Raw genomic sequence first — 72,089 nt, forward strand, 5'->3', positions numbered from 1 at the left:
GAGTTATTTAAAAATGAATCTTAAGTTCATACACAGTAAGTTCAAATTCGCTTGCACTCTGGAGCCAAAATGTCGTCGATGAAAAGTTAGAAGAGTACAGAAGATACTTTGGGCGACAAACGCAACGAAGAGAGCGATTGAGACGATCAGGACGAAATGAACGTTGTAATACTAAAATTTAGAGGGTATAAATAGGAAGAGCCAAGCTAGTGGGAGGCATTCAGTCTCCAGCAGCGGGAAAGAGAAGACCTCCAATAGAAGAAGGAAAACCAGCGGAGCCGAAGACGGAAGATCTACACAGGACCGGAGCAGCCAGCGGAGCCCTACGGAGGAACGGAGCCCTACGGAGGAGCGGAGCCCGAAAGGCAGTCTCCGAAGACAGAAGCTCTACGGAGGACCGAAGCAGTCAGCAGAGCTCCGTGTGCTGTCGGCAGAGTACCTGGCTGTACTTCACAGGTTGTAGTCCTCGAGAGTCCGGTGAGTGATTATGTTTTCACTTAGACTGAGTATATTAATATTTCAACCTTCGTGTGTAACTTAGAATTTTAGAGGCAAATCTAAATAATTTACAGTTATTTAAGTTTCATTCAATGTTTAGACTGATTTGTTTGAGAGTGGTCTTGAATAATGTACGAAATTATATAGAGAAGGATAATATGTTGGCTATGCGAATTATTTGTAGCTCTATTCTTAGGGAGACATTTATTTAAATTAATGTGTGTGCTTATATTCTGTTAATCTGAATATTTGTTGATGAATTTACAAATAATGAAGTATCTCTAAGCTTTGCCATAGCAGAATTATATGTTATATTGGAAACAACTGAAAAATATATCTAGATCTAATATATGATCTCACTTTGGATAAAATATATCTAAGAGAATGAACATGGTTGGAAAAGAGCTTTGCCAAATTGAATAAGGTATCTGGAATGAAAAACTATTCTAAGATTCAATTCAGAATTCAAACTTATAGTGTACATCAGGTAAGCAAAGCATTCCTGAAAGTTTATGGATGTAATAAAACCTCATCTATACTCTTGAGTACTATGCTATAACAAGTGAATCTGGAGTTTGAATTGAATCAGGGTTTATCTATTATGTATTTATATTTTGGCTTTTTCCTAATTTGTTTGTTTAGAGAGGTCTATGTAATGAGGATAGTAGTTTTGAAATGGCAAGTAAATTTAAACGGTTATTAATAAGATTCATAAGGTTATAACATAGAAATGTTTGAGGAAACTACCGGATCCAATGTGTTTTCAGGGTGTAGATTCAAAGCTTTTCTCCTATCATCTACAGAAGCACTCTACTAAGAAACTGTAGAATTATATTAATTATTTTTAGATAGTAAGCATGAGTGTTAGATAACTAGCTTCAACTAGAGTCATAGTATTAGAAATCTCTCTCGTTGTGTCGCGTTGTTAGGCATCTGATAGGTTTCTTGTGGTTTTCTTCCTATCAGTATGTAAGTTTCGAAGCCACAGTAGACTCCTTCACTTAGTTAGTTGACAGGCAGGTAATGTTAGGGACTAAAACCAATCAAACTTGATAAAATAATACTCTTCAACTCTTAAATATGACTAAAATAAGTATAAAATCATCTTCTGATAAATAAATGCTTTAAAACCTTATACTGTTGTTTGCTTTAGCGACTATCCCTACTTTCCTAAAGAACTTGGTTTTATTAATGGACACAACTTAGGGATCCTAACGATACCACTACGATCTACACCTGGCCATAGTTATAAGTAAGACTGCAAAGCAAGGAACTAACGACTCATTGGGAGTAAGTAATAGATGGTAAGTTTTTAGGTTATCTTTATTGGTGTTTTATACTTTTATATTAGGATTACTATCAGAAATTAGCTAAAGGGGTAAGTGAAGGGGTGGGTTTTCTACAGTTTGGTTTGCGTGACCAGGATTTAACTTTTATTCAAAGTTAGATTTTATATCGAGTCAGAAGTTCCAAGCTTTGTGGTCAGTTTGTTGTTTTGTGAAAGTTGGAGGAAAGTGGGAACGGTTGCTGAAGTGAATGGGAAAGGGGGATAATTGATATCTACTACATATTTCCTTACTGATATTTTGAAACATAAGTTACACAATCTTGGTTTTTCACTTTACATTACACAACACCATACCTATCCACATTTCAAATCACTGCATTCCTTTGTTTTGTTATTTTATACGCGCGATTTGAACATAATAACATGGTTGAATAGTTTATTTATTACAAAAAGTTCATGTAAACTTAGTTATCGCAAGCCGGGCATTTTGACAACTACGTCAAGGTTACTCTCTTGTTTGAACGTTCGGTTGACATGGACATATATATTGTTTTGTAAAGACGGGCCTTACGATCATTACCAATTGGGCCAATACATTGGGTGTCAAGATCGCATTTAGTAACACCCCTGTGTTCAGTTGTATGGCGAATTACACAGTGGAATGACATCACGTGACGCCTTTTCCAATTTCTTTTAAATGCTTAATTGTCTTGAAATTATGTAGGAATCATTACGGGAAAATCGAATACACTCGCGAGTTTTCATATCATCGGATTCATCGGTAAATCATTTCAGATTTCATTAATTTCTTGTTTAAGATTGGTTTTAAGCGATCATTTTGTTTCATTATGACGGTTGATTGACTTTGCTTGGTGCTCTTTAGGCTGGTTTATTGCTTCACTTTATAATAGTCCCTTTCTAAATGCTGATATTTAAGTAGTTAAAATTATGCTTCTTTGGTTACGAAGAGTTTTGTTTGTAATTTAAAACAGAGATGTATTTATCTAGCACATCTTAATATAATTAATATCACACACACACACACACATATCTTAATATGAATTTATCTAGCACATCTTAATATGTTTTTGACTCCCACATATTCATACTTAATATTCTTAAGTGAAATTATTGATCTAGCACGGCAAAATCTATTATAACGACATTTATATCAATAGAAATAGTAGCATGGCTTGTTTAGCTGCGGCAATAATGGTAACATTTATTTGTCACTTCGACGTCGCTTTAAAGAAAGAGAGGGCCTAAGGCCTCCCTCAAGCTATTAACCTAGACTTATATACTAGGGCGGGAGTGCGGTCTACTTTAGCGTGTGTCTTTGACCATCTGACACTTTACAACAGTGATTAGATAGGTCGGAATTGTATGCATGAGCTTATCTTTACTTTAAATCATTGACTATAAAGTTTCAAATATTTCTTGCAACATTTGGAAATATTAACTTTCTATTAATCTTAGATAACAAAAAGGAAATTATTACCCTGTCTTTAAAGCGTTATTCATTTATTTAAGTACAAACATTGTATACGTCTTATTAAAGGGACTCACTGATTACCAGTTCGACTGATGATTGCATTTTCTTTAGAAGCCGTTCTTTCGCAATTCGTTTTGTAATTTTAACTCTAGTATTTTTCGGGATTATTTTGCGAGATTTGACATTATTAAGTTATGAATTGTAAGGATATGACATCAGTCAGCGTGCCCTTCCTGTTTGAAGGATACTATAGCGTGGTAGAAAATGGGTATTTGCTCTAAATTATACTATACCTAAACTTTGTTTTAGAATCATTCTATTGATAGGGCCATCGTGTGGAAACCTGTTTAGTAATTTTTGGGTTTATCATTAACTTACACTTGGACAGATGGGGATGTCTTTGGAGACTGTTTCATAATGGGTGCCTAATGGTAAATCTGTAAGCTAGGCTCGAGTCTTATATTTTAAGGGCAGTTAGTAATAAATTGTTATCGTAGATATCTAATTTGCTATGTTGCTATTTATAGATCAGTTATTTAGAAAGCTAGTTATCTAGTCTAAATATTGGAAAAAAATAGTATTTAGTTTGATTGCGGTTAATCTATTTGTAAAGGTAAAAGGTCAAGGCTAGCACACAGATGGGGTTGAAATAAAGCGGAATATTTCCTTTATTAATGACCAAGTAACACATTCCTGTCACATATTACATGTATATTACACATGGAGTCAAATGCATAGCATAATTAGTGAAATTTTCTTAAACAGCTTGTAGTATGATGATTTGTTGTGGTATCGGACAGCAGACCTCAGGTTGATTAGACTAGAGAACAGGAGAGATTGCAGACTTTCTGAAATCAGAAAAATAAATAAAATCAATATCTATTGCTTGGGTTAAATGGTTTCAACATATCAATTTTGTTGTTTTTCTTGTATGTTTTAACATTTGTAAGTTTAAAATTTAGTTTAAGGTTAAAGTAAGGATTAGGGAATTTAAATTTGTAGATATATTACTAGAATACATTTATAGGGAGATGTAGTTAGCGATTTTCAGATGTTACTTGGCTGATAACACATAACTTAAGAGTAACTATGTAGGTACCATGTAGACCAAATTAGGTTAATCACTACATAAAATGTAAGGATGTCTGTATGCATGTATTAACAACTAGATTTAATATTAGAATCGAAATAACAATAACACTGATAGGGTATTCAGACATACAAACATACTTAATTCTCTATCTGTTAAATTTAAATTCATTTTTGTTTAAGTAAAATATGAAAGATACCTTTTTGCTTGACAACATAATACATGATGTTGGTCTCAGGACACTTCTAGGATGCAGGGTGTCTGCACGAACTTGCGCCATGCCATGCTATCTTCTGTGATCTTATGGGCACGTTTCATTTCAGTTTTACCTTTCCTAGTTTACTCAAGTTGAATCATCTTGACAAGTGTGTAGGACGCTCGGAGTTACGGCTTTCATTTGACATATTGGGATCATAAATAGTATTTGTTGCTAATTTCTCTTCTAGAAATACTGTAATCTATTTATCTTCATTTCCGTCGCGGCGACTACTCCGTCTTGTCACAGACTCTAGGTTAAAAGGCGTTTGTCTGCATGATTTTGTTCAGGAAACGTGTAGAACCAATCGCAGGGACATGTTGTCAGGAATCTGTAGTCATTTACTAAGTTTTTCAGTCAAATGAAGTGCAGACATTACAAGCAGTTAGTAGAAGGAAAGCCTGATGAATCATGTAAGTACATTTGTTTTTCTAACAGGTTTTGAAGGGGCAAGCGTGGCCATAATCTTCTGCGTCTTACTGTCAGTGTCACAATTTGCTTCATAATTGCAGGTTGATACATACTCTATGTATTTAAAGCTTAAAAACAGAGTCTAGAATCCCATAGCAACATGTAAGCGAAGACTTGAAGTACTAGGATCTTCAATCTCTATGTTTTTTAGTCACAAGATAGTGCTGGTTTTACAATGGATTCGAAATAGTAAAGCATAATAAGTCATGTGACTACATTTACAACTTTCAAGTAGGTTTGATGGAACAAGGGCAGCCTATATCTTCTTAGTCTTCTGTAGGTGTTTTTATTCACAATGGATTGGTGCATTTTTCCAGCCTGTAATCTTGTTACTCTGCATCAGCGATTTTGTAGTATTTTACCTCATTTGAAACTCGATTGGATACTAATGATGATTCATAAACTAAAGGTTGGCAGGCTCATTTTATTTGTTTTTCTATATAGATCAGCACCTTTGGGGGAGAGGCGTTGCTGTCTCAAAGTTGTTAATGTGTTGGGAGAGGATGTTGTCAGCTCATTGTTGTTAACACAAATCAGAATCTCAATGTTTTTGCCCAGATTAAATATTTCAGGATGCAGAGTTGAGTTGCAAACGAAGTGTTTGGAGCTGGTAACTTTTGCTGTTCTGAAATTTTACAGAGAAATAAATTATTAACATATAGTAGTTAGGTCATAATCAAAGAGTAAAGTATAAATTAAGCTTAGATTCTGTCTAATATAGTTAAGCCAGCTACCCAGGAACAGAGATTACATAGTAGATAGGCATTAGAGTTAATTTTTGTCATACTATAAATGCAATTGGACTTGTGTGTTTGGTTTGATACATTTTAGAACTAAAATCTGACATGAAAATGTTGTTTATTATTGTTACATGTTATTTAATTTCAAACAGAAATGTCAGAGTTTCACAGCTGACCCTTTATTATATAATATTTAACATTTTGGAATTTATTTGGTAAAAACAAGTCAAATAGTAAACATTTACCTGAATTAGTGGAGAAGTCATGGAAAGTAGTTAGACCAGGTGTAGAGTTTCTTTGAGTCAGGCTAAGTACACTCCGATAGGCTGAAAATTTGTAAGACATTTTTTTTGTTAAAGAATGGGTTTCAATGACAAAATAGTATAGTTGGGATTAACTTATGGAAGAGTGTATTACAGGTTGTAGTATGGCATTTTGGCAAATAAATGTAAATTTAAACTTGCTTAAGTAGATTTAGTTTACTTGTACTTAGGTTTATTTAGTTTATAAGTGAGGTTATGTTTACTTGATTCTTTGTTAATGGCTTAGGTTAATTAAAAAAAAACCAAATGTGACAAAGAGGTTAAAATGTAAAGGGCAGTCAGTGTTTCTTTCTTTTAAAATTCATTAAGGGATCACTTTTTAGCAAGAGGTTATTTCAAATTTTGTACTTACATGATAGTTTTCATTGATTTGACTTTGTCAATTCAAAAGGCGCGGCTTAGGCACAAATCATTCAAGTTCTCGCACTTATTGTTTCACTTTGGATGTATTGCTTTTATAACCTGAAAATCAAAACAAATTTATTAAATAAAGGTTATGAAAAAAAATAGTAGATGTTGTTCAGAACGAAATTGTCAGAAAGACTGGATAGAAATAAAATATTATACATAGCTTGTTCATTAAGGGGAACTCTTTTATGGGATTGAATTGCAAAAATACATTAATATGGTTTAGATAATGGTTTAAAACTGAAGAAAATACATACCATTTTCTGTTCCGTAATCATCTTAAACTTTTAGTCCGCTTTTACAATAATTTTCATGTATTTAGTTTTAAGTTCACGTCAAGGTCTTTTTGTAGGTTCTTGCAAACTTTATTTTAAATTCGGAACCAAGATCAAACACTCAGGACACTGTACATAGATTCATATTTACAATTAATCACACGGCTTTATAAAAGCAAAACGTTATTTAAAGTCTGAAATTCTTATTAAACTTACAAACTAAGATAACACATCAAACTATTATAGCCATTTCGAACTTTGTTTTGCATGTGTGCTGGTGGACGTAATTTTCTAGTGGTAAATCACCATGATGCATAATCAAAACGGGATTCAATAAACACGTCTCTTTTATTAGTTCTTAAAATGAAAGGGATACACTGAATTCAATACAATGTCAAATTGACGCTTTAATATGTACGCAATAGTGTAAGGAGCGGATCATAGATAACAACAAAATGGCGTTGAAGCGTTCGCGTTCTATTTCCTTATGTTGGTAGTGTCTTTTTGTATGAATATTTCTTAGATACGAGAAAATGACGGAGACGCATTTACACTTGTCATTAAGAGTCCTTATTCCTACAGACGAGCGTATTTTGTAAAATGCTTCCTTTTTCATTCAAGATTACGACGTAACTATTAGTATTTATTCAAGAACTGATAACGTACTTAAATAATCGTTTCCTAAACTAGGGGCTCCAACAGTTCAAATTTTCATTTTCTCTTTTAAACCTCTTTTTTAATGAGGTTTTTTGGGAGTCTTTTCCAAATTTTGCAGTGAGATGTGGCGTTTCGGTTCTCAATTTTGCTATAAACAAGAATCATTTGGTACATGAATGACTACAATTTGATTCAACATATCTCGTACGAGGGGCTGGAATGATTAACAATCGAAGATTCATTTGAAAAAACTGATAAAATACCTTCCGAGTTTTCTTCATTTTTTTGGCGAAAACAGGGTTTTATTATATTTTATTTCCGCAAATTGTACGCATATTTTGCTTTAAAAATAATATTAAAGCAAACTGTAACTTTATGTTAACCTATAAAAAAAAAATCGTAACTATGGGACCTACATTGCCGTAAATTTATATTTTTTTAAAACACGTATAAATCACGCAGCAGCGACGCCCCGCTCTCAGTCCGCGCGGAGCGCGCTTAGAGGACGGACCTGTGCTCGATTGTCAGGCATTCGTTGCGATCGTAATCAGCTACGGAGTTCCGAGAAGTGCTATATACTGCGATTAGAAAATCTTAATAAAAGTTCATTTTTTACAGTATGCCTAACAGACTCGCTTATTGATGGATTTTCAGTGTTACTTTTTTTTTAATACTAAGTCGGTGGCAAACAAGCATACGGCCCGCATATGTACGCCTGCAACTCCAGAGGAGTTACATGCGCGTTGCCGACCCTAACCCCCTCCCACCCCTCGTTGAGCTCTGGCAACCTTACTCACCAGCAGGAACACAACACTATGAGTAAGGTCTAGTGTTATTTGGCTGCGATTTTCTGAAAAACGCATTTTCACTTGAAATTACGTTAGGGTTTGCATTATTATTTTTGACCCGGATGAAGTCCAAGTTCTCATGATGGAGTCAGGAGTTGGTCACCAGAACTCCTAATCTACTAATTATAATCCCATCGTGTTTGGGCTCAAAAGATTTGCCCTGACGAACACCATCGATCTAGATGAGGTCCAGGGTCTCATGATGGAGTCAGGAGTTGGTCACTAGAACTCCTAATCTACTCATCATAACCTCATCGTGTTCGGGCTCAATAGATTTGCCCTGACGAGCATCATCAATCTAGATAAAGTCCAGGGTCTCATGATGGAGTCAGGAGTTGGTCACTAGAACTCCTAATCTACTCATTATAACTCCATCGTGTTTGGGCTCAACAGAGTTGCCCTGATGAGCACCTTCAATCTAGATGAGGTCCAGGGTCTCATGATGGAGTCAGGAGCTGGTCACCAGAACTCCTAATCTACTCATCATAACTCCATCGTGTTTGGGCTCAATAGATTTGCCCTGATGAACACCATCGATCTAGATGAGGCCCAGGGTCTCATGATGGAGTCAGGAGTTGGTCACCAGAACTCCTAAACTACTCATCATAACCTCATCGTGTTCGGGCTCAATAGATTTGCCCTGACGAGCATCATCAATCTAGATAAAGTCCAGGGTCTCATGATGGAGTCAGGAGTTGGTCACTAGAACTCCTAATCTACTCATTATAATTCCAACGTGTTTGGGCTCAAAAGATTTGCCCTGATGAGCACCATCGATCTAGATGAGGTCCAGGGTCTCATGATGGAGTCAGGAGTTGGTCACCAGAACTTCTACTCTACTCATCATAACTCCATCGTGTTTGGGCTCAATAGAGTTGCCCTGACGAGCACCTTCAATCTAGATGAGGTCCAGGGTCTCATGATGGAGTCAGGAGCTGGTCACCAGAACTCCTAATCTACTCATCATAACTCCATCGTGTTTGGGTTCAATAGAGTTGCCCTGACGAGCACCATCAATCTAGATGAGGTCCAGGGTCTCATGATGGAGTCAGGAGCTGGTTACCAGAACTCCTAATCTACTCATCATAACTCCATCGTGTTTGGGATCAATAGATTTGCCCTGATGAACACCATCGATCTAGATGAGGCCCAGGGTCTCATGATGGAGTCAGGAGTTGGTCACCAGAACTCCTAATGGACCTCATCTAGATCGATGGTGTTCGTCAGGGCAAATCTTTTGAGCCCAAGCACGATGGAATTATAATGAGTAGATTAGGAGTTCTGGTGACCAACTCCTGACTCCATCATAAGAACCTGGATGGACTTCATTCGGGTCAAAAATAATAATACAAACCCTAACGTGATTTCAAATAACACTGAAACTCTATAGCACTAATGTGCGCAAACGATTGGCATCTTGACTACGCAGCATGGGTGCGTAGCCACCATGCCAATCGATACGACAACGAAACACTATCTGTCTCTCTCTCGTACTAATATGCACAAACGATTGGCATCTTGGCTGGGCAGCATGGGTGCGTAGCCAACATGCCAAACGTTTACGATACGACAAGGAAACACTATCTGTCTCTCTATCGCACTAATATGCGCAATCGATTGGCTTCTTGGCTAGGTATCATGGGTGCGTAGCCAACATGCCAATCATTTACGATACGACAACGAAACACTACTCTCTCTCTATCGCACTAATATACGCAAACGATTGGTATTTTGGCTAGGCACTAAGCAAGTGTGTGGCCAACATGCCAATCGTTTACGATACGACAACGAAACACTATCTGTCTCTCTATCGCACTAATATACTTTATTTATACCTGCAGTCATTTAGTAACTTCTTCATTTTCCATTGGTGTGAAAGAGACAGAATAAAGAGCAAGGGTTATAGTACACTCTGTAGTCTGTACACTTAGTCACTTAGTAGTAGTGTACATTAAAAAAAAAACTACTGTGCATATACAATAAAATAAAGAGTGCCCATATGATATCATATGACACTAAAATTAATGTTGCTTGAAATTATATTGAAAACTATCAAGATTATTCTAGTCTGCATTGAAACGCGCGTCGCGTTGCCGGCGCTCGCGTACCGAGCGCCAACGCCATCTATCGAGCGTTATTTCGTGAAATCGGAGAACGCTCCAAGGATTAAGGGCTCTTAAGGGTTCTACAGATCTTGCGATTAATTGTGTGCGTTTTTAGTTAGTTGTGCTTCGAGTTTTTACGTGTGTTGTGATACATGAAGAATAAAAAGAAGAAAGATTCTGTAATGAACACAAAAGTATTTTCTTTTCTAGTAAAAATAATAATGATATAATGTATTGTGAAATGAAATTCGTAATAGACCGAGTTATTGCATTTAGAACTGAATTTTGACCACTGTCATGTTTATGTATGGAAAGAGAGAGATATAGAGGGAGAAAAGGAGGAACGTATTTAAGAAATTCATTGGAAACCATAATTTAATTTGACACAAAGATTGTAGAAGAATAAACATGGAACGAAGAAAACCTTATAATGATGATTAGCGAGTGTTCAAGATTTCATGGTGTGAAGTAAGTGTGAAAAGCAAGGTAGACGAGAAAAGCCCTGGATGCGGACGCAGTCAAATACATTGTTCTGACCAATTACGCACCACTGCCGCCAGAGACAGAAACAGATAGAGAAAGATCATAAGAGAGAAAGTGATGCAAAAGGCAGGCCATGACTCTCAATATTGGGAAATACGACACAGGGAGGAGAGGAGTGTAATATAAGTGCGATTTTGTATTTGTTTTTATCTCTTTCACGCGAATACCATTTTATGATTAATAGATAAGGATGAATTTTTGAAGTGTTTACCTCATCATTTTAAAAAGGTATAACACAAAAGTGTAGTGATAATGAATCGTTCGCGTATGCGTGTGTGTTAATGTTCATGTTGTGTAAAATATTATAAATAGTTAGTTGCCGTGTCTGGATATCGTACAGTCTGTGGAGACCTGATTTCAACCACAGAGAATAATTATTGTTAAGTTGGGTAGCCTTAAGCCTACCAATGAACGGAACGGGCCGAGTAGCCAACATGTAAGACGCTTACGCTTAGTAGTGATCATAGCGCAACTGTCACTGTCGCACTAATATGGAAGAGTGAAAGAGAGACACAAAGCGTTTGGTTTTCGAAGCGATTTAGCAATTGTCACCTTGGCTGTTTTATACTTTATGTTTATCTTGAAGGTCAAAATGGACAAAATGTAAAGAAAAAATAAATTATAACCTACAAAATTGATGGATAAGAAATATGATGATAATTTGTTTTTATTTATTATACGCATAGTTAAAGAAAGCAAAACGAAGAAACGTTCCACCATCAAGAGAAGAGGAAAGACTGAATAAATATCTCTCAGAGTTCTGTAAATAATCTAAATTACATGACAGCGTTATCGAAATAAAATTGATTGTGTAATCAATCCATCACTTCAAAGTAGTTACATGGGATCATCATACACGACAAGATGCCTCAAAGCATTTTACCAGCTTAGAAACAGGAGATAAGACAATTATATGATACAAGTGACCCAGCATGTGATTGAGAATTTTTGAAGAAAAGAATCATCATGTCATCATATGATATAATATAGATGATTTCTACATCTACTGCCATGCGAAAACCTACATCAGGGATCGTTACACTGTGTGCTCGTGCGTTGTTTCTCACATCAATTCTTGCGACTATGGCCGGATCGTCGAACCAGTTTGTGGAGGAATTTATCTTCAAGATTTACCGGTTCATGGTGATATAAGTGACTTATTAGCGGAAATTAGCCTAGAATCAAGGAGCAGTATAAACTAGAGAAAGGAAAGGAAATTCTGCAGTAAAGAGTGTACATCTTTTGGAGGAACCTCATCAATATCATACATAACATAACATTGATCAGTACTACTTCTGAATCACCTCTTCTAAGAAATGCCACAGTGATTGAACAAACGTTCACTGGACCAACGGCTCGAAAGGAAGCAGAGTTAACTTGGAGAGAAGAGAACAAGCTTCTGAATTGACAAATCTGAAGAAAGTAATACTATTTCAGCAAGTTAATAAAGGGAACAGTTATGTTTTAAGTTTAAGTGCAGAAGTGTCAATATAATGTTTATTTAATTTTTTTTAATACATTTATAAGTTAGTTTGTAAGAATAGATTTTAAATTATTTTCCCTCTTAAATTGATAGATAGTGTTGATAGTGTTTTAATAGTAAGGTCATTAGTGTTAGATTAAATAAATACAAAATAATTTATTAATGAAAGTTATATTCTGACCTATCATTAGCTTTCCTCCTCAAAAATTAAATATGCCTTTGGTATAGACCACTTCTATATTCCATCACGCATCTCTGCCTAGAGTCTGTCTGGTCTGGTGGGTAGTGAATCTGCCTATTTTGAAGTCATTGAATCTGGGTTCGAATCCTGGTAAGTGTATTTAATTGTGTGAAGAACAAGAAATCTGTCTTAGAACCATGGGTGTTTTCTATGCAACAGAGTGCATATGTATTTATATATGTAAGTATATATTAGCTCAGTATCCATGGTATCTGTATAGTTCGGTACGGGACCAGGCCAGGTTGAGTAAGATTATGCCCATAATATTTAATTTTTAAAGAAATTAATCGACGTTAAGTCTTGATGGGATGCCTTTGATAATAAGGGCAGTGCTAATATTAAAACGAGTCACTTATTTCGCAGCTACTGATATATCATATTTGGTTAAGTGGATCAAAGAATTGATTTTGAAGCAGAAGAAAGTGGGTTCGAAACCTACCTATGTCATTTGTGAGATGTTACTTAGTTTTCCAGTTATTTATGTAGTGTAGTGTATGTAGTGTGTGTGTTTTTTCTCTATATTTTAATTATTATATTTTTTGTAAAGACTAATGTAAATAAATAATTTTTATTTTAGGAATTTAAGCCTACTTTAGCTCGTTTCATTGTACATACCTTGAGCCTATATTTATCATATCCTAAGTACAACACTTCTATGTATGGAATATAGTATATAGTTCAATTTAAAAATACAAATAGATAAGAGGTTAATTTATGCCAATTGTTTCATTCAATAATTGTTCTACGAGATAAACCCTCTAAATAACGTCACAAATAAGATAACACGTCCGTAGTTCGTAAATTTGTATTTTTAGTGAAAGAATTAATAAAGTTTAACTGTCTGCAGTTGATAAACAAATTTCTACATATGGTATTGTATGCCGGCAATAAAATTTCAACTGCAAAATTAAGTTTGTTTCTCCTAAAACATTCATAAAACTTAATAGAATAAGTATCAAGAATCGGATTTTTCATGCTAATATTGTACGGAACCCTTGGTACATTAGACTGATATATACACTAATGATTATTTGGTAAAGTTTCTTGAGAATAGTTTAAATTGTGAAAGAAAATATTAAATCAAATGTGATTAATAAAGGCCTTCGATCGAAAATGTAAGCCACAGATGTATTGTTCAGATTTAGGGGATTAATGTTGTATTTATTATGAGTTACCAGGGAATGTTTAAAATCGTCTGATTACGACAACCGAGGATCTCCTAGCTGAAGGTAACTTTCAAGATAGCCACATCATTAGCAAGCAGAATAAACTTCGTGGATCAACACAAGTTGACGGGGGGCTGCTGAACGAGCGCAACGGACATTTCTGTCACCAGAACAAGAAACGTGAGTCATTTTAATTCATAATAATTTTAATTACATATCTATTTAGAAGACCATTAGAGTATTTATAATGAATATAATGTCTTTAATAATTTACAAAATTTTAAGTTACAATTTAACGCTAGTTTTCTCTGTACCCTCTCGAAAGTAGATAACGATGTTCTCCTTAAGATTTTACTTAGTGCTAAAATATTTTAATTCTTAAAAACACCACGAGATGTCACTATGCCTCCTAGGAACTAGCTAGCGATCTGCTACTGAAGATTTTACTTAAAGAAAATATATACATTTCTATCTTTTATTTATTAAAACCATCACGAGATGACACTGTATTTATCGCAGACTAATTAACGATATGATGAGTAGCATTATCCTTAAGGTAAATAAATTTATTTTTAGTTTCAGTATTTTTTCTATTCAATAATAGATGGTGCTGCAGACTGAGACACGAAACAATTTTAAGATATTAAGTATTTTGTATAGTATTAAGATTATTATTGTGTTACTTCGTCTAGTTAACACTGGATGGTACTGTATGAGCTTTAAACTAGATAATGGAATGTAGATAGAAGTTTTATATATTGTTAAGAGAATTTCTAATAGTTTTATGTTTATTCGACAATAGATGGCACTAGTTTACTGTAAGTTAGGAAACTTAATTGAAACAAATTTTAATTTGTCTAGTTGGTAATAGACGTTGTAACTGTAAAAAGTTTGCAAAAAAAAAAAAAAAAAATTGATTTTAGTTTTTTTAAGCAATTGTATGCAAGATTTATTATACCTGTGATATGTGATTTTCGGAGAAGAAAATTCCTTTAAATTTTTGCCATAGTGGGTGCGGTGAACAGGCCAGGGAACTCGTGTAAACATTTACTTTTAAAATTCCTAATTTGAGCGAGTTTTCGGACGTGGTAGCTGCATTCATGATAGGCAAAATAGTATTTTGATATATGGTTTTGTTATATTATAATGTTGGAGTTTGCACAATATTCATATTTATGGGGTACTTGTATAAACAGAAAAAAGTTGTTCACAGTTTTTTTATTATTTCCGAAAGTTAAAAGTTAATTAAATATTCATGCGTTTAGGAAATTTAATTTATTTTGACCATGTTTATAATGATTTTGTGTTTTTAAACGAAATAATGAGATAAGCAATGATAGTGTAGGTAGGCAAATGTTAGGGAAATATACTAACTTGATAGTGTAGGTAGGCAAATGTTAGGGAAATATACTAACTTGATAGTGTAGGTAGGCAAATGTTAGGGAAATATACTAACTTGACAGTGTAGGCAAATGTTAGGGAAATATACTAACTTGATAGTGTAGGTAGGCAAATGTTAGGGAAATATACTAACTTGACAGTGTAGGTAGGCAAATGTTAGGGTAATATACTATTATGGTGTTTAATGAATGATTTCTGTGTAGGAGAGTTATTTTTGTTTAATGATACAAAATCTGGAATATGGTCATCAAAGTTATGGATATTTCGAATGATTGAGCTTAGGGACGGGAAGGAAGGGGTCGTAAAGGGATATCAACGATCATTGTCAAGGAAAAGTTGGTGTTAGGATAGAAGATACCAGTTTTAGGAGTATTTCTTTGACAATGAGACACTCAACACGCGGTGATGATTAAAAATCCACACATCCTGTATTCGGATGTGGGAGAATCAATGAAGAATATTTTGATCTTTCAAGTATTTAGTAATTGATTTGCCTACATTTGAGTGGGGACATTACGCCATAAAAGGTGATACTAGTTGATTTGATGAGAATTGCGGACTGGTTGTTGGTTCATGGGAATATTATTGTGGGAGGTTATATATCATAAAAGGAATGATCATTTTTGGAGAAGACTACCTTGTCTCATCGTTAGTCCGGACAATGTGGATGCGATATTTGTATGTCAAAAAAAATTGGCTTAAGGATATCAAACGAGTGGGCAGAGTAAGTTTCTATTAGAGATTACGAGAATTCACACTTTCGTACTTCATCTGAGAGTGGACATTCTGGCTTCCTTATAATCTTGCCTCATGAAACTAATTAAACCTTAAAGACTGGGATTCCTCTTCATAATTAGCTGGTTATTACTGAGTAATGGTCATTTTACATATCACACTTATAATTTTACTCTTTTTGATGCTGCTGTCAACTTTTTGATTGGTGGTTATTCAGATAGGGTGAAATCACACTTGGTGGGTGAAATATCGATAACTTTATCATTTTGGGGTGCGTGATGTTTTCTGTTTGAAGTACTAATATCCTTCGCGCGTCAAACATCACGAAGGGCAGACTGTAACGAGACAGATGTCCTCAGCCATCGTTAATTAGAGACATAGGGACATATAATTGTATATAGGAATACTTTTGTTAATACTGAGCTGGATAGGAAATCAAATATCACAAAGGGTTCATTGACATTATTAATTAAAGAATTTAATGTTTGAATCTATGCGGGATAGTATTAAATAGGCTGGGATTGCAGAGAATTTCATAGGAAGACTAGTCTCTTCACATAAGGTTGAAACATAATCATGTAAAACGAAGTTATGTATGTAACTTTTGCATAGATGATTTCTGAACAATTGGAAACTTAATTATGTTAATTACTATAAAACTAGAGAATCATATTATGTATTTACCCTGAAAATTGTGTTAAGTATGAAACTGAAACTCCAAATAAATAATATTATAAGCTAAATTGTACATAGGAAAATATTTGACAGAATGTAAGCATTTAAACCCTAAAATTGTAGCCTGAATTTCACTAAGAAATCAAGGTGTTTTAAAGAGATAAAAGAAGAATATTCCAGTTGATTTATATAGAATATTATATGTAAAGTCAGACAATTATTTAAGAAAGTTATCTCCTACTCTTACTAGTAAGAGATAAACAAGAAAAGTTTCAAATGATAAAAATTATAGGAAATTGAGGGATTCTAAGCTAAGTGATGCTGTATAAAATTAGGACACATGTTTTAAGAGATAATTCTAGCTATAATTAATAAAGGAAATAGTAGGACATACAGGAAAACATGTAAATAATAAATTAGGTTATTATTTGTTCATGTAAAATTCAAATGTTAAAAATTATGGAAAATTGGGGTTTTAGAAGTTAAATGAAGCTGTAGAAAATTAGGATATATGGTTAAAAGATAATTTCAGTCATAATTAATAGTGGAAATAACAGGAAATTCGAGAAAACATGATAAATATTATTCTAGGTTATTTTCTTCATAACATCAAAAATACGCAATTTCAAAGAAGGAAGTTTATTAAAAATTGTTAGTAAATAATAAATATATCTGATTTAGTATTAAATTTCATTAAAAATCAAGTATTTTACTTAAAAATTAGAAAAAAACAAATCCCATAGGAAAAATTCCGAATAAATGAGTTATTTAAAAATGAATCTTAAGTTCATACACAGTAAGTTCAAATTCGCTTGCACTCTGGAGCCAAAATGTCGTCGATGAAAAGTTAGAAGAGTACAGAAGATACTTTGGGCGACAAACGCAACGAAGAGAGCGATTGAGACGATCAGGACGAAATGAACGTTGTAATACTAAAATTTAGAGGGTATAAATAGGAAGAGCCAAGCTAGTGGGAGGCATTCAGTCTCCAGCAGCGGGAAAGAGAAGACCTCCAATAGAAGAAGGAAAACCAGCGGAGCCGAAGACGGAAGATCTACACAGGACCGGAGCAGCCAGCGGAGCCCTACGGAGGAACGGAGCCCTACGGAGGAGCGGAGCCCGAAAGGCAGTCTCCGAAGACAGAAGCTCTACGGAGGACCGAAGCAGTCAGCAGAGCTCCGTGTGCTGTCGGCAGAGTACCTGGCTGTACTTCACAGGTTGTAGTCCTCGAGAGTCCGGTGAGTGATTATGTTTTCACTTAGACTGAGTATATTAATATTTCAACCTTCGAGTGTAACTTAGAATTTTAGAGGCAAATCTAAATAATTTACAGTTATTTAAGTTTCATTCAATGTTTAGACTGATTTGTTTGAGAGTGGTCTTGAATAATGTACGAAATTATATAGAGAAGGATAATATGTTGGCTATGCGAATTATTTGTAGCTCTATTCTTAGGGAGACATTTATTTAAATTAATGTGTGTGCTTATATTCTGTTAATCTGAATATTTGTTGATGAATTTACAAATAATGAAGTATCTCTAAGCTTTGCCATAGCAGAATTATATGTTATATTGGAAACAACTGAAAAATATATCTAGATCTAATATATGATCTCACTTTGGATAAAATATATCTAAGAGAATGAACATGGTTGGAAAAGAGCCTTGCCAAATTGAATAAGGTATCTGGAATGAAAAACTATTCTAAGATTCAATTCAGAATTCAAACTTATAGTGTACATCAGGTAAGCAAAGCATTCCTGAAAGTTTATGGATGTAATAAAACCTCATCTATACTCTTGAGTACTATGCTATAACAAGTGAATCTGGAGTTTGAATTGAATCAGGGTTTATCTATTATGTATTTATATTTTGGCTTTTTCCTAATTTGTTTGTTTAGAGAGGTCTATGTAATGAGGATAGTAGTTTTGAAATGGCAAGTAAATTTAAACGGTTATTAATAAGATTCATAAGGTTATAACATAGAAATGTTTGAGGAAACTACCGGATCCAATGTGTTTTCAGGGTGTAGATTCAAAGCTTTTCTCCTATCATCTACAGAAGCACTCTACTAAGAAACTGTAGAATTATATTAATTATTTTTAGATAGTAAGCATGAGTGTTAGATAACTAGCTTCAACTAGAGTCATAGTATTAGAAATCTCTCTCGTTGTGTCGCGTTGTTAGGCATCTGATAGGTTTCTTGTGGTTTTCTTCCTATCAGTATGTAAGTTTCGAAGCCACAGTAGACTCCTTCACTTAGTTAGTTGACAGGCAGGTAATGTTAGGGACTAAAACCAATCAAACTTGATAAAATAATACTCTTCAACTCTTAAATATGACTAAAATAAGTATAAAATCATCTTCTGATAAATAAATGCTTTAAAACCTTATACTGTTGTTTGCTTTAGCGACTATCCCTACTTTCCTAAAGAACTTGGTTTTATTAATGGACACAACTTGGGGATCCTAACGATACCACTACGATCTACACCTGGCCATAGTTATAAGTAAGACTGCAAAGCAAGGAACTAACGACTCATTGGGAGTAAGTAATAGATGGTAAGTTTTTAGGTTATCTTTATTGGTGTTTTATACTTTTATATTAGGATTACTATCAGAAATTAGCTAAAGGGGTAAGTGAAGGGGTGGGTTTTCTACACTACATTACGAAGCAATCCGTAGAAGTTACAGTTTTAAAGCTTTTTGTGCGGAGTAAAGTTGATGACAAAAATAGTTATGTGTTTTAACACGTGCAAAAAAGGTTGGCAACCTGTGCAAAAAAGTCGGTAATCCTAATCCCGCTAGATTAGCGGATTGATAGGCAGATGTGCCAAACTCGTGTATTTGACTAGATTAATCCGGATGGACAGGGGCTGTCTCTTTTGAAAGCGTAGTGCACACCAGCAAACAATTGAATTTATTTGTGCCCAGTCAAAAAAAAAAATCTTCTATTTTTTCCTAGTCAGAATATGATACCGAATCACCAATATCGATATCACCAATTGCACTAAACTCGCTTATTTAGCGTTTGCTAAATTTATACTGGACATCGGAACCGGAATTTTCATAGAACAGTGGTATCTAAGTGACGTTGATCGGTTCAAAAAAATACAAATACGTTTATTTCAATACTTTGTACAGCAGTTCATAGGTATAAATGTTAGGTAGGTAAGTTAGTCCATCACTAATTATGCTTGGTGCAAGTGGCTTTAAGATTTAAAAATAGGTAGGTACAGTAGCGTTTGTCTGTAATACTCCAGGGTGCGTAGACAACATCACCAATCGTTTACGCTCCGTAGCAACTGTCACTGTCGCACTAATATGGAATAGTGACAGAGAGAGGTAAATACGTTACGCTGAGGAGCGTTAACGATTGACACGTTGGCTAAGCAACCTGGTAGCCGAATTGTGTGGTAAGGATGCTCAGCTCATCCACTGGTTGTCAGTCACTCTAGGGAGATATTCACCAGCGTATGCCTACGTTGTAGCATGGTAGAGCCACGCGTTTGACGTACAGTGCAACTGTAGCCCGAAAGATAAAGTTAACGGTATTTTTACCATATACACGCTTTCGACTGTTATTTCCTGGTTTTTTATTCCAAGGCGATATTTTAAATAATATCAGCGTTGAATCTTTCGTCAGGTTTTTTAGTTGCGCTTTTTTAAGTTATATGCTTAAATCGATGCATTATTAGGCAACGAGCCCCTGAAATAAGTATTGATGTTAAACTTATTCTGTGTACCCATTTACTGTCCATTTACATTAAAACAGTTAGTGTGTACCACCCCTAATGCACGGATGGAAAAGTCACTTCGGGATTAGTTCGGTAGTACCAACTCACTTGTTAACTGGACGTTATACGTCCGAGAACTTTTTAATTCAAAATTAAATAAATTACAGTCTATTTGATTTGTTTAGGATTGTTTTATGTTGTATGGATACTGATAAAAAAAGTAGATAATATATTTTAGGTAAATTGTATATGAATTAAGTATCCTTTACTTGGTTTGTTTGTAATCTAGACAGACCTGTAAAACTGGTTAAGGCTGATTTAAATTCCATAAAATAACTGAAAAAAAACCTTTTGTAGTGCAAAAACCAATTGACCTACATGCATTATGTAGGTACTCGTATTCTGAGGGCCTACCGCGAACCACGTTTTACGTGTTTCCTCTTTGTCGCGCTTGTAAGTGCGTACGTAAGTGTGACAGGGAGGCAACACGTCGAACGTGGTTCGCAATAGGCCCTCAATAAAAAATGTTTAATGTACATAGAAGCCTACACGTAGATCATTTAGGCAAAGGTTGATGCAAAAGTGTGCGAGCTATTATTATTATTAAAGCTATAAATTTATTTAAGAACAAAATAGGTACATTTAATTGGGCATTATAAAAATAAACTAACTTATCTATTAAATAAAACTAAATTAAAACTAAAAACGAATACTAAATAAAATTAAAATATGTCTAAAAATAAGTAGGCACATAGCGCAGTCTCTCACACTCCGAAGCGGCGTGCTGATCCACATCATATGTTATAACTTACAATGGTAATTTGAAATTAACATTATTGTAAATCAAAATTTTGACGTAAATTATAATATTAAACACGCCTTTTAGCATTAACGTTGGAGTGATTATAGTTATAAACCGCATTAAACTATCCCGACAAAGTTGAACAGATGTTTCGGTAAACATAGTATTGAAAGCGTCAATTCGAACAACTTTGCGGACCCCATCAGAGCAACTCTCGAATATCACAAACTTTATTTTGCCATCGGAGACGGTGACTTTTTACAATGATACTAAGTAGATTATTACGTTAAATTGTTAGTTCTGGTTTTAACTAACGGCAAAGATATCGTTGTACCAAAACGGGGTATTAGACGGTTGTTTTATGAAAGCTACAAATTTGTATTGTCAGTAGAATGTTTTCTCGTATGTTTGGAGTGCCGCCAGAGATATAAAGTATGGTTGTGTTGGCTTAGTCGGAATCGTTCTCGACTTAGACGCGTAAATGAACGAAATATATTCCTTCGAAGTTGCCAAAATGTATAAAGTAGCATTGCGACCAAAGGGTGTTAACGTTACGATATTCGAATAGTAACTGCATCTGCATTACCTACTATTGCGGCATCACTGCTGGAGCCTTGATGCGGGTGCTGCCACTGTCAATTTTCGTGATAAAATGAGTGATGGATTGAACGTTCTAGTTCCGGCAATTTTATGAACATTATGAAGTTCGTAGCTGCAATAATGTAATGAGTATATTATATCAAGGAAGTTGACATCACAGTGACGCGGGCACTAATGACGGCAGTAATGACGCAACAGTAATGCAGCTGCAGTTGCTATCCGAACATAACCTTAATATTAAACACTATTAACGGGCATTAGATATATTATGAAAATTAAAATTCAAACAGTAGGAATTGGCACTTAATATTTATTATTCATCCAAAAAATACAATTTGAAAATCTTAAAATCTACTTATAAAAATTACACAAATTTTGACCTAAATAACTAACAAATGCAAAAACTATTCATAAAATTCGCCCCGCACCCCTCCAGGTGTAATGTAGCCGATCATGCCTGCCGCGTTGCTACGTTGAACCGCGATTAACTTTTGCATAAGGAACGCCCCGGAGCGAGGATCATGACCACTCTCTCTCAAACGTGGGCAGAACTTCTCCACCAAATGTCACAATCAATGTGACAGTAGGAATTGCATATTACATTACTTACATATAGTAATGAATTTTTTATTTAGTTATAATTAAAGTATTTCATATCATAATTTGGCCCATATGACAACAGGTAGGGTGCCTAAAAAGCTGGCCATATTTCCTGGAAGAATGGCGATATTTATTCGTTTTGTGAAATAGTGGCCACCTCTCGGTCAACAGAAGCCTCTTTATATATTGTGGTTTATTTGAATTAATGTCCCTGAACTATTTATTTACGGACCACTAAAAGTAGTGAATGTTATCTGCAATAATAAAGGTGAATCGTTCAGTCGAGGCGTTTGGCGGTCGTTATATTTACAAGTTTAGAGGGAACAGCAGTAAAACGACTACATTTTATGCGAAGCGCCAACAGTTTTGTGTGTGGTACAAAAGATGATAGACAAACCCCGTTATCAATGTTGTAATTAATAAAAAATCAGGGTTGGCAAAACTATCTACTGTATAACCTTAATTTCACCTTCGATACCCAACTTATATATAACCAACTATTTACCAAGAAATTGATCCATTGTATTCACAATAAAACAAGCTGCTTAAAAATAGTTTCAAAGTCAAACAAATAAACATATTTACATAACCTATCTTTACCATCCATTTCCAACTTCGCCTTTTCATAATTATTTTGTTATGAAAAATATATTTTGTTCGGGAAACATATAAAAACTCAAAAATGCGGGTTTTCCCAGAGATAAGGTCTGGCTAGGACGATTTCTCCTCCGAAAACCCCCATAGAGCAAATTTCATCGAAATCGTTAGAGCCGTTACGGAGATCCCAGAAATATACAGGGTGGATTTTCTTTTTGGGTCAGTCAGGGAAGCTATCAGATGCTGTGCTGCTACGCGAAAATGGTCTTAGAAGACCTTCCCTCGATTTCAAACTAATGAAGATTGGCGTTTACAGATTTTGGAAAATATATACAGGGAGCGAGAAAAAGGTCATTTTTGACAAACTTTTATTTGATGCCAATCGATCCCATTCCTATCGAGAACCAAAAACTTGAATGGGATAAAAATAAATCCGCCTAGAAAAGCCGAGGAAATAAATCGAGGAAAACTTTTCTCATACAATTTGTATGAAAATGAAAACTTTCATTTATCACGGACGGCTTCCACGCCGTGCTGCGCAAGCGCGTGGCGTCCCTGTGGGCGCGCGTGCAGGGCAGCCCTAACACTCTATTAAAGGTGGTCGCCGAGAAGATGGACAGTCCTATGATCACCCACTGGATGTCCTTGCATGTGAGACCAAATAATAATTTTAATTTAATTTAATTTAATTTAATTTAATTTAATTTGATTTGATTTGATTTGATTTAATTTAATTTAAGTTATTTAATTAATTATTTTAATGTAGATTTTATTTATATTAAGTAAATTATTAGATTATAAATTATTCATTATATTTAAGCAAAACTATGGATAATTATGTCCGAAATAAACGATTTCATTTCATTTCATTTCATTTCATTTCATCACTTGCAATTTTTTTATGCCAATCGATTCCATTCCAATCCAGTATCAATAGTTTCCTAGGGGTCAACTTAAGGTAATACTAAAAAGCCACAAATGTAAGAAAACTTTTTTCATACATTTACTATGGAGAAAACGTGAAATTTTATTCACATATTTCTCATTTTTCTATGGTCTGTGTCTTTCTTAATACAGTATTATGGTCCTTAAACGTAACAGGACTGATTGGTGAGATATATTTTCATAATTCATATTTCTTTATTTGTAAGAGTACAGTTGGTTGTACAATTTGTTAAGGTTCTACCAGTGCAATAAGTTATAATTATTATTAAAAACTGAATATTTACCACGAACACTTGTTTTGACGAATTCCCGATAAAAAGTAAACGAAAAAGGCTTTGTCATTATCTCATTATGGTGGGTCGGTAAATCACAATTAAACTCACAGAATATCAGTTAAGTACTCCATGAAAACGACATGTGCAATTGTTATGAAGTATCGGGAACTCGCTAAAAAAATAGGGGAAAACATTACGGATATGGACAAAATGACATCGGGGGTTTATTTCGAAATTGGCGGGCTGTAGTGTGTTTATCGACACAGCAACACCTCACAGCTGCCATTTTTATAATTCTGCGAGACGCCCAACGCTGTTGGCTCAGTCTCTGCAAAGTAATGATTGTGAACGTTTTTGATGCCCACAAAAGTTTATATTATACATGCATTTCTTTAGTTTTAATGAGAATTTCTATGTTTTTAAGTATTTATAAATATTGATATATTATATATATCGTTATCTAAGTACCCTCAACACAAGCCTTATTGAGCTTACTGTGGGACAATTGTGTGGTCAATTTGTGTAATAATGTCCTATAATATTTATTTATTTAATTACGTGTAGTAATTTGTGATTACTTTTACTTTGATATTCTAAAGGATACCTAGTTTTTTGTTAACTATGTCCTTAGATTCTAAGTATACCATTATGTCTTACTTAGTACAATTTTACCTATACCATATTATGGTCAAAATGATTTTTATCACTCCTGCATATTTTCCTGAATATATAATTATACTTTAATATTATTCCTAGTCAATGAAAAGGCTGTGTTAATGTTAGTCAATGAACCTGTGATAATTGAAACTGATTATAATTAAATTACTATAAACAGTCTGATATGAGTGAAAAAACATCAAACCTTGTCATTTTGTCCGTACTTCCCCTTTATATGGTAAATATCCGGTATTAAATAGTATTTACAAGTAGGCCTAAAAGTGAACAAAACTCCTACATCTCCTAACTTACTCCGCACCCCGCAGCCTAGTTTTAGTGCCGTACTAAATGGTTTCCACGTTCAGTACACAGTAAAGTAGGTATTTTGATAACTGAACTGAACAAAGGCGTTACAAAGTTACTCGCTGTTTTCATGAAACATTATCTTTGTAATAAAAGAAACTCGGGTAGGATGGCCAAGTTTTAGGTTAAAATTAAAAAGTAGTTTTATTCTTATTTTAGGTACAGTCCCGGGCAATCTGCGGCCTCACAACTTTACCGTACAACGGGAATGGGACGACGTGTGGAGTAAGCACGTGTACCTACAGTTCATTGGTGTCTGGTGCCTTAGTAGATCTAGCGCGTCTCAAAGCCATCGTGGAGTTAGAATCAGGGGCGTGACGCCATGCTTTGCAATTCAAATATGGGAATGTTTGATTACCTAATTATATACACATGGGTCATATACATTTTTTGCTAAGTCGTTCAAAGTTAAGAGAACCTAAAGCTAATTTTTACGCTGCACCTTTACAGGCGGGATACATTGTTTCAGTAATTGAGACTCAAATAAGGAAAAGGAAAACAGGATATGTATATACCAGAGTCGTTAAATTTGATTGTAATATCCACAGAAGTGACCTTTTTCTAAAACGTGTTTGACACAAATTCGAATAAACTTAGAAAATAAAAAACTTGACAGTGAATTCTGAGAGACTCTAAATGGTCATTCATAATGAAAAATGACCAGTAGATTTTTTAATTAAAATAAAACGATTCCCCATTCGACATAGTTCGTCGATGTTAATTTTTTTCTTTTACCAGTGGGGCAACTCCTCCTTTCGGTCATTCTCGGCTCCGTCCGGCTCAGCATTGCTCCGAGCAATTGTTAGGGTTGGTACAACTTGACGTCGTTATGCGTGCACGATCGCAGATAAGATAAACACTTGAATTTTGACAACTTTAGCAAGGGACAGCATGATTCGTCCCTGAATCACTGTCAAACTTCGGTTTTGTAGGAAGTGTCGTTTCTGTACGGTAGTACTATTATTTATTCTGTACTTTTACTCAATATGGCTTCTGAAGCTCGCCATCTTGTTAGATTTTTACTGTTTTGCCTTACGTGATACTTGGACAATCCGTAGAATGCCGCAAAGGTACAAAAATTTATACATACGACGACGACCGGTCTCTGGCCTAGTGGATAGTGACCCTGGAAGGGGCCTATGAAGCCGATGGTCCCGGGTTTTCATCGAAGGGCATTTATTTGATGAATATTTGTTCCTGAGTCATGTGTGTTTTCTATATATATACGTGTGTATTTATTTATATACGTAAGTATATCGCCGTCCAGTACCCATAGTACAAGCTTTGCTTAGTTTGGGGCTAGGTTGATCTGTGTAAGTTTATCCTCAAAATATTTAATTTAATTTATACACAGGCTGATAAACACATTACCCTCCTTTGCGTCACTATCGGGTAAAACAATCCCATCCCTTCCGCATTCTAAACAAAGTAAATCCCATAAGTCTGCGACGGCTTAAACAGGCAATCTGAAACGGAACTACTTGAAAACCTTTCCCCGCTGACTGTAAAAGGCTTTGTGCGGCAAAAACTAACTTACACATCTGCATGTGACGTATTTATTTCCACAAATAAACTTAGCAGAAAACACGTCCGATAATGAACCTTGTAGTTATACGATTAGGGCGGCTTAGAGAAGCTGAGTCGTGTAAAATGTTTCGTGGTAGCCTTGCATTGTCAGTCACGGTATGCAGCTTTGTCCCGGTGAAACAATCTAGCTTTGTCACCCTGTTCCAAAGGTAAAAGTCCTATGTTATAAAAGTAGTTTTCGGGGAATCGTGAACGCTGGTGGTGGCTAGCATTTTCCATGTTACATATTGTAAAATATATTTTGTCAAGCCATTTCTGTCAGTAGAAAAAGCGGAAAATTAAAAAAAAATTAGGCACGAAGGGTTTTCGTTCCAAAGAAAATTTGAATTTCATGCCTTTTTCTATTGACATACTTGTTTGACCGGCTGTACAAAATCATTGATGATCATATTTAGAAACGAATTTGTGATAAGTTTAAGTGCATATTATGTGTCGTGTCAGTTTCTTTAGGTGATTCGTTCCCGCGTGTCGTGTGGCCGATTAAATATAATTTGAAAAGCAGTTTAGATATTATGGTAAAGCTTTGAATACTTGTGTTATTCTTTATAATTTTAATTACATTGAGTGCAACATGTATTAAATATTTTTTCATAAATATTTTATTCAGGGTTGGCAATTGTATACGGAAGATAATTTCTGCCAAATGTCTACCTCTCGCAGCAAGCATTTTTTTTTCAAATGTTTGTGTTGTTTAAAACAAGTTGGTTGCTCGATGAAATTCAAGAAACAATGACAGTGATTGGCACCCAAATTCTCCAAATTTTGCAGCTCCATTTTTTTTGTGGGGCTATTTATAATTACCTACGTGTTTATGCTAACAAGCTTATGAAATTTAAACAGTCAAAACCGACCATCCGACACTAATTTACTAAGATAATACCGAAAATGTGCGAAAATATGCTGAAAATTGCGATGATAATGGATCACATTTGCCTGCTGTCAGTGGTGAACATATGTTAGGCATTATGTTCCACATGTATTTGCCAACCCTGAATAATATTTTATTAATACAATACTTCAAAAAAATTGAACGAAATATAGTTAAAATTTAAAAATAAAATGTATACTTGTTATATGCCGATTCTGTATATTTGTACAAAAACTCATCTATCGCATGCGAATCATTATATTGATGTCCGCCGGCATCATGAGCGGGACAACAATACCGGTTCATTTCTTCTCCAGCCTACCCGATTGTCTTGACAGCGTGACGACATTGCGGGGTATAATATATATATATATATAGGTGCAGAACTTTTTCATTGGGTGTTATAATAGAAATCGTTTTTGTCCAGTGTACCTTGGCTACAAGACGAAGTAGATATTCTCCGCTCCATATGTCACGGAGATCTCGGAGGCCCCTAAATCCAGCGCTTAGAGCCCGATGCTGCAGGAGCCCCCAGGGACTACCGGCCTCTTCGCGCTGCGCGGCCCCTAAAACTGCGCTGCGTTTAATGTGGCTATATATTTAATCTCGTAAGTCCTGGGGCCCATTTCTCGAACGGTATTAGTCTAATATTATTAGTGTGTTGCCATGGTAACCCATACGACTTGACACTTCGTTGACTAATAATATTAGTCTAATAACATGACAGTACAAGTACAAGTAGGAACAAGTTAAATTCCATATTTGAACTCTTAAAGAAATTAAAGAAAGTTCCAATTTCAAAAACGCAATAAATTGCCTGGGTAGTCTGTATGATTCCTATCATTTTTTGAGGTCTAGGAGCTCCCAAAAAGAGTAAGATGAACTATCAGAAGTTTATTGTTCAGTGACTTACTTGAAGGTAGTGTCGGAGTGTGGTGGTGCTACAAAGGTGATGTGAGTTCTGTAGGGCTACCACCAGTTTGACACTGACATATATGTTAGATAAGTTTTTTTATTTTTTATTTAACTTGTGTGTTTTGTGTATATGAACAGTTGTGTCTGAAATAAACATACTGAACCTACCATATTGAGACCACCTGTTATTTACCTCTTCTTAATCATAGATCTAAAAAAGTAGTATATACGAAGTAATATATAGGTCTATGTTCTTAATGTGCTGTATTATTTGAATTGTTTTTGTATTGATGTGTGCAATAAAGAGTATTTACAGTATATATGGTGCTACTTTATAGCACTAGTGCGAAAATTTGCATATTACGTTACTGTGTCGAACATTTAAAGGGCCATATGTACTGTAAAACGTTGTACGATACATGTGTTTTTCGCACTTGTATAGTAATGTACTATTGTATATGGAATTGAATTGAATTGAAATTGAATATGCGCTAGCGTGTGCGTAACTTTCTATGCGCCTCGTTCGTACTCTCATATTATTGCGTTTATATGTCAGTTTCACACTGCTAAGGAAGCCGTGGAAAGGCTACGCATTCACTTGACTGGACACATCATACACATAAAATATATGCTGTTGAAATTAATATCGTATTAATTTTAATTCGAAACAGGGGTATCTATGGACTATCATCAGGTTCGGTACTTGACAAAATATTCACTATTGTTATCGAACACCCAACACTCCTGTGTCAAAGATATAAGTACCTATTAAACAAGTAGTGTATTATTTGCGGTGTAATAAGATTTAAAATTTTGAAGCTTGGTACAACTAAAAAAATTCTAACGCAATGAATCGAAAAAAAAAAACATAAAAATCGGTTTAAGAATCCCTTACCGATTTTTATAGGTTTTTAGTGTTCCGTACAAAACTTTATTAACGGAATACTTATGGGATCACTTCGGTCTTGCAAATCGGTTAAATGCATTTTTCTCAGAGACCGTTTGACGTATGTAGGTAGCTTAAATTTGGTACGGTTAAAGCAATTACCATTACTAACATCGTAAATAACTCAAAAGCGAAGCAGGTTTTCTAGCTGTAGTTCTTAGATATATTTTATCAAAATGGATTCATTGCCTTAGATTTTTTTTTCTTGTATTGTATTTTTATCAACCTGCTTGTATTTTAAATCTTATTACACGTTTAAGAGCTACGGTGAAGTATGATGCCACAGACATACACACATAACCGTCAAACTTATAATACCTCTCTTTTTGCGTCGTTGGTTAAAAGCGTGGTCAATTTTAATCAGATTCAAGATTATCATTTCAAGAAACCAAAAGGGATGATATTTTTTTGGTTAATTCGCTATTTTCGTGGCTCCGCCTTTCGCAAGGTAACGGCCGGGAAGATGGTGGGCCTTTATTTAGCGAAAAACATATTATCGCTCCGTCTATATTCTATATTGTGGGTCAAGTGCTCAGGTGAGAGCAAAGGTCACGTCCCACGGGCCTGCTGATGGGGCTTTATTTGGCCTAGGTATACTCGTATCATTATTTTCGTGTATTGTCCCTCACGTAGTTTGAGATCGTGACTAAGAGAATAATACTAACATACCTATAAGAATGAAAATGAAAATATTTAGATACCACGGCTACATACTTACTTGATTTTTTTTTGTCGCTATTCGTCCGTCCACACTGAGTGCAGCCGACGCGAGCACTCGAGCCTGAAGAAGGACACCAGATGGGTTCGAAACATGTCGCCAATAGCGACGAAAAATTTAAGTGGCCGTGGTATCTAAATATTTTAGAATATGTCTCACGAAAGTTCAATTTCGAGAATGAACACTGATAACAATTGTTTCTGAAAACCCAAGCAGTCTTTTTCCTTCAAGTTGCAAACGGGAAAATGATTCAAAACGGTCATAGTTGCTTATGAATATATATCATACGTTGACGATTTTTGTGAACCCTGAATACTTACTTTCTGAGGGATGTCGAAAGTACTAAACGGGAACTCAACGCCGATAATTCTTTTTATAGGTACCGGTTATGGTCAGCTTCAGATTGCATATATAGGCAATGCGTCAGGTTTTGCGTTAATCTTGGAAATTCTTGTTAAGGATGGATTCGGATACGGATGTCAACTGAAGCTGCATTACTGTAGCGGCCTTGATCACCATCGCATTTCATTCTGTCTCTCTTTTTATCCAGGAATTGGCAGCGAACAGCAGGAACAGCGCCGCCCCAACAGTAATAATATGGAGGGTAGAGATTAGGAGAACAATCTCTTATGGGAGAACTGTTACTAAAGTGTCCGGCTGGCAGCTGTAAATAATAGTTCGCAATATCCCCGGTGGCGCTAGGGTAGCACAAGGACATGAAAGACGTTTTTGACGAAGTGAAGTGCGCTATTATTCATTTGATTTTTTCTATCTAAGTCAAAAATTTGTTCGTGATGTATTATGGCGCCACCTATTTAAGGTTTTTTGATGGACACTTTGCATACACATAAGACTGTTCTCCTTACCTTTACCCTCCATAAGTAATACAGCTGCAGTTTACACTCGAATGTCAGCTTTAAAATAGTTACGATGACAAACTTATGACAACGACGAAAACGTGAATGTCATAAAGGCAGGACCAGTGTGTGGCACGGTGCGGCACAGGCATATTCAGCACAACTATGCTTGTGCCGCACAGTGCTGCACACTTTAGGGATCCCGCCTTGAGGTTACACGACAGAAGCGGATTTGTTGTCATTCACCTTCTAAAAATGAGTGCAAATAAGAATCATGCACGATTTGATAGACTATAAAAACAAAATATCGTATCTCAGTCCACACTTTACCAATATACAGAGTGATCAATCCAAAACGGTCAGTATGGCAATGAGCATGGAAGCCATGTTTCCTAAGAACAGATGTGGCTATCTCTCATAGTTTCTCATAGTTTTTGGATTGATCACTATGCATACGCTTATGCATGGGCTGAACAGACGAGTCAGGTATTTCGTCGGCTAAACCTCATAACTCAACCTGACCAAATTTGACAGGAGGCACAAAAAACTTCATTGCCATAAATTTTGTATGAAGACATCTCGCGCGGCTAGAAGATGTTGATGTCAACTTTAGCCAGTCTTCTCCGAGACCACGGCGGGACAACGCCGTCCTCGAAACGTAGGAGGAGTTAATAATGTATAAAGCTTATTGTTTGGAAAAATGGGATATAGGAGTTTTTCTTTAAAAAATAGACGATAATCTTTTAAACCGAACAAGTTATTGTAGACTTGTAAAATAATTAAAATACTTCAAATTTGTGGACTTAATTTACTCTTGGATCTTGGTTTTAGTGTTCTTTATTTCCGCTTTGCTTTTACTATAATTTCATACATTAATTTTTTCCCCTAGTATTGTTGACCCTTTTCCCGCAATTATTATGTTCATTATTTTCGCAATCGCTTAATTCCTTATGTTTGATCTCTTTCGTCTTGGAATATCTTCTAAATCCTTATCCTCTTCTAGACTAATATTTAACGTGCTGAAACGACTTGGTTATGAGTTTAATATGTTTAGGTATACTGCTAGTGAAAGAATAATGAGAAGCAAACTTCGTATGTTCAAACGTCTGAAACTGAGCGGGGGGAGATACGTGATTTTACTTTAATAACATGGCGGTCGGAAAGTTTTCTTTTTAAATGTAAACGGTTTTTTCTTTGTATAAGAGTTTTGCCATTAGGTGCGTTCAAAATATCTTAAAATGTCAAAACATGTTTAAAAAAATGGAGTTAATGGAGTTTTAATTGACTTTAGGTGACGATTTGTAAATTTACCTAATACGTAATATAAATGAAAGCCTAATTGCCTATCGGTTACTATTTTTTCTAAAGAAAAGCCTAAGGTGTAAATAATATAAATTGGCGTTTTATATAAACGTAAAGCGTATAGCTTATTTACAAAAACCATTCCGCAGCTTTTTAAAAACCCACAAAAAGGGACTCCACATTTTATTACATAGAAAGTTTTAAAAAACTTCTCCTGCAATCATAATAATCATTGAAACTGTTCTTCGGAAAAGGTTACTTCTAAAAATCTTTTTTATATAAAACTTAACGAAAATGTTATTATAATAAACGAGCCAAGTTCTTCTGAGCGAGAGAATTTAATATTCGACCGTAAAGGCGTAAAGATTGCTAACTTGTTGCATCTTTGCAATAGAATATTAGGTAGATTTATTGTGAAGAAATTAGAAACTTGATTAAGTTGTATTTTAGAGTTTTTTTTTTTAACGAGCCTATATAGTGTCCCACTGCTGGGCAAAGGCCTCTCCCCCTCTAGACTTCGCTGAGAAATGCGTCCAGGGCGTCCCGTCATCTCCTCTTAGGCCGGCCATGCTGGCATTTACGTTGACACCCACTCCGTGGCTAGTTTAGCCCACTTCTGTAAATAATTATATATAAATATTACTATTACATGGAAATCCATCCATCCATCTGGTTAAATTAGCCAGCCGATTAGTTGCTTAGGATTTTCATTAAACGCCGGCCCGATAGTTAGTTGAACTAGAATCAATCAACGTTTAATAAATTGGCGTATTCAAAGTCAACCCTTTGAAAACGAATATGCGAACGTATGTATGACACGAATTGGAATAACATATAATAAAATTAATAAATAATCTAACCTATTTGCAAACCGAAAATCATAAATTCATCAATGTCCAATTTAACTAGATGACTGCACGACGTCAAGCCAGCCATCTGGTTAATTAGATGCCAGCGTTTAATGAACGGGCTAGGCGTCTGATTAGCTGGCTAAATTTACCAGTAGGCTGTAACATATATATTTATTACGTTTACCCCAAAAGTTTCCGTTCAAAAGATTAAAAAGAATATATTGTTGGAGTATAATTTTATAATTAGAGGCACAATTCATGGCCTGAACTCACGATCAATATCTGCCTACGTATGACCCACAAGTTCTGAAACTGCACACCCTATTGTACCAGGAATGGTATTCAACCTTTAAAATCTGATGTAGATTTTATATTTCACTAATTGCAGCTCTTTCGCACTTATATTTATATTACTCTGACGGAGATGCACTGAGAGTCAATTTAATATCAAATTACAATAAAAAAATAAAGTTCGAATGTTACTCCAGTGCTAAAATCGTTATCGTTATTCTTGACGATATCAGATAAACGCTTCATTAAACTTAAAAGTAATGCGACCAAAATACCAGGAAAGACGATTGGGGTTATTTCGGTAGACTATAACATAACACTAAAACCCATAAGCCGAAACAGGCACTAATAAGAGAAAATAGAAAATAACTGTACGAATAAACATAACAGTTTTGCTGAACAGATGGGAGGTTTAACACGTCTTCCGAACGAGTTTCAAACTTAAATAAAATTTAACGACTGGCCCGGGGCCTAGTGCGACATACTGGCGGACAGAAATGAATACAATCTGCCGAAAAATTGCACTTGAAGGCTTAAGAACTTGTCACCTTAGTTCTTTCGCACAGCAATGACTCGAATGGGTCTAATGGCTCCTCTACACGATGGCTCAGCGCTGGACCAGCAAGATGACCATGGGATGGTCATGGCTCGTCATGGCTCCTCTACACGATGGCCCAGCGCTGGACCAGCGAGATGGAAATGGGATGGTTATGGCTCCTCTACACGACAATGGTCCAGCGCTGGACACGCGAGATGGCCATGCGATGGTAATGGCTCCTCTACACGATGGCTCAGCGCTGGACATGCGAGATGGCAATGCGATGGTTGAGAGCCTTCACTATAGAATGAGCCACGTGTAGATGTAGATGTACGTACCATCGCTGGCCCATTAACTTTGATGTGCGGACGAAAAACCAACATCGTGGCCATCCCGTCGCGCCATAAGTTCTACACGCAGGCCCATCTTAGTGGGCAAGTATGATGGCTAACCTAAGGGCTCCTCTACACGATGGCCCATCGTAGGCCAGTCTAAGGGAAGCAGCTATGCAGTGGAATGAGATAGAAATATCGCTTGCTCCCTCTAACGCATAAATGTGTCCCTTAGACTGGCCTACACTGGGCCATCGTGTAGAGGAGCCATAACACCAGAAACATTTATTTTACAATCCCGTCGTTGTCCTGCTTCCCTGTCGTCATCATTATCTTTCTCCAGCTGCCAGGCGCTTGGAATAAATAATAAAGATACACCAGTTAATAATAATCTAAAGAGATTCTATTACTCGATAGCTTGATCCGTTTTCGAGGCTAGCTTTCCGTCTATAAATAAACCAAACAGATAGAAATAGTAAACTCTTAATTAAAATGAATAAGTTTCTGCTCGCGAGTTCTTCCCTATAGAATAACTTAAACGGATAATAGAATAAGTTTTCGCAGAGTCAACAGTCAACAAAATGTAGGGACGAGTACATTGTACAGTAGAAAAGGGCGCCACTGAGTGTAGACAGGAAACATAGTTATACATATATATCGTGTCATTCGCGTCAACGCATGCCTTGACTCTTATTTTTTGTTAAAGTAATACTAAGATGGTTAGATGTTCAAACTAAATATGTGTAGATAAAGAGAAGTTCAATAGAAATGTCTAATAATGAAAACAAATATGACAGATTTTGTTAGCATGTGTCATAAATAAAAATAACCTAACCTTTTTACGAAGGTTTTGTTCACAGAAAAATTAATAATTATCGTATATTTTAACTTGATAAAAAAAATGTTTAAGCGTATAAACTGTTAAAAGGATCATGATTTGCTTTAAAGGTTTCGAAATTACGAAGTAATGAAGGTCAACATTGTTTACATTATTTGCAATTTCTATAGGGAGTATTACTGCAATGTTCTGCCGGTGGAGAGCAGCACTATGACATCACATAAACCATAGAGTAACTTATACATACTATGCTTTAAACATCATAGAAACCGTGCGCGTTGGAGGGTCTGCCATCTTGTGGCCTTAATCGGAACCATAAAAATGTACATTTACACGTCACGTGTTTTCTTGTGCATAATAACGGCTGACGGCTCCTGTGCTGACTCCTACAGTTCATGCACGCTCCCTATAGCGGTTTGTTTACAGAGGCCTATCGCAAAACGCGAAAATCGAAATTTCGGTATCAGGGGGCTGATTTTTGAATTTCGAGCGCTTAAATTCGCCACTCGAAAATCTGTGGAAAACAGCGAATTGATATTTTAGAAACACGAGCAATAGAAATTAGGAATCTAGTGATATTGACCACTCGTTTTCAATTATATTAGTACAATTGAAATGCCTAGTAGTGAATTGCAGAGAATTACACGAAATCGAGCACTCGAAATTCAAAAATCGACCCCCTGGCCCGTTTATCGCTGGAATATGCAAGAATGATAGAGAGGCAGATAACAAAAAAACGATTTTCGTGTTTCGCCCTCTACGCAGAGTTTTGCGTAATATCCCCTATTGAAGTCCACTTTATGTTGTTGATGATTTCCCTATCAATGTGTCCCAGTCCAAACTTCGTCGTGATTACGTTATAGCTCCAACAATATGGTCGGCGGCTTCCAGCTTCGTCGCCTCTATTATCGTAGGATTATTGCTTAAAACACTTCTTAACCACACTAAGCAGTATAAGGGTTGCTCTTGTTACCATAAGTTTTGTTTTGAGCGGGAAACTTGCCTCTGGGTAAATATGATAAGAATGGCTTATTACATTTAAATGTTCACCTGATAGTGTATCTACAGTTTTAGATTTCAGAGTAATGGGGCCAAATAGAACTGAAGTATAAAGTGCCTGCTTAAACTGTTTTACACGTTCGGCTTTTGTACTTTTATTTTGGTAATCCGATACCGTGAAGTTTTCTGGAAATATAGCTCTGAGAAATGATTGTTGATTTACGGATGAATTAAAAATATTTATTTTGTAAATTACATTTTATGTTGTATTTGTTTTATATTGCTTTGAAAATTGGACGTAATTATGCAAAAACGTTTCAACCCACAAGTCACTCGAAATTGAGATAGATAACACTACCAGGGGGCTGATTTTTAAATATCGAGCGCTCGAATTCGTCACTCGAAAATCTGTGGAAAACGGCGAATTGATACCTAATTTAGAAATACGAGCAATAGAAATTGGGAATCTAGTTGACCACTCGTTTTTAATTATTAGAATTTAAATGCCTAGTAGTGGAGATAAATTGACGGGAATCACACGAAATCGAGCACTCGAAATTCATAAATCGGCCCCTAGGGTGCCTTTTGAGACATATTCTATCATATGAGCACAAAGGTGCCAGTGCATATTAAAAAAAATTGACTTTTTTTTAAATATGTTCCATGCCTCATTTTTAGTTCAATATATTTCGTTATAATGTTTCAATACTCTTGGAACATTTTGACAACATCCATATTATACTTGTGTTTTTGCAAAAATGTTTCACGTGTTTTGGAACATTTTCGCGAAAGCCAAACCTTTTATTCCATTAAAAGTTCCATGAGGCTTGGAACGTTTATGCAAAATGTATATGGCACTTGTTTCTGTCTTAAATGTTCCATGTGGTTTGGAACGTTTTTACAAAATTACAATTATTGTAACCTACAATGAAAGATAAGAGGAAATGTTAAAAAAAAACTTGATTGATATATTTAGCCGAGGGACGTGACGACCAAAATTTGTGACATTTAATAAGTTTTTTTTTTACACTATATATCTAAAAACGTGTAACAGTTCAATACAGGCTGTTTATTTAGTCACCTGCAATTTCGGGGTTGGCCCCATAGTAAAAGTTGCTCAGTGCGACCTATATATGCACCCCGTAAATTATTGCAGGTAACTAAATAAACATCCTGTATAAATACTAAAATTTTACCCTCTTAACTTAAGATGTTATGTTTAAATCTTGATCTAACCCGACTGCCAAGACCAAAATATAATATAAATTTACAAAAAACAATAATTGTCATATAATCCTCTATTGGGGGAAATATCAAAATTGCCGGATAGACAGACGGACAAGCAAACATGGCAAAACTATAAGAATTTCTAGTTGACTATCGAACCCTAAAAGTATTTCCATGAGCATATATGAAATACAAAGCAAGAAACATAAATTTTGATGTCTTCAAGCACGAACATAATCTATATTTGGAGTCAGGCAACCTCGGAGAAGCCAGCGCCGCTAGGCTGGTCCAAGCTGGTGGACTCTGAGATGAAGCCGTGGGCTTAACGTGGGCTATTGAGATTGAGATTAAACTTGCCCAAAAACAAGTTTCACCAATGTATCTTAAACTATATAGTCCATCTAACACCTACAGTAGTCCATATTTCTGGCATTGATACTCTCAACACAACTTACTCGAACAAAACCCATTATAACTTCTCAAGTACGGCCGAGTGCCGCGTATACTAAAACTTCTGTTTTATAACGGCTCGAGGAGCTGATTCTGCTATATCTATATGATAAGGTTTTAATCTTATGTTGATATGACCTTGAGATACTTGATCAGGGATTTACGCACTTATTAGTGCGAGCGAGATGCTTTCTGAAACGACACCTGGTTTTTGTGAGCACCAATCAGCGTTAGCGGCTCACTGTACTTAATGTCCGCTGACTCAAGGTCGTATTCAAAAAATACAAAATATACAAATTTTGGGAGACTAAAAAAACAATATCAAATTTTTAAACAAACTCGGCCTCAGAGTCTTATTTAGCTGTGACGTTATTGTCGCCACTGAAAGCTGTGGATGTTTAACACAGAGACTTGTCATACGCTTCGCTTGACAGACAGATGAAGTGTGCGAAAGGGAAGCCATCCCGTATATGAACAAGCCACGAGTGTGAAAGAGGCAGACTACATATGAGAAAACGTAACCATTTTTTGAATTCGAAGGCGGCCGAGGCGGCCAAAATCATATTGCCGTATTTTTTAACGTTAAAAATATACGAGAATCAAAATCAAAAATAAATATTAAGTAATTTAGTGAAGATGGTGTCATGTTGTGTGCCGGATTGTTGTGTTTCAGGGCCAAAAAACCCAGGGAAATACTCATTTCACAGGTAATTATGATAATCGTAGCGAAATTTTCGTAACGATATTAAATTTTATCAAATTAACAGCATAAAAAGTGTAAAAAGCCAATTTATACAGTTCATTATAAGTTTTTCTTCAATTGTGTGTTAATATTTCATGATATTAGTCAATAATTTAGAATATTTTGTGTAAAAACCTAAACTGTTACTTTAGGCTAGGGCTTGACAAAATGTTCATATGACTGTATCGATAACTTGTCGGTATATTAGTAGGTATGGAATTAGTTGTTCACAAGACATCATTAAGATATTAACCTTTATAACCGACTTAAAATAATAACGATTGTTATAATACCTTTTTTGAAGGTGCACATGTTCAGCGATAAATTTAAACTTCACTTTCCAACACATTACTTACGTTTTAACCACTTTTCCACGGCTTTGCCGCCAACAGAAGGAAAAGTATACACACCCAACCCAACTTGTCAGGCGGAAAAGGCGCGAAATTCAAATTTTCTTTGGTAAGTCAACTATTTGCGCCTACTGTTAACACTTAGCATGTGTTTGTGCTAGCGACATTGCACATGTTACACCACTCACACCCGCATACAACAGAAACCTGCTTTATCAACGCGAGTCACCTGCTTTACCGACAGCGCCGCGTTCCATAATGCTTGATCGGACTACGTTAGTAATTTAGTCAAGTGAAAACGAAAAAACGTAAAAAGAGCGTACCTGGGTCGCCTAGCAGGTGGACGTCCTATCGGACGCCCTAGGTATCGCTGGAGCGACATGGTGGAGGCGGATCTGCGCGAGCTTCGAGTCGACAATTGGCGAGAGGTCGCACAGGACCGAGAAAAGTGGCGCTGTCTTGTGTCGGAGGCCAAGTCTCATTTTGGGTCGCTGAGCCAACGGGGTAAGTAGTAAGTAAGTAAACGTCCCAGAACACCAAACCAGGTGAGAAAAATAAAAAATCGCAATGAGTGGCGATACGATTTTAAGTCGACACGAGTTTCGAATTAACTATTCGCAAATGTATTACAATACATATGGCCCTTAAAATGTTCGATATAGTTACGAACTGTGCTAATTATCGCACTAGTGCGGTAAAGTAGCTCCATATGTACTGTAAAATAAGTAACAATATATATTTGACCATTGTGACACATGTGTACCTATATATTTGACCATTTTGATGCTGACTGTAACGACTGTAACTGTAGCCTCGGTTATCACTATCAGTATTGTTATTTACTATGCGTCCGCTGTAAAAGAAAATTAAAGGTACTAAAGGCGCTAATAAGGTCTAATAGTAGTAATAATACTCATACCTATTACATTTTTTATAAAAACAAACACATTTGAAAAAGTAGTCGATAAAGCAGTTAAAAATCGATATATTATTAATATGTTGTAACATGACATCACTATTTTTGTTCGCACATAGACAATTTACGCACACACTTGCATTTCATTTTTGGTCACACTTTTGAAGTTTGACAGTCGTTCTATACTATCCTATTTCTATGGTTTAACATGTGTTTAGAATATGGAACTTCTTGTTATTTGGAGCAAATAAGTACCAGTTTTGATAGTCAATAAAACAAGCACTAACGAAACGAAACTAAACATAAGCAAAGGTCACGATATCAAAGGCTCTGAGAGATCTCTAAATATATAAATCAGCGGTTAAAATTATAAATAAATGTCAAAACTGTAGAATCATGGCTGCCATTTTCAATTAATGCGTTTTTAATATGATGGAATTAATGTTGTTCCTACACTGGCAGTTATAGTTATAATTATACAGCGTGTGTTTTTGATACGACCACATAATCAAAGGGTTAGTTTAGGCCGCAAAGAACACACTTTCATAGATTTTAAAATGGACGACTTTTACTATCCATATAAAATAATTCAGCAAGCAATGTATCACTACTTTGTTTTAAGTCAATCACAACTCTCACAAGTGACTATGATGCACGAGATACATTTCCGCTCGAAAAAAAAATCTAAAATAATTATGCTCTGGTAGTTAAGACTAAATTAAAAAAATCTTTCAGATTATTTTATAGCACTAAAACATACGTCTAGTTTAAATTTGTGGCTATATGAAAAATAACACTGTATACCAGGACTTGAGAAAAAAGGCTTTAGTCAGCCGCCCATTAGAACTGCCTCTGGATGAAAGTGTAAATTAAAAGCGTTTATTTGTCTTGGTCTAAAATATATTTTTTACCCAATTTTAAAACTTTATATTTTGCAGTTTGGAAGAAACTGAAAATATGTCTTACTTTGATGTATATACAATCAACTGAGTAAATATTTACGCGGTAAACATTTCTGTTTTAAGTGAGCTCCCGCACATACTTGTTCCTACTTAACAATTTGTGACAACTTGAAAAAGTATCTCCCGAGCATAAAAGCGCGCGCAGTAGAAATAATCACAGAAGTTGTTTTGTTTAAAAATAATGATTATTTACTTTCAGACTTTAGCCACGTACTATTAAAAGTATTGTTAAAGTTTTATTGTCAGGAATCAAAACTATTATAGATGTTTATGTGACTGCTACAGTACTGAAAAGCATTAAAATAACTTTTAGGGTTAAATACCAGTCTGTGCACCGTTCTCCACTTATTAATTAGGTACAATTAGTTTAGATTATTCGGAGCATTTTTTTTACAAGTATTACAAATCTGGAGCTTAAGGCTCCGGGAGGCATTGACATTGATAAATTCATGAAGAAGATAAAATAATCTTTACCGCTTAACAGTTAACAGTGCATGCAGTGTTACGTTAATAATGAATAGTTACTTTTTTTTTCGATTCATATCAGTAGATGTAACATTTAGTTATAGTTACTTTAACCGTAACTGTGGTTTGTCAGAGGCTAGTGGCTGGAAAACTGTGTTAGGTATTACGTTTGTGGTCAGAGTGGACAAGCGTTAGCTAATGACTTTGTAATACATAGATTATTTTAGAAATGGTACCAAATTGTTAATTAAAATGAATGCTTGAATTAGTACATTACGATACTAGTGCGAAAACAACGCAACGATTGGGGATAGATTAAAACAAGACCGAAGGAAGTGTTTTAAATCGACACGAGTTGCGAATTACCTAATCGCACATGTACCTATCGTACAACGTTTTAGAGTAGGTACATACGGCCTTTTAAATTTTCGTCATACTCGTTGTTACATAATGTGCTAATTATCGCACTAGTGCATTAAATTAGCACCATGTGGAGGAAAAGTAGGACATTGCGTGCCGTGTACAAAATTGTCACCCGAGCCGAAGGAGCAAACTATTTTTACACTATTTTTCTGCTCGACGGAGGCGGAAAGCGGCAACTTCGTTTAGCGCAGCGGGAGCAAAGTTGACGCTTTCCGCCTGGAGGGCAGAAAAATATATTACTGCTTTTATTAACTTTACGTACAGCGACAGGGACAGAGATACGACAGAAAAAATAAACCAAGAATATTCTCACAGATTTATGCGATAAACGTTGCGGTGGCTTGTAAAAAACGTTACTCCGTTTAAAACGACACGTGAGTGCTAACTACGAGGGTTTTAAATCTCTGGGAATAAAAGTATGCCTTCGTAATGAAGCTTGTGATATTCAAGTAAATATGTTAAAACGCCCGAGATACGTTTGGCTTAACATTTTGGATACATTTTTTATAACAGAACATTATTTTGACTAGGGCCAGATATTTCAGACGAGGTTTTTACAACGCCGAAGTGTACGGTGCTCTTTTAAGAGGCGAATTAGTAAATACTATTTCGGATTAAGTTGTAAACTAAGCAAGAATTACAATATTAGACCTGGCTCTCAGTGACCCTTAATTATAAGGTTCTTAATTGTAAGGTATGCTTTGACATAAATCTAAGGACGAGCCTTACGGGCACTAAGAATGATGCTAGTTCAGCGGTGTCACTCATGTATTCAAATAAATCATGCAGTATAACGCAACTATTTGCGACCCATCGCGCGCGTGATGTGAACTCATCAACCAATCGCGTTGTGGCGTTAGACTGCACGATGGGCTTGAATTCGTGTCCGTGACACCACTGTACTGGCCCGTTCTTATTGCCCGTAAGGCCCGTCCTTAGATATATGTCAATGGTTCTATGCCAAACTTAATAATTAACTTAATAATGAGTTTTAATTCGTTAAATAACTATTAGCGATACGTGTTGCACGGTAATTGTATATCACATACAGTTTACAATACGTGTACAGAATCAAATAAGGACATCATTAGCTTAGTATAAAAAGATACAACTAAGATTTTTTTAATAACTTGCTACGTTATCTTATCAACGAGTCAACCCTAAAAATCTGGTTTGAACTTTACAATTCCGTCCAAGATTGGATTTTAAAAATGCAAAGTCACAACCAAATATGACCGCAAACTGCTTGCATACAAAAGTCACTGCAGAGTTTAGTTTTAATTTGTCAAGCGGGCAGGCATAGGATAGGGCTGGAAATTTAATCTACATCTTGAATGTTGGCAGAATAAATCTTTGCCTGAGCTCATAAACATGTGTACAATTTTTGAGAAAAACTTGTGCACTTTAACGAAAACGGTGCACTGAGTTGACCATGTATGAATAACATGATTTAGTGAGTTAGAAAAATACTGACCTATTTTGCTAGCTCAGATTCCATGACGTTGAAGACACGTAAATTGAAAAGGGCAAGGAAAGGCAGGGCTTGTTTTCTTTATAACACAAATTTGTTTAAGTTCTTGTATGTGTTATTCTTTCGAGAAGATTTTTCTGCTCTAAATATATATACAACTGAGATTTGAATCCACGATGTTTAATCACTACACACATCTGTAAGGTTAATAATTAAAACTTATTCAACACGCACCACCTACAGTTGTTCCTTTGTTTTTGAAGTGAAACTTCTTATGCGACTTCCAACAAGGTTGCGTTAAACGTTTAACGCTATAATCGGTGATATAAAGTAGTAGAGTTTGTGATGAGTAAATTCGTCGATTAGCTCAGGCGGTTCCATGGTGTCATAGTTAGCACTCTGGACTCTGAATCCAGCGATCCGAGTTCAAATCTTGGTGGAACCTGACTTTTTGTATTTTTTCTTTTTATATTTTCTATTATTTAGGAATTTTAGACTATATATATTTAAATATATGTATTATTAAATCTATTGTTGAAGTTGTTGTTCTATTTTAATTTATAATATTCATTACCTCTTAATATAAACCATATGTATTTTAGAGCATTATTTTCATTTCCACATTACAAATTTTCACTTCTTCCGCGCGGAGGGACTCCACTCCACGCACAATTTTTTTAATATTTTCAACGTAGAGCATAGCATTTTCAATATCATTGATTACTTGGGAAATACTTATTTTAAAAGTCAAACTTCTATACAATTATATAACGTATAAATAACCCTTGCAGTGCGTACCTATGCCATGCGTATCCTATCAAAATCGTTTTAGTATCGTTACAGACATATCTTCTGCTAACTTCTAACTTTTGACACACTAAGCAAGCATAGATAATTTCATTATTTACGTAGTGTTATATTATATTTTCTTTGGATTTATAAGTTACAAGCTTTTTACAACAAACTTACACGGACATATATCTTATACCTTTAAACGAGCAATTCTTATATATATATATTTCCGGGATCTCGGAAACGGCTCTAACGATTTTGCTGAAATTTGGTATATGGGGGTTTTTGGGGGTAAACAATTGATTTAGATTAGTCTTATGTTTGGGAAAACGCGTGTTTTCGAGTTTTCATGCGTTTTTCTTTCGACGCAGAATATGGCCGCTAATTTCGTGATACCGGCCACTGTCCGTCTGGTCCAGCGGGTTAAGACGAGGACTGCTAAACGAGTGTTACGGGTTCGAATCTCGCCCGGTGACTAACTTTTGTTTTTTTTTTATATGTTCAAGTTTATATATAATTTTTAAATTTTTATTGTTTTAGACAAGTTTAATTTAGTAAAAAATGTAGTTAAGATTGTCACCTATACACCACCATATTACAATAAATAGTTATAACCGAGCTAAGCTCGGTCGCCCAGGTACTATTTATTTATATACGGAGGTGTTACGTAACCGTACAAATACTAAACTAAAGTAATAACTAGCTTAAACCTAAAATAGGCCGTTAAGGCATTGTAACAAGAATGCTGGCGGCATTTTCGTGTATCGCAATGCTGATACCTATGTTGTGCGAGGAAACCACCAGTTCTCCGGTCACCAGTAAAGTTACGTCAACCGGACGCTTCGTGGTTTCAACGCCAAATGGTATAAAATGATACTCTCTATTTTTTATATATAACCGTATAGATAGTTCATGAGAACTTATCGCAGATGGCACGCGAAATAATATAATCATCCGAGGCTGCCGAGACCCTCAAAAGGAGGAAATACAGTGGTCTCGACGCCAATTATAACTTTGCTCCTTTCGGTGTCGAGACCCTCGGTCCGTGGGGCCCGGGAGCTCAGAGCATTTTTAATGATTTGGCCAAACGGCTGGTTGACTTTACAGGGGACAAAAGAGCTGGCAGCTTCCTCGCTCAACGAATAAGCGTTGCGATTCAGCGAGGAAATGCTGCCAGTATCTTTGGCACTATGCCCCAGGGGCCCTCTTTAGATATAGATTTTTAGTTTTTAATTAGCTTAAGTTTGTATTGTACTTTTATTCACATTTTATTATCGTTATTGCTAAATTGTGTTATTTAAATATATACCTTAATCAGTAATCAATAAAGCCGACAAAGTCATGCTTAGAATAATGATATTGCAGATGAGTATTTTGTAAAATGTCATTAAGTATTTAAATTTGTGGAAGATGAGAATGATGAAAATAAACATGAAAAAAATTTGTTTTCAAAAATCATTTGTACTAATTTACTTTTAGATATCCAATTTTAATTACGACGAAAAGGTAACGGAAAACGTATCTCTCTCTCAAATTAAATAGAACCTTTTCAGACTGATTTAAACATTTTTGACACTGACATGAAAAATAAATTAGAATTTTATACGTCAAAAACTTCATTCATTGTTTAAATTTATTGTGAATGCTATTAAAATCTCATTAATAAAAGATGATGTAATAAATTCTTTACCTATTAATTTTTTTAGTGATGCGTAGGTGTGAGCAAAATTTAGTAAAAAAATGGGAAAACGTAATTTGATATGTTACCGCGTGTTGGTCGATATGGTGAGTTGCATTTTACCTAAGATCAATGTGGACAAGACCGTCTATGCGGAAAGTCTGTCTACTATTAACTCTTGCATTTGTACACATACTCAACTCACAAGAAGTCCGTGCAGCTAATGAAAAACTAATCTTGAAACGCGTATAACCATGTTTTAATCAACATCCGGCAATACATCGTGGCTTTTGGTAAAGTCCAGCTATCTCTTTACTAAACGCAACTACCGAACAATGTCGTGCTTTACGAGTACATTTAAAAGTTACTACTGAATAACGACACTTGATATGACAAAATCATCATAAATAATGATGGAGGCTGTATTTTAAAAGAAGAAGAAGGTCAGTAGAGCAGAAAGAGGGAAGATCTTCTTTTCTATGTATGAATGACGTACGAATAAAAATACGAGAGTTCTTGCCTAATACGGTCTTCCCTGAAATAAATTGTATATCCGGTCTTTCTCACATTGATCTTCTTTGTGGGAAAGGTTATGATTATGAACTTATAGTCCGTCAGCTAGGAACAGTTTTGTTTTTGCTCATAGAAAGCTGTTCGAAATGTCAATGATGTTCACGATGCTTCCTTATACATCTTCCTTAACCGCCTCGGTGACTAAATTGCATTTAAATAAGTGATATGTGCTTCAGTCTGGCTTCTGTGTTACGACCTCCAGGGCCTCAGCTTACAGTCTTTCCATCGCGGTACAGCCGGCTGATGATATTATTTATTAACAATGTCGTGCAATAATCATCTATCAAAGTTTCAGGTGGGATGGGATGATAAAAAAAAAACTATTTTTTCTATATGTTCATATGATCAGCGGACGGTCTTTACACAGATAAGCTGATGCTTTAACAAAAATATAAACACATCTAAACTACCATCTCACAAAATTTCAATCGGAATACGATGACTAATCTTTTCTCCGTACCACACCAACGAAGCGGCAGCTGACGTCCATTACACATCACCCATTCTACGAGTTTTCGCCCCGGATGCGATGACTGACGAAATTAGTTTGCGCCTGGCCTACGGATTATTACAATTATGTTTTTTTATTGCTTATATGTAGGCCTCTTTCCTAAAGAAATCTTTAAGTTTTTAGTTTTTGAGTGTATTATTGTATTACTAGCAAACTACGCTGATTTTGATGAGAGAAGGATATGTTTCTCACTTATTTATATTAAAATAGTTCTTGTTTTTACCCGTTCTTGGGGTCCCTTTCATAGTATATTAACTAGGCTTCATGGTTTTAATTATATTATTCTATTGTTTTATATCACGTCGATGGCAAACAAGCATGCAGTCCGTCTGCTGGTAAGAAGTTAACATAATAGTCTATGTCGACTTTGAACGCGCGTTAATACCCGTTAATTCTAGTAGCGTCTAAACTTCATTATAAATGCAAAATCCAAATTCGGTACAGATAAAAGTATGTAATTTTCCGCTACATTATGCAAATAACATACATTTTCGTAATTCACATGAAGATTTTGTACTATATATTGTGATATTGCGCTTATATTATATAGAATAGAGAACTTTATCTATCCACAAATTTTTATCAAAATTCGATGAAAACGAAAATCGACAACTAATTAAAAAACTGGACTAGTGCGAGTCGGATTCACCCGCTAAGGGTTCCGTACTTTTTAGTATTTTGTCTGTCATCTGTGAAAAGTTTCAACTGCTATCACGATTCATGAGATATAGCTGAGTGACAGACAGACGGACAGTGGAGTATTAGTAATAGGGTCCCGTTTTACCCTTTGGGTACAAAACCCTATAAATTACCCTAAAGATGATTAGTTCTCATTGTTCCCAGACCGCCAGGTTGTGAACAGGAGACTTCTCGCGTCATTATTCGCCGCCACGAAGCTCGTCCACAGTGCCGCTATAATATGTGAGGACTTTGATCATCACTCATTGCAGAGAAACATGTTGGGACACGGTGTATGTTTATTTGATTTTATACAAAACTCTTACCCTGCGTTCCCACCAATGATGTACGAGGATGCGTATGTGTACATCAATTTGTTGTGTTTTAATCATAGTTATATTATATACCTAATATTTATACGAGTTAGGAGCATTTAAAAATTGGTATGAAACCTGGTTTTTGCTACTACATTTTATAATAATTTGAATAAACAAAAAAAAATCAAACGGCTATGACTTAAATACACAAATTTCTGTAAAAATATTTTCTATAATGTCGTTTGTATGGAGATACGACCGTTCCCTTTCCTCTTAAGAAACAATTGAATCACTTAATTTAACTATCCTCACTCAGCGCAGCTCTAGTAGACCATATCCGATTGGTTCTTAAGAAACATTCCTTGCTAAGCATCCTCGTACGGTCACGTCTGAATCCTCGTCTGGTCAAAAGTATCGAAGCGAAAAAGTGCCAAAAATATGTATACACGACTTTATTACCCATATATTAAGGTAGTGTATAATTATTTTTGGCACAATTTTCGTACCGATATTTTCAGACGTGACTGTACATCTCAGGTGGAAACGGAGCCGTATGCTTATAATTATAATACTGTGGTACGGCGATCGGTCTGACACTTTAGTTTGCGGTTGACTTAAATCAAAATTGTTTAAAAATGTAGGGCAATAAGTGCATATTTGTATTTGTATGAACCCAATTATTTGAAATTCAGAATCTGAAAATTTATCACTTTTAGTTTTAAAAATATAAAATAATACTGATTTTCAGTTCTATTATACCTAAATTTTTGTCTGCTAATTCGATTTTTAAATAACATTGAATAACCTACATAATTACGTAGTAAAATTTAAGTAAAAAACGAATTATTACCATTCTATCAGTGTGAAGTGAAGGTAAAATACGAAAAGCCGATTGGACGATTTTTAAGAACCCATAGAACCACTACACGCTGAGCGAGGTAAACAAATGAAGTGATTCTTTTGGTTCTTAACGAACACATCCCCCTTCGCACGACATCTCTGGTCGTTTTATTTAATTTATTTGTAAGTTACGCGAGTCTGTGGAGTTAAGTTGTAATTTACCTGACAATAATAACAAAAAGAAATTTAAACGCGTTGTGGGTTGGAATAAATATGTGAAAGAAGTGCATGGACAGGCTTGGCTCAGTTTTTAGGAGTGGGCATTGCATGGTAAGCCATCTCAAGGCCCTCTTTACAACAGGATGTTGGAGTCCAGGAGGAACTCTAAGCTTAAGTTAATGTGGTGCCAAAACCACCAAGAGCAAATTAATATGTTGCTGTCAACTCACCATCCTAACTAGAGTTTTGATAAGTTCTGGACATGTACGAAAGAACTTATCCCTGAGCCGGGTCGGTCAGCGAATATTGATGGTCTAAGAGAATTGCCAATCATTTCAAAAATGATCTCTCTCTCTTTGTCAGTTTGCCCAATTCGAGCGTACAATAGTGGGTACTAAACTATTCTATGTTTCTGTAGACAATTCATTAATCTAAATTGTCTAGTGGTGTGGTAACTTACAGACAGTTAGCTGTATTTACAAATCGACGTAACAGGGGTTTAACAATTGTGTGACAAACAAATAAAACAATCCAGTAGCAATCTTGCATCGCAATCACGTTTGTTTGATCCACTCTACAGCTGTGTTGTACGGAAGCGACTAGTGGTGGGGTGAAACGTTGTCGATCCATGTACGATAGTCGTAATTGTCTGCATAGTAACGAAGACAATTTGAAATAGATGTGGATTGTCAAAGTAAATTTTGTAGCCACAGTAAATTTACTGCCATCTTTCGATACATGATTAAAACTTTCAGAACGTCAAATGGACTCCTTATTCTTTTACCTACTGATATTACACATCAAACAAACAAACATTACATTACAACATACATTACTCAACACACACACATTACAATTACATTTACATTTACATTTGTCAAATATCAAAAAGTGGCGCCATTTTACCGGGCGTAGGCCAAAAGTATGGCGGTAATTTTTCGAACTAGGAATTGTACTGTAGGTAAGTGACTGTACTTATATCGCTAAGCTTCACTGAGGCCTCTCATCTCCACCTCAGAGGCAAAGCAGCCTAATTCAAAAGAAAATAGCCTCCAGACGTAAGTGGTTTAGGGAACAAGCCTAGAATGTTTTACTATATGACATATTCATTTTGACATTATGGATTCTAATTATTACTTCATTTTGACGTAAAAAAGTAAATTGGATTAACTAGTTATTAGCTAACAGTTTGATGTATTTATGTGCGGAATTTGAATGACTAACTGACTGAGACTTAAAACTTGACGTCTGTATTTAATAATTTAATGTTTGTATTTGATAAAATTTTAGGAAACACGAAATTTATGTAACGTATTTTACTTTGACATGCATAAACTGTGTCAATACAAATAATTTTCACATGCCCTAGGGCCGAGCATATCAAGGGTCAACAATGTTAATGATATCTAATGTACCATATGTTCTTGTGAATAAACTTTCATTCATTCATTCATTCATTCATATAATGAATCAGATTTGGATTTGGAAGCGTCACTGCTAATGCAGTCCACATATCATCAGGCGAACTGTGTGCTTGGTTACCATCGGACTAGTTTTTACAAGCTTTTATTTAACTTTCCATGTTAGAATGTACCTAGGTATGAATTTAGTGTGGGTCCAATCTTGGAAGCCAAATTGATCCTTTTCCTAAGATCCGATTGAGCTGAACATTTGCGTACATATGTAAGTCGGGTTACAATGCAATATTATGGTACCATCGAGCTGATCTGATGATGGAGACAGGAGATGGCCATATGAACTTTGTGATGAAACAACGCAACCTATTGTGTTTGGGGTTTCTAGAAATGTCTCGATTAGTATTAGTTGGTAAGAAAATTACAGTCAGCAATAAGAGCTCATACCAAAAATCAAAGTTTTGCCTAAAACTTATTTTCTGTTTGTATGACCCTTGTGCCCGTCTCTATATATTTGAAGTTCAACGGGTAATGCAGCATCGATTTCTTCTATTCAGATTGACTAGTTTCCGATGTAATATTGTCTCTATTCCGTTCTATTGGACAAACAGGAAGTAAACATATATCGCATGATAAATTGCAGTCGTGATTTCAATGTTTTCTGTAACGAGGAAGAGGTAAATTTTGTTATATTATACAATAGAATCAAATAAACTGTAGAGTAAACGTAACAAAATTTTAATCACTTTTGAAATTAGGTACATACTTAATATACGTAAGTAATGAATGGGTTGCGTTTTCGACATGTTCCACGTGTTTTTATATATCATATAATGAAATTAAATTCAGAAAGTTTTAAATGTAATGTTGTTTTTAGAGAGCACGCCAGGAGCATACATCGTCAGTCATCGCCTCCCGGCTGATACTTTGTAAGGTGATGGTTTGATGTTGATGCTATCATGGAATGAAAAAATAGTTAGCCGGTTGGTTATTTCTTGACACGTGGCAAACCAAGAACAAGCGGGCATCTCGCTTGTTTTTGCCCAGAACGTGCAAGTTGTGGAATGAGCTACCTTCTGGGGTGTTCCCCTTGCGCTATGCCATGGGGTTCTTCAAGAAGCAGGTATTTAGGGTTCTTAAAGGTTGGCAACGTAGAAGTGGCTCCTCCGATGTTGATTATGGCGGCGATGACTGCTTACCATCAGGCGGCTCGTCTGCCTATTACATAAAAAAAAACAGCTGACGGTCTTCCACGGCGATACAGCCGGCTGACGATTTTTTAATTTACAATAGCATCAAATGGGAGACGATGACTAGATCTGTTCCTCGCTCGCGGTCTATTATATTTAAATAGTGCATGTCTTTTGTTTTAGTTTAATGTAAGACAAGCCACGCCTACGCCCAGTATGTTTGAAAATTTGGACCCCAAAAGCGCGCTCGAGACTTTCAGCGTTTGGCTACGGGCGCATGAAGATGCTCAGGTTGGTATCACGAATATTCGCATCATTTTAAACATTCGAATCGACATTCGAATGCGAAGCAAATATTTTGCGAAAACGAATGTGCGCAGGTCGTGTACTCGCGTATGGGCAGTGCGCGCAAACTGTTTTCAAGTAATGCATTTTGCAAGACAGCATTTTTCAACACTTTAAAACATCCCATTCTAAGGTAACATATGTCTTATGTACTAACAGTTTTTTTTCTAATTAGGAATGATTATAACAACTACATATTCCCTAACATTCGTATTCGCATTCGGTGTCCCTGATAGGTATCCGGTAGCAACCACTTTTACCCCCTTATTAATAAAACTTAGCAAATCGCTCTTCAATTTTGTCCCTTTCTAAGAAACATAAATGTTAGAATGAAGGATAAAGACAAACAATTATCAAGAGCTTTTTAGACTTGTCAGGCGCTTATGAATAACGCCGTTATTCTTTCCGGAATCTTGGGTGCTTAGCCCACGTGCAAACGTTAATGCTCCGTAGCGTAGTGTAGTCAACTCTCTCTATCACTCTTCCAAATTAGTGCGACGTTCGCTACGGAGCATTAACGATTGGCACGTTGGCTTCGCACTCTGGTTCGCAAAAGAACCTAAGGTTACCTTTGGTAGTTAAAAGGAAAATATATCACGTGATCGTCCATAAAAAAAGAGAAAATGTTTTTCTACTTCTAAATATTTTTCATTCTCCATGATTTTATTGACACAATGAATTTCAACATTTACAAAACAAAATATATTATTTTTTCAAAATGCGAAACTTAAAAACCTATAATGTATAATGCTGAAGTGATCGACATCAAAATCAAAGTATTTTTTTAAGATTTAGTTAGTGGAAACCGATTTGTCCCGAAATGGAATTTCAAAGAAAAACCATCGTTAGAAACGCAAGTCTATTCTTCCCTATCAATCTAAATCCAAGAATTTGCGCCAGCAGTAACTTCTATAAAAGCGTCTGTAATGTTCTGTTTCGTCACGATGATTACCTTCACCGGAAAGCGATCGACTATGTCAAATAGTATTATTTCATGTGTTTAAGTTCTAAATTGTGTCTGCCTGCAAACAAGAACGTCTCAGGTTCAAAACGTCGGGGTAAACAGAAAAGTATTTAAGAGCACGCAAGAGTGAAGGTTCTGTTATGATTAAACATACATAAGTTTAACTCAAACACGCTGTTAGAAGCCGTTAGTATATGTTTTGAAACTTCGGTAAATAAATTTACCTACCAATAAGAAAAAAAATGCATTGCTTAAATCCTGTTCTAGTTTCATTATAAAATGAATACCTTTATATAGAAACTCATTTACTGAATAAAGGCTTCGTTGAAATCCTATTGAAACTGTAGCTCACTGCAAAGGAAAGTATAGGATACCATTCAGTAGTAGCCAATTAGATTCAAAATAAATTTAAAATCAAAACTTCTTTAAAATTTGCTTCGTAAACACTGAAAAGCGAGATAATAAGATTTCCTGAAGGGGATTACTTGAGGAAAACCAGTGGGTTTTTTTTAATAATGTAAAGTATTATTTTTGACAACTTGTCTGAAGCCAAATGATGATCCAGGGCTAAAATCCCGAAAAGATCCCGAGTTATGGGTATTTTCTCTGTATTTTTAAATATTTGTTTATTATTTATACACGGTGCTCATAGTTGTCAAGCGGACCCCAGGCTCCCTTGAGCCGTGGCAAAATGCCGGGACAACGCGAGGAAGAAGAAGATTCCGGATCGTATAAAAACATACAAAAAAAGAGACACAGATTTTTTTGGTGGAATTGACATTATTTATATAAGATTTTTTTCGTTTCCTCACGGACACCTTGTATATCGTTATCTAAGGACTCACAACACAAGCCTTGTTGAGCTTACTGTGGAGATAAGTTTTATGCAATAATGTCCTATAGGTAATATTTATTTATTTTATGTACAGGGAACAGTTTCAAAAGGCATGTCAATGCACAATGGGCGCCTCTCGAGCTACTGACATTCATAATACCTTTTGACGTGGTATAGCCTCCTAAATCCTAGCTATACAAATGAAAATCCGATGGAACTGAAATTTGAACCTATAGGGTAGGAAATAGAGTTGATTTTATTTTGTTTGCTGACCTGACGAAATAAAGCAAATGTTGCTCGTAATGCATAATTGATTAAAAAATCATCGAACTGAATAAGTACTTTTGCTAGTACCTAGGCTGTTCGATGGCAGAATCACGCTTCTGTCGAAACAAAGTATGTCTCGCTATCGGTGTAGATTGTTTAGTATTAGGAGGAAATACCTGTTGAGTCTCTTCTCAGATTGGAGAATTTTAGGTAAAATTACCGTCGCTGTGATGGGGGCGGCTTTTAAAATTTGTGCGATAAGGAGTGAGAGTCAGGATTGCGGGTGTACCTAAATAAAAATAAACAATGAGAATACCATATTTTTGTACCTAATTTGTACTATTTAGTACCTCCTTTAAAAAATTTACCTCCCGGTACTTAGTTATTGCGAAAAAAACAGTACACTCGCAATTTTGACAGTCAGAATGGCAGGTGTATTTTATTACGCAATGATCTAGCGATTATTGATTAATTGTATAAAAAACAAATTTTGTACCTATTTTGTTCCTTCATATTCCAAAATAAATTGAGCCATTTTATCTGTCGTTTTAAAGTTATACTCGTTTTACCTTTTACAGTGCTATTACCTTTTTGCAGGCACTACCATTTTTCAACTTACCGATTTAATTTTTAAGCAAAAACGCTACGGTACACTTCTTTTTATTACGCCAGGAATTAGTACCTTTTCTGATAAGTTCAATTAACTCAGAAAGTTATATCTTAAAAAAGGCCGGGTGCGTTGTCAAGGGATTCTTCCAAAGAAAAGACCTCTATTTCTATTTAGGTCCACCCGCCATCCTGACTCTCACAATAAGGACAACTGCAGGTTAGCCAAAAAATCCTGTGTACAAATCTCAGAAATCGAGGTTACGTTCTGAGATTTTACTCCTCCAAAACTTAACCAATCGCAACGAAATTTTGGGAACGGAATGAAAAAGAAATTATTTGTGCCTAAGCGTTTGATTTTTGTATTTATTGTTGCCGATTTTGTATGCTGCCGTTTTTAGCAAAAAAAAAAAAGACAAAACGTACCGACACCGATACCATATTAAACTCATATAAAAAATATTCAATCAGGGCCAAAATCCAGGAAAATGTCGACAACGTTTGTATGGAAAAATGGCCTATATAATTTCCTGTTAACATTAAAAAAAAGGCTTTTAGCCGAGCCCGAATAGAAACTATGATCTATTTATTTCAAAGCTTTCTGAAATTACACAGCAGGTGCACCTAATACTCCAGTTGGTCGTAGAAATGGACTTCCATTTGTGTGAAAATTCTTAAGTGGGCATTTTATTTTTAAAATTAAATAAACAGTTCCAAAACATAAATTTAATTTAGCGTTTATCCTTTCCATACGTACATATGTCAGACAAACACTGTCTAGTGTTAAGTACTTATCTATATTTAACTGTTATATTTATCGTTGTCTAGTACCCACACAAGCCTTTGTTAAGCTTACTGTGGGGCTAGGTTGATTTGTGCATGATTGTCTTATAATTTATTTATTTAATGAGTGGAGTGAGCACTCCAGAATAACTCGTTTCTTTATGCGAAAACAAAGCAATTTTGCTTCTGTGTTGTGTCATTATACAGCTATTTGTAAACTATTCTGGCAAGCACGCTAATCGGTCTTTAGTCTGATCGTGCGGCGCTACTGGGCTATAACCGCGAAAATCGAAGTTCGTCAATTGCGGGCATTTTTCTCTGTCACTCTAATTACGTCTTAGTAGTACGTACGAGTACGTACACTCTAAGTACGTACGAGTAAAAGAGAAAGATGGATTTTCGGGGTAGGCCCCCTGTACTGTAACGTACGCCATGGAATACTAGTTAGGCTCCTAATAAAGGTATTGTCAACAATAGTGATGTCAGATGTGCTGATTCCGAAACATCCCTAAGGATTTCTACTAAAGTACCTGGAAATTTTCGTGGCTCAAGAGCATATAGAAAATCCTAGATTTCGCATGTCTGGTAGGTGAGAAATATTACCAGATTTTTTCAAATATAAGGTAAAACCAATAAATTTTCTAAGCAACACTATAAACTAACCATTGCTAGTTTGCGAGGTTTACTAATTGTCAGTTAGTAATTACACATATACTTATAATAAATATTACAATTTATTTGTTTTATAAACTGAAATAGACGTCATGTACAAAAGAAAAAGTGACCAAAGCCTCTAGTGCCCAGGGCTGTAATGTGATCGAACCAGCGCAGTATCTACTGGGTGATTTTGGGGTCATGATCCCGAATGTCAAAAATGTATTGAGATGGTCATACTGAACAATTTTTTTCACATCAAGGTGGTGCTCCAGCGATGGTGCGTACTTGTCTACACGTGGCCCATTCCATAGTGCGTGCTCCCAACCATCGCATGGCCATCTCGCTGGGCTATAGTGTAGAGGAGCCATAACCATCGCATGGCCATCTCGGTGGTCCAGCGCTGAGCCATCGTCTAGAGGAGAAGAGGAGTCAAAACAATCTGGTCTCCAATAGCAAAGAGAATTTGAAATAGGGGTGGATTGTCTAAGAAAATTTAGTAGCCAGAGTAAATTTACTACTATCTTTCGACACATAATTAGGTAAAATTTTTAGAACGCCATTTGACTTTGATCCTTATTCTTTAACTGATAGGTGTTACATTTGTTAAATATCTAAAAGTGGCGAAAGATTAAGGAAAACTGTAGGTTTTTGGTCAAGTCTGAGTTGTCCCTGAAATTTCATAAAAAAAAAATATTTCTTTGAATGCGTGTCATATAATCACTATGTCAAATAATAATGAATTAACGGCCTTGTTATTAAATTTATTCACAGGTAATGCTGGCAAGTGTGATAGTGGTGATCGGGATCTGGTGGTTCGTGCGCACCATCCTATCGTTGATCATCAACCTGATCTGCCCGCTTTTGGTTGTGGCCCTGGCTGTGGTAAGTACCATCGCCCACACTGTTGACTGTCCATAGGTGGACCTTATTACAAAAGGCATAAGATCCATCGATGGATAGTAAGTGTTGCTGTTTGTACTGATGTGCTGACGGAAAGTTTCCGAAATTGCGAAATTTCCACTTGGAAAATTTCTGAAACTTCGTAATCGGTATCGGTAATCGAAACATTACAATCCGAAATTAAAGTTTGCTTTATTTACTTTGATGTTTTCCGAAATTTCCGTTAACTTTTTCAACTTTTTGGGAATTTTCCGCAACTTCGCAACTTGCATATCTGTAGTGTGTATACCTTTTCTAACAACAATTTTAATCTATAAAGCTTAGTCTAGTCTGATATTCTGTGGGTGTCTACTTTATTTCGTAGGAATTTACTTATTATTTTTGGAATGGAATGAGATTTCCTGTATGTAGGTTTTTATAATGATGTAGGTAGTAGTGATAATGATATTACTACTACCTACAACGGGGCATGTTAGCCAAAAATATCCTCTGTTTTTGTTTAAAAAATGTCTTAACATTAGGTAGTAATTGACGATGACGCGCAGAATTATCAAATCTACGAGTTTGACTCGTGCACGTGTTTTCATTAACATGATCTAACTATATTTACTTTTTTTTTAAAGGAAAGTAAAAAAAAGGATTCCCACTCAGCATAACAAGGTGCTGCGATGAGATTTTCAGTGGATTAAAGTTATATCTATTTGTTTATTCAGATTTGTGTACCACAACTGCGACGACCGCTTATGGGTGAAAATTATCCGCTACTCGCAAACCTGTTGAGGAACATCTTGCTAAAGTTAGCTGAAAACATAAGAACCTGACGGTTGTCGAGGACGTATAAATGGATTGCAATTTGTAAGTTTTACTTCCTAATTTGGTAAATTATCATATGTCTGTCTATCTATTGTGACGCAAAACTGACAACTACGGAACGCTACACTGCACGGTGGTTCGGTTTGTATGGAAAAAGTGTCAAAAATTGATTTTTCCGAAAGTATCAAAGATGCCCACACCACACCACAGTAAACATAATTATGTTCGTGTTTGTTGTTTTAAGGACTAATAAAAAACAGTAACAAAATAATTTGACTTTGTTTATTTTACCATTTATAAAATCTAACTGATAACATAAAAGTGCGAACTTGAGCGTGTCACTGATAACGCTAATTACGCGTGGTTGATGTGCTCACTTCGAGGATCCGAAAATTAATGAACTACTTAAATAATTTAGAAACTATATATGTATAGTCTCATGTGGCATGGCTATTAGTCAATAATTTACCATATATAATCTAAGATTATTGCTATGTCATTCACTACGTCACTATGCCAAGTCACTATGGATTTGCTAGACTTCTCGCTTTGTGTGGTAGGGCACAGCACAGCGGATGTCATTCCAGATCTAGAGCAGAGCCCAACTGGGGAAGTATCTCCACCTTACAGAAAACCGCAGCCAAATAACACTAGACCCTACTCATAGTGTTGTGTTCCTGCCGGTGAGTAAGGTTGCCAGAGACTGCTTACCATCAGGCGGCAGGCATTACTGACTGTTCTAATTCCTATAAAAAATTACTATAAAAAAACTTATGGCCTACTACGGAGCCACTGTGCACTGAGCATGGTCCGTCATGCTCTTGGCCGTTTTTTTTTCAATTAAAATCATGTAAACTAAGTTTATACCACATTTTAGTGTAATTGAGCTGATATTTGGTACACTTTTGAAAATTAAATGGCTATGAATAAAATCGTAAACCTGACCTGGTGGTGTTGGTGGAAGGTGTAACTCTTTGACTACAAAACATGTTTTATTAAAAAGGTCACGATGAGAAATACACACACGTGCAAAGAACAGAGTATACAACAATTAAATATTGTACCAAATAAATATGAAAATAAAACAGTATCGTGGTATATTTGTATTAAATTTAATCTGCTAAACCTTACTACGACAAACATTATTTGCGTTTTCCAAGGTAAACTATACGAAACACTTATAAGTCATATACCATCACATACACCGATAATGATAAAGATAGTTTATTTTTCAAGTAGGCGCTTATAAACATCAAATAAATTGTAGGAGGGTATCCTAATATGTAATCGGCAAGAAACTGGGCGGGACGCATCTTTTCAAAACATTACATCTTAGCTAACATGCATTTAATAAAAAAATACAATTTAAAATAATATGATTTATAATTTATATTCCATATTTCAAATACATAAGGTCTACCGTCGGCCAGCGAAGAGTATAGCTGTTAATACAAAAGCAAAGCCATACACCGGATATTAACTCTCCACAAACGAGAATATCTGTGTTGACCGGAAAGATTGTCAATTGTCAACGAGGTCAGACGAAACTATCCGTTTGGAATGAAATGACCACTGGAAAAAGCCATTTCAAAAGTCACAGAATATTTAGACCGAGCAGCCTAAAAAACTTTAATTTAAAATGTTCAACGGTAGCCTTATTTACCACGACTGTCTTAGCAGTGGCAAACTGACATATTCGCTTGCGTTTGTGACGTTTGCGTAACTAAATTTGGCACTCCCGATTGATACGAAAACGATACCAAACGTGGCCATGTAGCTTCGCTAATGTAGATATCAAAATAAAATTGAGAGCCCTAAGATAAGTATTCAACATATCGAAACACGTGACCGATTAAACTTGTAGAAAATTGAATCAGCTTTCGTTTTGTGTAAGTAGTTAAGTCGTTAAGACGCATAGTTTCCAAGATATATTATAAGTAAAAACCGGCCAAGACCATGTCGGGCCACGCTCACTGTAGGGTTCCGTAGTTACTCTTCCGTCGCAATAAGCTAAACTGGAGCTTAAAGTATAGTAAATTGTTAACCAAGGTTTGAAACGGTACCTTTCACCCAAGTTAAACAAATAGGCAAATTTGCATAATCAGTACCTAATTAAAGTAAGTCTTTTTACTATGAAGGGGAAACTTTTTGCGATAACTCAAAAACAGCTAAACTGATCATGTCTGCTATAGTTTTCATATTTTTTGGACCTATGGTTCACAAGTTAGAGGGGGGGGGGACACATTTTTTTTTCGGAGCGATTATCTCCGAATATATTCACTTTATCAAAAAATGTTTTTTGAAGACCCCTATTAGTTTTGAAATACCTTTCCAACGATATCCAGCACTGTAGGGTAGAAGCAAAAAAAAAATTCACCCCCAATTTACGTGTAGGGGAGGAACCCTAAAAAAAAAAATTTAGATTTTATTGTACGACTTTGTCGGCTTTATTGATTTATATATCAATGCCAAATTTCAGCTTTCTAGCACTAACGACCACGGAGCAAAGCCTCGGACAGACAGACAGACAGACTGACATGGCGAAACTATAAGGGTTCCTAGTTGACTACGGAACCCTAAAAACCGACAAATGGGACCTTCAAACCCCCCCCATCCCCTTCGCTCAAGGGCTACGGCTGGGGACTTTTGATATGTGCACCTCCTAACTATAGTCCAAACAAAGTTACGCAATCAAAAATTGTGTTGCAAGCATTTCTTTCTATATCTTTTTATTGCTTGGCCTATAAGTAATCCCAAAAAAAAAATTAGTTACTAATTTTTGAACCAACTGTTTGAATTTCTGCTTTATAAGATTTACAGTACATTAGGCTCGCTGTACGAGTATTACTAGATTCACCGTATTGGCATGGAGATAAATTTTTGGAAGGCTCTTTAGTAGCAAAATATATACATTTTAATATATGATAAAAACCCAATCTCCTTCTTGTAAACAACATTTATGCTATATGTTATTATTTTGGGTGTATCTAAAAACCAGCACGGTTGTTATTCATATTTCTTGTTTTGGTATTATGATAGTAGAGGTAAATGAAATATTTCGCTACCTACTATTTTTCCTCCAAACACTCATGCACACATACCTACATACACTCGCGCGCGCACCCGGTACAAACGATCCAATTTAGTTGCCCTTGGGTGTGAATGTAGTTCAAATCGCTACGCCGCTGCCTTTGACTTTTTGAACGATGACTAAATTAATTTCTCTTTCCAGAATCCTCGACGAATCTGTAACAAAAACTCTTTCATTCACTGGATTTCGAACATAAATTGCAATGAATATGACGAATACACACATTCATCAGTCGAGACTGCAATATGTAAGTGCCTGTAAATTGTAAAAGCGTGTAGATATGAAATTCGCAAAGCAGTAAATGCCAAAATTCTGATTTTTGTGTTTTTCATTTATTTTCTGAATATTAATATTGCCGGAATTCTATTCATCGGATCTTTTTATTCTACAAAAACATTTTTGAACGGAAATGCATAATACGTTTAATATAGGTTAAGTATACAGGTTGTTGCGTTCAGAGCCCCTAGTGTAAATTTATTCGATTTCGTAACGTGACGTACGCGTTTGCGTTAAGTTTCATTTAGTATGGGATTTGGACACAGCGCGCCAAGCGGAACGTTTTGGAAACTCAAAATCCCATACAAAATGATACTTAACGCAAACGCGTACGTCACGTTTCGCTATCGAATAAATTTACACTAGGGGTACTGTACGGATCAAACGAAGGTCAATAGGACGTTACAAACTAGCCGAGGTCACTAGATGGCTTCATCACTTTCATCACTTTTTCTTTAGTAACATCATGATACCTGTACCAGGTTATAGGTTAATACGGTACATTAATTTAATACCACCGAATATGGCCACTACGCACGTGCACTTCAACTCTTTTGTGGTGCGCGTGCCATGACCGCTGCAGGGGACCATCGAGCGCGCTGACTTCTGGCCGAAGGGTGTCGTGTTTTGGAGTTTCCAGGGCAAACTGCCGAATCCGACACAAGACCAAACTATTCAACGGAGGCACGCTGTTTTGTCGCCTAAGTAGTGTTTAGTTTTAATTTTAAAAATGTATATGTATGTTAGTCAGTAAGGTATTTGTAATGTGGGCCGTGTCGCCTGATTTACATTCTAAATAAAATAAATATGTAAATAAAAATTAATATGGGCCGGATACTATCACAAATTATTATATTACTAGTGATAGTGTAGTAATTGGAATGACGGTAAATAATGAAGTTAGTTTGTTTAATATTGCTTCATTATTGGAGTATTGAGTTGCACTATTGACAGTGCAATAATTGGAATGATGGAATGACAAATGTATAATTAAAATTTTGGGGCCAATCTTACACAGATCGAGCTAGGCCCAAACTAAATAGGCGATGATACAAATACTTTTATAGATAAATATGTAGGTATCTAATACATAGATAAAATCCATCTTAGGAAGACTAGGCGTCTTTGCCCTCTAAGGGCGAGCAGCACGTGCTTGCATTTCCTTTACGAATCCCTTATGGCTCCTTTACACGATGGGCTATCATGCTGGCCCAAAGATGGGCCGGCGTATAGAGAGAGTAGTGGTGTCAGATGGCTTATGCCGCGGCGGGATGGTGATGGAATGGCCACGGTACACGGTGACGGTTTTTCGTCCGCACATCAAAGTTAGTGGGCCAGCGATGGTGCGTACGCAACTACACGTGGCCCATCCCTTAGGCCGGCGCCCCACTGCAGCGCACGCTATGTACACGACCCACGTTCCTATACAAAATTTCGTGGGCTTGCCCACGGTTTGTATTAAAATGTGGGCTGTGGATGTAGCGTGCGCAGCAGTGGGGCGCCGGCCTTAGTGCGTGCTCTCAACCATCGCATGGCCATTTCGCTAGTCCAGCGCTGGGCCATCGTGTAGAGGAGATTACGATATAGCGAGAGAGATTCGTTCCGTTTCCTTGGGTAGGTACTGAAAATGAACTCGTTTACTTACCAAAATTAAAGTCATTGGTATTGGTTTTGGCGAATGACTTTTACTCACTGTAATTTCACAATAATTAAAATAAACTTGCTGCAAATTATGGACTATTCGAATTTACAAAATCTCGATTTGTTATTCTTGTGATATGAACTTTAATATCTCATCTAGTCATCAACATCATAGAACATCTCGTTCGAGCTTATTGGTGCAGAAGATCAAGTTGAATTTTTTAATATGCGTGAAAGCTTTTTACTTATATATAGAATTCTAATGAATTCTAATAACTAATGACATTTCATACCCCGGTATGTTTTCTGATTTTCCAAAGCATAAAGCAAAAGGTTCGCTGTTTATTAGGAAAAAGATTTGATTGAAAAAGGATTATGAAAGATTAAATCCATTTCTCGTCGTACCTTGAGATGAATTAACAGCAAAGAGACGGATTTAATCTGGGATATACTGCAACAGGACAAAATTCGGTGAAGAGATAAAAGTACTTTACAAAAGTAATCTATGGCTTATTCCACTGTATTAAGCCATATCCTGTAATATTTCTGTAAGAGCCCTTCGTGGAAATTCGGAGTAATTAATTCTCACTGGATGACGTACACTGACGTTAGAATAATATTTAATTTTATAGTACGTTATTTTAATGCATGTGCATGTACCGTGCAATGTCAAAATCATCACAAATTTTAAAACATAAACACTCACCAAACACCGCTTAAGGCGAGACTTGCTGCGATACCTACTAATTAACAATTATGTTGTGTCTGGTCTGCTAGTGTAAGTCCACACATTAATTACAATACTCTTTATTGTTTACCAAAATAGAACAAAAATAGCACATTGTGCAACAAGGGGTGCAAGTGAAATTTTGCCAGGAGGATTGCATTAAAGACTAGTTTGCAATATTCTTATCCCCGGAGTTACACACAATGTTTTTCATCACACTTGCGAAGAAAAAACTAAATTTTAAGCAAAATTATTCTTAAATACGGCGACATTCCAAACATTCGTCCGTCATATTTGACAATTTAGATTAGGCATTCAGCCACGATAAAAATTTTTTTAACATTTTAATCGGCTATTAAATTAATCACATTAAATATTGTTTAACATAAACAATAAAAAAAAAGTCAGTATTTTGAAAGTAAAATTCATTTATCCTACTTGGTTCGTATGAATTAGTGACACAATTAATAAAAAAGCTTTTATTCCCTCGGAAGTTATAGCTTTTTTTCACAAGCCATTACTCCCGCAGGAACAGTACATGACTTTGTTCTTCATACCTGAATGAAACAAGATATTTTCAGCAAGTATGCTGAAAACAATATAAAACCAAAACAAAAATGCTGGATGTTGGACCTATCACTTTATTTTAATAACAATATTTACTTTTTTAATTGCCCTACTAAAACTTGAACTTATAAAAGTTATTGATTGATTTTTAGCATATACCCTTACATTTATAATTTGCATTGAATTTAGTCGATAATAAATTATTTAACTCAAAAGCAAGTTGTTCACGATAAATACCTATTAAAATTATCCAATATTATATGAAAAGCAGGATTGTTAATATTAATTATGAATGCAAAATGGATGGCTAGGGCTATTTAAACGGAGACTGTTTAAGAGTAATAATTTTAGTTATTTAGAGAAATTCAGAGTCTTCATATCTACCTTCTTAATGTCAAATATCAGTTCCCGCGTATTTAGGCACAGTTGCACATGCAATCTTTACGAATGACTCCTTGTAGATGAGTTGAGTGAACGCGGGCTAAGTCACTGTCAATTTCACATCACTGCTCCATTATTGCAGCGATTACTTATAACTTTCAAGAGTGAGATTGACAGTGACACCGGCCGCGTCAACGCTGCAAAAGCCGCAACAGTTATCATCCGCACGTCACCTTAACCTTTTGAAGAACACGTAAAGTCGTCGTTACTTGTCGTACCAACAGCCAAGAACAATTATATTAGGTCTGGTGTTATGGCAGACGCTGTCAAAGTAACTTTCACACTTTCAAGTAAGGTTTTCATTAGCTCCCTTGCGCCCGGGAGCTTGGTGGTGTTTGTGTTTATGGCATAAAGCGTTCAAAAGGTGTAGTAATAATAGTCGATATATGTCAGTCGACGTGACGGACGTATAAAAGAGTCGTTAGTGAGACATACAGAGTATTGTAGCGGTGTCACGAGACACCTTTACAATCGGCCGACAATAACCACGCCGTAAACGGGTGACCGAAGTTACTAGGGCTGCCACTGACTAAAATATTATCAACCCAAAATAATGCGGTTTATTTTTGCCAATCGCAGACAAATTTAAAATGCAGGAGCGAAAAGTTGATATCCCATACAAATTTTAAAAAACTTCGTGCTTTTTTCTACTGAAAATTTTACCAGAATTGATTATATTTGTCAGTTTCTATTAAAGTCAGCCCGTCAAAAACGTTTTTTTGATCGTTCAGCTCTACAATATAACAAGTAAATTTAATATCCTTCGCGAACTAGATTACTTGAACTTTATTAAAGAAATTAGACTAGGTACCTATACAATTAAATAACAATAAACTATAAATGATATGAAAAATTCGACGCTTTACTTAATACAAATGAAAACGAAATCATAATAGATTAACAGGTTATAAGTGTTACAACTCCTTATAAGTACTAAGTACGTAAAAGACTATGTGAGTGTGGAGATGAACACATTGGAAAAAGAAAACACCAATAACTAGACCTCAAAAAATACGTAGCCATTAGGATAACTCGTGCGAAACAAATAGTTAATAACCGATCTTTACAATGAAATCTTTTGCTAGGTCAGACTCATTAATAACAAAAGAATACGAAAATTTGGGGCATCCCTGAACAGTAATATCGCGGCTCCGCAGAACGATGTTGACAGATGGCGGAATAATACCGCAGTTTCATGACGCTGGCCCCAAATTGCACTCCGACGTTTCTCTTTGTCGCATGGCGACGAAAAATGTAAACGTTTGTTCTACAATAGATTTATAAGTGACAAAACAGTGCCGGCAATCGATCAATCTATCTGTCGTAATTTTAATTGTATTTGATGTATTTTTAAATTGAATTATAAGTGAAATAATCCGAGAGGGAATGCGGCCAGTATCCTAGGAACAATGCCTCAGGCTAATTTAGGTTTAGATTTATGATTATATAGTTATTAACTGTATATGATAATAAATTAAATACTACAAAACCTACACTACCACACGAGAAGTGTAAAGCTACAAAACCACACGAGAAGTGTCGATGTCGTGTCGTGTACGCCAAATAACAGTAGCATTATCGTTGAGATGTTTGACGCTATCAGCAGATATTACCGCATTGGTGTCATCTGCAAAAATCACAAGTTGGCTATCAGGGTGTTGACTGTTCATGTAATCAATTAAATCGTTAGTGAAAATGATGAAAAAGATTTGACCAAAGATGGAGCCCTGTGGTTCACCCCTTGTCAGTCTGGTCATCTTGGGTCTATTAGTAGATTCTTTGTTATCTTGTGTCCATTTTATTTAAATAAATTGATATCAATTCTGAAGGCAAGATTGGAACAATGCTAACACGTTGCCTCTGACTCCATAGAATTCCAGTTTGGCCAGTAGGATATTATGGTCCACTTAGTCAAAGGCAGAACTTAAAACAATTATGAGCAATCGGATAGTCATAGAATATGTGTGTGTGTGTATGGGTGTTGTTTACTACAGATCCCTAAAAAGTAGTGAAAAATTATTTGAGCAATATATTTAATGCACCTTTTCCCTAGTCCAGCAATTTAGAATATCGTTTGTAATTATTTTGCGGCTTGGAGGATTTCCCCTGATTTTTTTATTCCTTTCATGGAAATCACCGAGTCGTGGTTTGACGATAAGAATTTTGCTCAAGTTAAATTAACTCAAGTCATAAGATACCGCGGGTCGTAGGGGGTTGATTACTTAAGGTAGATGCAAGTGTTATCTGAAAAACCTATAGGATTAAAAAATCAAGTGTAATGTGACACCGCAACGCAATCCGCACTAGACTATGCTCTTATTTAGATTGACTAGTGCTAATTTAATCCTTGCAGTATTCTTGTGTGCTAACTATTCTGGCGAATTTGGAAAGACGTATATTACAATAGTTATTTACGATATAAGTGCAGAAAAAAAGGAAATTTGCAACAAGCGGTGATAAATGAAAACACGACCGAAGGAAGTGTTTTAAATCGATACGAGTTGCAAATTACCTATTCGCACGTGTATCGTACAACGTGTTACAGTATATAGGGCTCTTTAAACTTTCGACATATACACGGATCATTCCCGTTCTCGTGCACCATATGTACTGTAAAACGATTTTAGGGCATAATGACTATAACTTACCTATAAGCGTTCAATTTAGGAAATAATACAGTTACAAAAGTATAAAAGATGCAAAAGACTTGGTCTTGGCTCTTCCGTGCTCAGGTTGCAGATGTAGGTACACTTGCCAATAAAACCAAAGTGGTTCAAACAAGAAAGCTGACAAAGCTACCGGTCCCCTCAGCTACCGGTTGCCTTCACCGCGGCCCCGAAACCTGGCCCCGCTGAAACGGTATCACCAGGCTTGGGGTGGTGGGGTCGGTTAACGATCGGTAGCGAAAAGCTGGCCATCACCAGCAGCACACACGTCCACACAAATACGTGGAATGACCTCCCCACATCGGTGGGGAGCGACCCACTACAGACGTCGCAGTCTAACGGCGGACACGGCCACTCATACTTCCCGACAAGGAGGTATCGAAGGATATCCAGTCCAAGTAAGCTGACTTTAATCTGTCATTAAAACTTAAAATTCAAGATATGAAATTATAACAATTTTAAATAAATTAATGATTATTTTGTTTATTTTCCTTGTCTGAAACTACGAAAGTATTTTTTTTATAACCGGAATGTCAAAATTAATCAAGGGTAGTTAATTTGTTCAGTACAATCTACTATCTATATCTGCCCATATTCAAAGATAGCTGACTACACCTTAGATTATTTCTGCTTTGACAGTGGCGTTACCTAGTCATAGATTTTTTATTAAGATATTACGTATGGTATCGTTGATAGCTCCTCCTACACCTGGTCTTATATTAACGTATTCACATTTTAAAGTTCTTACCCATTGAAATGATTTATTACAACAGTTAGTATCTTGTACCAACAACCCGGACCAAATTACTCGTATTACTTTGAAAAGCCCAGAAAGAAAATGACTGCTATAATATATACCACAACTCCTATATTACCGTGTGATATGTCAACCGCGTGTACTCTTGGATGGCATGCTACTTACACAGGGGTTTGTATTGTTTTTTGTTTATACCTATTTATGAGCCTAGTGTCTCACTGTTATGAAATGGCAACCTTCATACCTTTCCACGTATTCCAGTCTTGACCCGTCTCCCTCCAGTTCCTATCAGTCATAGAAAACATTTTGCCATCGCCGTCGAGTCGAGGTTTGGACCTCGGATTCAATTTTGTTCGACCGAATTGATTGTAATTTCAGCCCACAAGTAATCCGGCATATAACAGATGTGTCCTGTCCCTATACCCAATCTTATTCAGCTTAGCGACTGTTTCAGCTTCATCAGTGATTTGAGTTTTGGAGTTAGTTAGCTTTATATACGTAATTAAAAATAATTAATAAACAAACATTTATTTGACATAACCAGATTTGGTTTAAAATATAACGTTATAATTACTATTTTAAAAACGGTGCATTTTAACCGACCTCAATATTTCACAAAGACAAATTTCTCAATTTGGTTGTAAGATTCTTTTTAATGTTTGTTACCGCAGAAATTCATAATTTCCCCCTAGTGAGTATTGTATTCTTTAATTGGTAAACTCAACGAATGATGCAAAATATAGCTTTTCTTCGATAATCGATTGCTCTAGGTAGCTACTCAAGATCAAAAGAAATCCTATTCAACATCAACAAATGTAGAACTCGTACAAAACAGCGCGTCGGCAGATTTCGGCGTCTCCTTCAGCAATATTTCATATATTTACATTGCGTATTTTTTGAGAAGAAAGGTTATTCGAGAACCCTTCACGTCCTCGAATTACTCATGATTCGATGAAATCAACGAGTGAAAGGCCAGAATAGGTACGTTATCACGACGAATCGCCTTATTGGGCCGGAATTGGTTTGATGGAAAAAAAAATGCTGAAAGGCGCTAAATAGGAGTTAGAGGTTAGAAGTGACAATCTTTACTTACGGCCCGATTCGAACTTTAGGATAATAAGTGAAATATTAGGTCTAGATACGATATGGATCGGATATGACAAAATCTTCTCGGGTCAGAGGTGTAGGGTTAGAGCCGGTGTAGCTTTATTAGACGTTCATAAGCGCATTGTAATATGCCTACTTGAATAGTAATTCAAGTAGGCATTCAGGTAGGCACCGCATATCTTATCTAGCAAACTTTTTACGTATATTAAAGTTCGAATCGAGCCGTAAGGCTTGACAATATAGGTTGTAGGGAAGACCGAATAGTTACTCGTAATCTAGTGTCAAATACAAATACATTAAGACACGTGTTTTACGAGGAAATATCAGCTGAACCCTTTTGCAAATTTGAGAACTTTATTGCCGTCGTGCTGACGGGGGCGGTTCCTAAAATTAGTGCTATAAGGACATCTGCAGCGTAGGTGAAAAATCCTACGTAAAAATATTTAGAAATTGAGGTTTCGTTTTCGATATTTTCCTCCTCCAAAACTTAACTAATCATAACAAAATTTTGGGAACGGTCTCAAAATATCTCCGTAGGTACCAAATTTCATCTAAATTGGTTTAGCGGTTTAAGCGTGAAGAGGTGACAAATGGACGGATTAAGAAACGTCAAATATTAGGTCTAGTTTATTTTTCCCTAAATGGTAGGTCTAGTTTACGATATGGATCAGATATGTCAGTGTCAAAAGCGACGTTTTTGTTTGAAGACACGTCACTTTTGACACTGACATACTCCGGTCCAAATTGTATTTAGACCTAATATTTGACGTATCTTAAAGTTCGAATCGGACCCTTACTTTCGCATTTATAATATTAGAAGGGATAACTTTCCCTATTATACTCAAGATTGAAGATATAGAATTTCGAAGACGACTCAACGCATTTGTTTAAAAATAGTCAGGTCTTATCCAAACATTTTTCATTAATATTACAAAATGCGAGAATACTGTTAGTATATGTGGCTATCCATCAGATTTTTATGCACATGAAGCATAAGGACCCTTTTCTGATGTAAAGTTACATATATTTTGCGAATACCCAAGCCGAATATTCCAGTGAGAATTGGATTAAGAAAAGTTAGTGACAAATTCGCTTCTAACTGAGAGAAAATGGAAGCAGCCGAAAGCATCATTGCTTTTCTTGTCAAATACCTAAGTACTTTCCAAAGAAGTTAGACTGATTACATGTGCTTGTACTATATAATTGCATAGGTGTTCGCATCCTTACTTCTGTTGAGTACTTTCATATAAAGATGTTTACTTCAAATAACGTGAGATGGCGCTGTACCGGGAGCGGCGATCTCTACATCGCGCTAATGACATTTTTATTGGAATTGTATATAAAGGTTAGGGTTTATTTTAATATATTGTTGTGAGAATTGTGACTGGTTGTTCATTTTCATGGTCACTTCTTAATTAGTCAAGTGCGTGTGCCCTCTTTTTTTACGAGTTAGGTGGGCGTACAATGAGCCAATGGTTTCCTGATTTCAATTACCAAAGAATAGTTTGAAGTAGAATTATATTTCTGGCGGCGTTAGAGCTGTGGAGTTGACGTGGTAAATTTCCTTGGAAATTGCCAGTGATATCGCCCGCATGAATGCCGCAACAGTAACGGTGCTGCAGTTGCCATCAAAATGTCACCTTTATGGGTGACAATGTCACGGCTGAACTATCAAATACTAGTTTATGGTAGAACCACACCAAATTACCACCACCACCACTTATAGCAAACAGACATTTTTGTATTGCTACCACTATACTCCGCCGTGCTATCTTCTATCACGTTATTGAGTCAAATTATGCTTCTAAAAGTGGCTACAGGCTGCTAAAGATGTCAGGTAAATTATTAGCATTTTTTATATTCTGTACTACTATACTGAGTGAAATTTTAACCACCGTTCATACTCTGCGTAGTGACTTTACAGGTCATACTGAACGCGATTTCGGTATTGCCCCCATAATAAAAGTTGTTCAGCATGACCTCTAAAACACTACGTAGAATATGAACGATGGTTAAAATTTCACCCTGTATAGTATTCAACCCGTCCTTTTAAAATGAGAACGTCGTTAGTATAGAAAAATGAAATTCATTCGACTCATAATATTTAGCGTGTGCCTTAAGTGTAAATAACACCTAACACGTGCGAAAATCTGCGCCACCACGCATAACAGCCGTATGTTACATTCGAAAACACGTTCAAATATTTACCGTATTCTGCCCCTATAAAGTACTCATATAAATTCTAACTGGTTTTCCATTGTCAGGCCAGAAACATCGCACGTGTCGTGTCCCTTCATATTTGTGATAATGGACCTCGAAAGATGGAGTTCGAGGAAATATAATTTTATGTAATGTTATAAATAATAAGTAAGTTAGCGCTGGACCGTTAGTAGGGTAGCTAACTGCCTAGGTACTTTCTACTTTTCAAAATATCCCCTTAGGGCGTTTCCACATAGCCCGATCCGATATTGGTTGTCGGAGGGAAGTATTTAAAATGTAAGACATATGTGTTTTTCTGTATTTACATATTCACATAATACATCATTATTACTAAAAAACGTTATATAACGCAAAAAAGTGGACTTGATGTCTTATGGCACTTTCCTGCAGCTGTTTTTATCATAGGCGCCTTCCGACTTACAATATCGTAAAGGCGCTTCTGATAATTTCAGCCATGTCGGAGCCCCCCGTCTGCTATAGGAGCGATAATATTTGCTAGTGCGTATGTGTAGGCATAATGTTTGTTATAGTGTGCGTGACCGATAAAGACGGCGCCCCCTAATTACATCCGATATTGGATTAGACAATGTCAAAACGCTCTTAGAACCTAGAAGCTTTCGTTTTGTTTTTTTAATTTAGTATCTTAAAGTATCTAATATACATATATACATTTGATTTTGATTTTTTTTAATTTGTGTTTTGAAAATAACAAAGGTCTCCACTCCAGCTGTAGCCCTTGAGCTGGGGGGCAAGCTCCTTTTTGATATGTTCACCCCCTAACTAGTCCAAACAAAGTAACGAAGTAAAAAAAATGTGTTCCAAGGATTTATCTCTATAACTTTCTTGAGCTTTCGTTTCCTGGCCTAAAGTAGATATTCTTTATTTATAAAATA

General features: G+C 35.9%; 1 protein-coding gene and 3 long non-coding RNA genes across 4 annotated transcripts; 1 reads left to right on the top strand and 3 right to left on the bottom strand.

The window, feature by feature from the left end:
• Positions 1-3,700: 3,700 nt before the first annotated feature.
• On the bottom strand, positions 3,701-4,849 carry LOC133518655 (uncharacterized). Its single transcript, XR_009799505.1, has 2 exons — positions 4,568-4,849; positions 3,701-4,126 (listed from the first exon to the last, which is right to left on the bottom strand). It is a non-coding gene; the product is annotated as an uncharacterized LOC133518655 (long non-coding RNA).
• A 65-nt stretch (positions 4,850-4,914) lies between these two features.
• On the bottom strand, positions 4,915-7,077 carry LOC133519252 (uncharacterized). The gene is made up of 4 exons (XR_009799609.1): positions 6,824-7,077; positions 6,511-6,620; positions 6,081-6,161; positions 4,915-5,720 (listed from the first exon to the last, which is right to left on the bottom strand). It is a non-coding gene; the product is annotated as an uncharacterized LOC133519252 (long non-coding RNA).
• A 24,772-nt stretch (positions 7,078-31,849) lies between these two features.
• On the bottom strand, positions 31,850-65,073 carry LOC133519239 (uncharacterized). The gene is made up of 3 exons (XR_009799607.1): positions 64,390-65,073; positions 60,805-60,949; positions 31,850-33,081 (listed from the first exon to the last, which is right to left on the bottom strand). It is a non-coding gene; the product is annotated as an uncharacterized LOC133519239 (long non-coding RNA).
• Positions 45,724-61,110, top strand: LOC133519238 (uncharacterized). The gene is made up of 6 exons (XM_061853232.1): positions 45,724-45,897; positions 47,718-47,845; positions 51,717-51,824; positions 56,762-56,872; positions 57,604-57,745; positions 60,936-61,110. Exons 1-5 carry the CDS (start codon positions 45,873-45,875, stop codon positions 57,709-57,711), a joined length of 480 nt encoding a protein of 159 aa, XP_061709216.1. The 5' UTR covers positions 45,724-45,872; the 3' UTR covers positions 57,712-57,745; positions 60,936-61,110.
• Positions 65,074-72,089: the final 7,016 nt, after the last annotated feature.

This window comes from Cydia pomonella, chromosome 6 (assembly GCF_033807575.1).
Source record: "Cydia pomonella isolate Wapato2018A chromosome 6, ilCydPomo1, whole genome shotgun sequence".
NCBI lineage: Eukaryota > Metazoa > Arthropoda > Insecta > Lepidoptera > Tortricidae > Cydia > Cydia pomonella.

Excerpts from the sequence above, each read along its gene's own strand:
- LOC133519238 (XM_061853232.1), top strand. The coding sequence starts at position 45,873 with ATGTTACCGCGTGTTGGTCGATATG. Across the intron at positions 47,846-51,716 it reads GAAACATGTTGGGACACGGT|TTTAATGTAAGACAAGCCAC; the intron begins GTATGTTTATTT and ends CTTTTGTTTTAG. Across the intron at positions 51,825-56,761 it reads GGGCGCATGAAGATGCTCAG|GTAATGCTGGCAAGTGTGAT; the intron begins GTTGGTATCACG and ends ATTTATTCACAG.